Source organism: Ursus maritimus, unplaced genomic scaffold (assembly GCF_017311325.1).
Source record: "Ursus maritimus isolate PB19 unplaced genomic scaffold, ASM1731132v1 scaffold_16, whole genome shotgun sequence".
Classification (NCBI taxonomy): Eukaryota; Metazoa; Chordata; class Mammalia; order Carnivora; family Ursidae; genus Ursus; species Ursus maritimus.
The window spans coordinates 50,334,444-50,385,781 of record NW_024424008.1 but is presented as its reverse complement, the minus strand read 5'-3'; the positions used below and the strand labels follow the sequence as shown (position 1 = coordinate 50,385,781).

Below are 51,338 nucleotides of genomic sequence, written 5' to 3'. Positions count from 1 at the left end.
AAAAAAAAATTAAAAATTAAATTAAATAAATAAATGGGTTACTATCTGAAATGTAAAAGCTAAAGTTATAAAAACTTCTAGAAGAAAACAGAAGAAACTCATTTTAATAGCAGGCAAAGATTTCTTAAATAGGACACAAAAGCACGAACCATAAATAAAAAAAAAAGATAAATTGTACTTTGTCAAAGTTAAAAACTTTTGTTCTTTGAAAGATACTTCAAGAAAATGAAAACTCAGGGGGCGCCTGGGTGGCTGTCATTAAGTGACTGCCTTCGGCTCAGGTCATGATCGCAGCGTTCTGGGATCAAGCCTTGCAGCGGCTCCCCGCTCAGCAGGAAGCCTGCTTCTCCCTCTCCCACTCCCCCTGCTTGTGTTCCCTCTCTCGCTGCCTCTCTCTCTCTGTCGAATAAATAAATAAAACTTTAAAAAGAAAAGAAAAGAAAATGAAAACTCAGGGTGCTTGGGTGGCTCAGTGGGTTAAGCGTCTGCCTTTAGCTCAGGTCAAGATCTCAGAGTCCTGGGATTGAGCCATGTTGGGCTCCCTGCTCACCAGGGAGGCTGCTTCTCCCTCTCCCTCTGCCCTTCCCCCCGTTTGTGTGTGTGCTTTCTCTCTCTCTCTCAAATAAATAAATAAAACATTAAAGAAAAAAAAAGAAAGAAAATGAAAACTCTACACTTGTCTTGAACACTGAGTTATGTATGGAATGTTGAATCACGATATTGTACATCTGAAATGAATATAACACTGCTTGTTAACTATACTGGAATTAAAATAATAGTAATAAAAAAGAAAACTCAAGCTATGGATTGGAAGAAAAATGTTTGAAATACATATATTTGACAAAGACTTTATAATCAGAATATAAAACAACTTTTACAACTCAGTAATAAGACAACCTAATTTTTTTTAATGAAAGAGCTGAACAAACACTTGACAAAAGAAAATATATAAATGGACAAAGGAATATGAAAGGATGCTTAATATTATTAATAATCAGGGAAATGCAAATTAAAATCACAGAGAGATATCATTACCGACCCACTAGAATGGTTAACATTAAAAAGATTGACAATATTATGTGTCGTCAAGGATCCAGAAACTGGAACTCTCAGGGGGCATAAAATGATAAACCACTTTGAAAAGCAGTTGGGCAGTTTATTATAATGGGAAACATGCACTTGTAATATAACTAGCAATTATGTTCCTAGATGTTTGCCAAAAAAAGGTGAGACACATATCTCCACAAAGACTTCTATATGAACTTTCATCTTCATTTTACTAGCAAAACTAGAAACAAACCAAATGTTTTTAACAGTTGACTGGATAAACAAATCGTAGAATACCCATACGACAAAATACTATTCGGCAATAAAAAGGAATACACACAACACGGATGAATCCCAAAAATTTTAAACAGAAGAAGAAAGGAAGCAAAAGAGTACCTAGCGTATGACTCCATTTCTATGAAATTGTAGAAAAGGCAAAAAACTAAAACGGCAAAAAACAAATCAATATTTGGTCATGTCAAAATGACTCAAGCAACTTGAATAGGGCCCCGTCCCACCTCCTAAACACAGGGCAATATGGTTATCAATAAGCTTAATAATGGCAGTGGAATAAAACATATCAATATGCTTCAATTTCAATTAACGAGTTTGTAGTGATACAAAAACACACACACATTGTTTACAAAAACAAGACTGACAAATTAACAATTGTCAGTGGTGGAAACAAAAATGCTGTTATAATACTGTATATTTTTAAATGTATTTTATTTATGTATTTGTCAGACAGAGAGAGCACAAGCACGGGAGTGGTAGGCAGAGGGAGAAGCAGACTCCCCACTGAGCAGGGAGCCAGGGATCATGGCCTGAGCTGAAGGCAGACAATTAACCAACTGAGCTACCCAGGCGTCCCAATAGTGTGTATTTTTTACTGTATTGCTAACATTTGGCCTGACCCCAGGGATTTTTAAATTAAGAAATATTTATTCAATATATACTTACTGAGGCAAATGAAAATGTGTTTATTTGTGTGGATGTAAGTGAACTTGTTTTCTTCAGTCAAAACATTTTTTAATGTTGTTTTAACAATACACAACACTTTGGAACTTTTTATAAACCATCTGATCTTGGGTTCTACCCACAGAAATTCCCTGAATTCACACCACATGTCCATTCTCAGTCCACATAGCTTTCCCTCCTTCTTTTCACGTCTGAAATGCCAGGTCCTCTGAAACCTCCCAGTTTCATTACTGTAAGTAATGAAAAATGCCAAGCAGTCTCCTCAATTCCAGGCCACTTGGGTAGTATTTTGACACTCACCATTCTCAAAGTCCTAGGTTTACATTAGATCCCTTTTACTTTTGCCCATTTGAGGACTCCAATCAGTCCACAGACATTTTGTCAGGATTTATGTATTTTCTCCCTTTAGGGTGGCATTTAATCAACAGGGAAGCCAGACTAAAGAATCTGGATGGATTCATAAAACCCACCAACGTTAATGGAAAAACAACTTGAAGCGCAAGCTCTCCGGATAGTTTCAGTCAATTCTGTGTCATAGTCAGAAAAGTCGTTTTTACTTATCACCAACTGGGACTGTATGGAAAACACAGACTCTGAATGGGACCCTGGGGGAGAAGAGCTTGTGTGTGGGAAGTGAGGAGGAGTGAGATAGGATGTGCACGCCACCAGAATTATGTTCCTGAATACAACTGGGGGGAGGGTGGAAATTGAGAGCTAGAAAGGACCTTAGCAATCATCTAGTCCATTCTTTTTATCTTACAGACTAAGAAACAAAGGCTTGAAGAAGTCAAATAGCAGTAGCAGACAAGACCCCAGGGCATCCTGAAGCCTAGTTCAGGGTCCTTTCCAATGGACCACCTGCCTATTTTTGAAAATGATCTATTTAGGAAGCTAAAACAGACAAATTCAGGAAACAAGCTCTTTATAGAGTTTGGGGTTCGGTGACAGTGAGATTTTGCCAAAACGCTAAAAACTGCTTGAGCCATAAAGGTATTTAGATATTTGCAGAAGCTAGTTTAACTAGGTCTGGTATTTCCTAGGGGTACACCTCCTTTATTTATGTTTCTTAATTAAAAAGTTGAAAACAAAAAAGTAGGAAGAGAGGCCATGGGTTCCACACAGGCACAAAATTAACCCTTGATCATTCATTCCTCGTTCAGCAATACTTAATCTCTACTGTGAATGAGGCACCGTGCCAGGTGTTGGGAATCCATACAACACAGACCCTGCTCCCTTGGAGTTTACACTATAGTAGTGAAGACAGAATATTAAAGTAGTAATTACATTAAAGTGTGTTGAGTGTTACAATTGGGGAGATGCCAGATTCTGTGGATTTATCCCCGGAGAATAATTCAAGCTGTTTCTCTTCTGTTATCAACATATTTCTGGGCTGCCTCTTGAGTTCCCCAAACATGAATTCTTTTCAATAGAACACTTAAAACAACAAACATTTACTGAGCACGTACTGGTGTGCCATACAGTGTGTGAACATCTGCAAGAAAATTCCGAGGTAAATTAGCAATGTAAAAATCATCCTATACAAGGACAAAATTATTTTGGATTATACGCCTGGTAAATGTAGTATCACTTTGACGGTAGAGGTGAGCTAAAAATCAATTCGATATATCTTGATTTTTATAGTACTCTTAACAGATTTTGCCAGCAAAATTACCGCCCGCCCCTTTGTCCCCCATCATTTCAGAGCTCTGAATACCTACTACCTAGCATAGGTCTGAATGAAGTCCGTCCATCCTTAAAGGGCCAGCTCAGGGCTATGCTCTACCAAAGGTTTCGCTGCCATAAGCCTGCGTACATCTTTCGCCCTCCCTCTCTACTCTTAAGGTCCCGCATTTATATAGCATTCAGCATATACTCTTTTTAGTGTTGACTTTGTATATGTGTGTCTTCACCTAAACTGGATGGATTTGTTAAGGAAAAGACTGACTCGCCAGCCCCCTACAGTATCACCTTAAGAGGCGGTCCCCCCACATCCCTACATTCATCATAGAAACAGAAATTCCACTCATAATGTAGCAGACTGTCTCATTAACCTTGGGGCCTATTTCCCTCCCAGTTGCAGCAATCTGGTTTATTCCACGAGGTGGAGAAAGAAGCCAGGTTGGCTGGGTGGGAGAGGAATGGCGTCAGTGTGAGGTCACGCCACATTGTCCCGAATGCCATCCCCACTCCGCGACAACATTAACCCAGGATTGAGGGATGCAGGCAGAGGAAAGATGATTTGCACCTCATGCAAGCTACGTGCAAAAAGAGGGCAGGACAGAGAACAATGCGGGGAACCGCGCGGGGCGTGGCAAGGCACCTGAGCGCCAGCAGCGAGCGCCCGCAGATAGGAAAAGCCGAGAGCGAGGAGCCACGCGGAGGCCGCGCAGGATGAGGCGGGACTTCCGGAAGCCATTTGCTTGAGTGGCAGGGGAACCGGAAGTGGGGGCGCTGCTGCTGGTGCTGGGGCCCGAGGAGGGACGCGCCGGAGCAGGGCCGCCGGGACTGAGCGAGCGACAGACGCGCCACCCGCCGACGCCGCAGCCGCTTAGGGCCCGCACGGACCCTCTGCCTGAGTGAGTGCAGCCAGGGTCGCGGGGAACCGGCGGCTTAGAGGTGGGGGTCGGAAGGGCCTGCGATTTGTTATTGTGAGAGGCCCGCGACCTCCCCTCCCCCACTGTCCGGGCCCCTCCCCCCGCGCCACCTTCCCCCTCCCCGCCGCCCCTCGGGGGGCCTCGCGCGCGCGCCTTGTCCGCGGCCCAGCGCTGCCTCACAGCCGCCCGCGCTGTCCCCGGCAACCCCGGACCGCTCGCCGCCCCCCTTAGAGCCTCCCGCCTGCACCCCACCCCCAAACCTGCCGACTCGGCTCCGCCGCTGGCCGCCGTCTCCACCCGCCTTTCCCGGGGGAGGGGTGAGGGCGACTACGGTGGCGGGGCGGCCGCTCCTCCCCGGCCCACCCCCTGAAGCAGGCCTCTCGGCACCCTAGCTCGCTGGGGCCGGCGGTTCGCCGCCGCCAGCCCCGTTTGTAGCAACTCTTCTGCCTCCGGTCTCAGCTGTTGCCTCTTCCCTCCATCCCCGCGCCCGAACCTCTGACCCTCCCTCCGCTTTCCCCCTGTCGGAGAGGCCTTTAACGCGGGCTTAGACCCGTTACTCGGTGGCTTGTTAACCGAGCACTTTTTCCTCCCCCTTTTGTTGAAAAATTTCAACTCTTTAGAAACTTCTCCGTTTCCTCTAATGTATTCAAAAACCCGCAGACTGTCACGGCCCCGAAGGGATTATTTCTTAGAGGGCCGTGTAGTCCAGCCTCTTATTTTAGAGGTGAGGCCCAGCAAGGTTGGCGATGTGTCCAAGGTCAACCAGCTGCTTAGAAAGACCCATGGACAGATTTTCTCAGGTGCTTTTCACCTGGTCCGTCCATGTCCGTTTACCAGATCGAGACCTTCTGGGCTACAGGTTTGCGTTATACCCGTTGCATGGTGACTCACTGTTCTGCTTCCCGTAGCTCAGGCCGGCGTTGCTTTTCATGATTTACGCACAAACCTTAGGAAAAGCAAACACTTCAATCTCTGGCCTCTTTTTCTAGAGCGAATCTGCGCAGAAAGGGAAGATCATCTGCACCCACTCTAGGATCTCATTTTGTACAGTTTTCAGTTGAGGGGAGGGTGATAAAGTGTGGAGAAAGGAGGAGGAGAAAATACAGAGTATTGATTCTCCTGAGCATTTGAATACAGCTTTGCCTCGGATAAGCCTGTGTCTTTAGATTCTCCTGGGCACATTGTTCTGATATAAAGGTTGCCTCCTTGTGGGGGAGCAGGGGAGGAGTAGGAAATCATTGTGCTTTAATTTGTTGGCTTGGGCGGGCATTCGATAATAAATTATGGATGTGCTGGAACCCCAGGACCCACCCGCCAGCCCACTGAGGCAGGGTATTCTGGATGAGGCTTTTCTTCCCTTTCAGAATAACCCTGCTAACTCCCTCTGAAACAAAATGAAGTCTTAGGTCAGAGTGGGCACATTCTAAATCTTTTAATTCTTGGTGCAACTTTTCTCCTCCCTCTGTTTCCTGGTTAAACTAAAGATCCAGCTGAGCTTGAGAATTTATATTTCTTTGTTGTTGAAACTGGTTTCTGATTAAACACGCTACACCAGCTACACCACATGCTGGTGTAAGTATCTGGAAATTCTGGCGTTCACTGTCGCAGTCCAAGTTAAGGTAGAAAGAAGACAGAAAATGCAGGAAAATTGGGAAATGCTGTGCAAGGTGCTTACTCATTTTTCCAAAGAATTTACATTTTGATGGACAATCAGAGATTCCCTAGAATAGAGTCTCTCCTGGTAAATTAACAAAACTTCTGTTCTTCAGACCTTTATCTCCATTCTGCTTGGGTTCTCTAACTGAACCTGGTGTTTGTGATCAGAAGATAGTGACTTATAATAATCCCCCCCAAAGGGATTATTATGAATCAGGAAGGTGAGATGGGAGTCAGAATCCACCTCTCTCTTGGTACTTTTTTTATTATGTTACTGATTACAGCTTCACTATTCCGAATACTGCTGTGTTCGGTATTGCTCTGAGGCAGGAAGCCCAAAATCACTCCAGTTTTGTGTCCTATCACAGGCTGTGCTCGGATACAATCAGGATAGCTCCTGATTCAGTCTTCATTTCTCTTAGAATACAACAGCTTATTTTACTTGACTCCCAAATTATTTGAATCTTCTAAATGCGTAGATCCCTAGATTACACATTTCCAGCCTTGGTCTTAGGAGATCGCATGGGTTCGTGGCAGTTTTTCTTTACCTACTCTTTAAGGATGTGATCAAGCCATAGCCATCAGTAAAACGGAAAGCTACTTTGTATTGTGAAATTTTGGTTTGGCAAAACAATACAAAATCCAAGTGTCTGAAGGCGCAAAGAAACAAATTTTTGCTCACTTTGCCCTTGTTGAGGAGGAAGGATGACCTTGTATTCATAGTTAAACAGGAAAAAAAAAAGACTAGCTAATTGGGAATATTTCGCAATCCTCTCTCAATTCTACCTGTGTGGTAGCCCCAGATAAGTGACATCTTTTCCCTCAGTTTCTCTGTCCCTATTTCTTCATTTTGCCAGTGAAGAAATTTAGTACCAGCATGAAAGTGTTTTGCTCAGAATCTCAGGATGTCATTAAATTTGGTTAGTAGTGATAAGGTATGTAAGTAAATCGAATTAGTAAATGAGAATTTGTCATGTCTTTTCTATATAGAGCCTAACATCCTTTGCTCAAGAATGATAGGCTTTGGAGGTAAAAAACTCTGCATTCCAGTTCCAGCTCCCCTGTCTTGGAGCAGGTTCCTTCAATCTCACTGAGCTTCAGTTTTATTTAAATAACTAAGCTCCTAACACAGTGTCTTGTAAATTGTAAGTTCTTAATAAATCTTAATTGCGATGATTATTTTACAACAGTTGTTTACCTGGTGGAAGAACTCTGGAAATCCATGTTAGTAAATTGAATCCTAGACCTAGAAAGATTTTACAGCTTAAGTAGACCATTGGTCTTGAAAGTAGAGTATGTGCACTCCCTGGGGATTGCAGAAGAAGAACCATTGGAATACAGAAAACAACTCAGAACTTCTTTTTACATGTATTTTTTTATGTAAAAGGAAAAAGTAAACTTTACTAATATTTAATATATAGATTAACAATAATTCATACCTTTAATTTATAAGTAAATATATAACAGGACACATTTCAAAAAGATTCTAGAACATTAAAGATGTTTGGGCACCACAAATCTGGACCAATCTTTACTCATATGCTTAAGTTCACTTTATGCTTTCCTGTTAGGGATTCAGCTTGCCTCTCTTTGCATCTCCCCTGGAGGAATCTATTGTGAGAGGTAGGCCATGTCATTTTGTAGCCTTATTGTTAGAAATTTGCCTAACTGTACATTCTGTCCACTGGCCTCACCCTCCTATTTGGGGACATGCAAAATAAGCTTAATATCTCCTCCTAATAATCTTCAAATAGTTTGACAGTTATTTGTGTCATGTCTTCTCTTTCCTAACCCATTTTTCTACAGACTATAAACATACGTATTTCATTCAACTATTTCTAATATGACAGGTTTTCAGTTTCTTGAACCAGCTTGGCTCCTTTCCTCTAGACACCCTCCAGTTCGTCAAAATTCTTTAAGCTTTTCAAGGTCTGAATATGGTATCCTAAGAAGTAAAATGAAGTTGAAATGCCTGTATTTTGTCTTTTAAGTGGTGAGGGATATATTTGAATACATGTTATTATGAGAGTACCTTGTATTCACAGTTTGTTACCCTTGTTCTTTAAACAATCCCCAGGATCAGTAGTGTCAATTATATAATCATATAGTGAGAGTAGGATACATTATTTTCCACTGTTTGAGTAGTGGTCGCTCCGTTAATTTTGTGTCAGTTAACTTTTACCTCAAAAATACCTAAGTGTGAAGTGTCTCTCCAGGTAGGAAAACAAGTGAGAACAAACTAATGAAATAGTTGGGTTTTTAAAATTGTATTTAAGAGCTGCCTGGGTGGCTCAGTGGGTTGAGCATTGCCACTCTTGATTTCCCCTCAGGTCATGATCTCAGGGTGGTGAGATCAGTCCATGTGTCAGGCTCCTGCTGAGTATGGAGCCTGCTTAAGAGTCTCTTGGGGCGCCTGGGTGGCTCAGTGGGTTGAGTGTCTGACTCTTGATTTTGGCTCAGTTCATGATCTCAGGGTCTTGGGATCTAGCCCGAGTTGGGTTCCCTGCTCAGCAGGGAGTCTGCTTGAGCTTCTCTCTCTCCCCTCTCCCCCCCCACTTTCACTCTCAAATAAATAAATAAATAAAATCTTTAAAAATAAAATTATTTTAAAAATTAAAAAAGATTCTCCTCCTTTCCCTCTGCCCCTCCCCCCTTTTAAAAAGGAACGAAAAAAATATTTTTGAAAACTTAGGAAATAGTCTTTTGAATTAGTGGAAAGTGAAGCTGTTTGTTGCTGTACTTCTTTACATTTTATATGTAATTTTGAAATCCATAAGGTGGGAAAACTTGGTTGCCCCTTGTATGTCTTAAGGCTAATAGAGCTGTTTGATCAGCAGGGAAGAAAGCTATTTTTAAAATTAAAACTAGGGGCGCCTGGGTGGCGCAGTCGTTAAGCATCTGCTTTCGGCTCAGGGCCTGATCCCAGCGTTCTGGGATCGAGCCCCACATCGGGCTCCTCCGCTGGGAGCCTGATTCTTCCTCTCCCACTCCCCCTGCTTGTGTTCCCTCTCTCGCTGGCTGTCTCTGTCAAATAAATAAATAAAATCTTTAAAAAAAATTAAATTAAAACTAATAAGCACCATGGCAGATTTAACCTGAATAGCCAGTCTTCAATCTAGAATTGAACTTAGACCCAAAGAAACTTTTGTATAGAACATATAAAATGTTTTATTATTGTAAAAACAAAAACAAGACGCCTGGGTGGCCCAGTTGGTAAAGCGTCCGATTCTTGGTTTCCGTTCAGGTCACAATCTCAGGGTCATGAGATCGAGCCCCAAGTGGGCTCCGAGCTCAGCGAAGACGCTGCTAAACTTTCTCTCTCCCTTGGAGTGTGCACAATCTCTCTCTCTCTCTCTCTCGCAAATAAATAAATCTTAAAAAAAAAAAAACCAAATTAAATGTTTCTTTTTTTTTTTTAAGATTTTATTTATTTATTTGAGAGAGAGTGAGAGAGAGCATGAGCAGGGAGGAGAGGGAGAAGCATGCTCCCCACCAGGCAGGGAGCCTGATGCAGGGCTTTATTCCAGGACCCCAAGATTATGACCTGAGCTGAAGGCAGACCCTTAACTGACTGAGCCACCCAGGCGGCCCCCAAAATTAAATGTTTCTATATGACTATTTGTTTTAATCCCCTTTAATCATTTTTTCTTTTATGCATCTTTTAATTTTCCTGTACTTTTCTCAGGCATTGAAGCCTCAGCTGGATACCTTGGAGCTGTATGGATTCATCTTGCACTTCTTCCCAGTTCTTCTGTTTTACACTGATGTTTTTAGCTCCAGGGAGTTTATGTTTTTGGTGAAACGGTTAGCTATAAGGCCTCTTTAGGGAGTCAGCATGAACCGTTCTGTGATTAGTGGGCCAGATGTGATGTTACTGGGGTCAAGCAAACCTAATTTCATTCACTTACTGCACAAATTACCTGAATTACCTGATCCTCGTTTTTTTCGTTTTGCAAGGATTGGAAGTGGTATGTGTAACATGGCGTATATAGTCCTTCATAGATAGCTATTATTTTCTGATAGTTGCAAATTTTAGTAATCTGAAGGAATATATACAGATGGTCCCTGACTTAATAATGGTTCTACTTACAGTATTTTGACTTCACAATGGTGTAAATGCTGTATGCTTTCAGTAGAAAGCGAACTTCCAGTTTCAAAGCCTAATCTTTTCCTGGGCTAGTGACATGCGGTAAGATCCTCTCGTTGCTGGGCGGTGGCAGTGAGTGGAAGCTCCCAGTCAGCCACATGACCATAAGGATCAGCATCTGATACAGGGACAACCATTCTGTACCCATGCAACCATTCTGTTTATCTTGTCCAGTACAATATTCAGTAAGTTACATGAGATATTCAACACTATTGTAAAATAGATTTTGGTTAGATAATGTTGCCCAACTGTAGGCTAATGTAAGTGTTTGAGCACATTTCAGGTAAGCTAGGTTATGCTATTTGGTAGGTTAGGTATATAAAATGCATTTTTGACTTAGGATTTTTCTTTTCTTTTCTTTTTTTTAGATTTATTTTTATTTTATTTATTTATTTTGTTAAAGATTTTATTCATTGGGGGGTGGGGCACAAAAGAGCACGAGCCAGGAGGATGGGCAGCAGGAGAGGGAGAAGCAGACTCCCAGCCCAGCAGGGAGCCTGATTCGGGGCTCGATCCCAGGACCCCGGGATCACAACCCAAGCCAAAGGCAGACGCTTAACCGACTGAGGCACCCAGGCGCCCCAGATTTATTTATTTATATTTTAGAGAGAGAGCACGCGGGGGGTGGGGGGAGAGAATATCAAGCTGACTCTGCTGAGCCTGGCGCGCACACAGGGCTCACTCAAATCTCAGGACCCTGAGATCATGGCCTGAGCTGAAATCAAGAGTCCAACACTTAACTGATTGAGCCACCCAGGTGCCCTGACGTAGGATATTTTCAACCTATGATGGGTTTATCCGGATGTAATTCTGTTGTAAGTTGAGGAAGATCTGTACAGAGGGTGTGGATGGTGTTTTACATTTCCAGTTAGATACAAGCTTAACCCTGAGCCTAATTTTCTTAGACCTAGTGTCATTTAGAGTGGAACTAATTAGTTTGTGTAGTTATTGTTAAAACAGTGATTTGCTTCTGTAATGTATTTTTCATGAGTGAAGGTATATTTTCATATTTAGAGCTTTGTTACTTTCTGATCCTCAAAAATTACTGCTTTGGCAATCTAGCATGTTTTGTTTACTCAGTAAATACTTATTGAATGAATAGAACTCAGTCCTCTTTCAGAGAAAGCTGCTCTGTATTTGATGATAGCAAGGGAAAGAAAAAGAGAATCGTCCCCTTTAAGCCACAAAACCCCAGATTTTTGTATTTTTTCATCATCCTTTGCATATGTCAAGTGATTTCTTGAGCCTGATGTCTATAGTATGTATTTTCCAGAGTTGATTAAAAACAGTCTGGAGTCTTTGTCTTTCTAGATTAGCATTTCTAGGTTTTCTGAATTTCGCTTATTCCTTCCCCACTATCGGATGCTGTATTTGTGCTCGTCATTAATAACATTTTCTTAGTGGATACCTATCAAAAATAAAATACCTAGTAAACATTTGTCAAAAACCAGCGCCAAAGCCTATGACCAGTTTTGTCACAATCTGTAGTAGTTATTTGTGTGATATTTAGTAACCAGTGGGTTCTAATCATGGCTGTAGCAATTCTCCAGTGTCTAACTGGAGCGGCCTAAAAGGCTCTAATGCAGGTTTCATTGAACTCTGAAGTGTCTAATCCCTTGTGTCATTTGGTACTTACATTAATATGTAATCATGAAAAATTAATGTAAATGTAAAGTATATACTTGGAGCAGGTTTTTTCAGTGTAATGCACTGTTCCTAAATGATACTCAAACGTGTCTGGAAGTTTAAGGATGCCAGATATTCATGGGACTTGAGCAGTCATGTCCTAGAACTCATGTCTACTGAAAATAAACTCCAGTTGTTTCATTTCTAGGCAAAACCACAATGAGACTTAAATTATTATTTAAAATCTAGCATGTAATATTTAAGTGGTAACAAATAAATGTTCCATAATGAATGACACATGACATAGACATTTCTCCCCTCAGGTATAGAATGAGCCAAGGGGACTCAAACCCAGCAGCTATTCCACATGCAGCAGAAGATATTCAAGGAGATGACAGATGGATGTCTCAGGTAAAAAGAAGTGCGTATGTATTATTCACCCGAGATGAGTCTCTTCCAGTTTTCCAGGGTCTTCTGGCCAAAGCCACAAAAGCGCATTTTTTATGGTCAATAAAAATCATTACTTTAAATAAAAATCTAATGTTATGCTAATGTCATACCTAATCACCAGTCTGATGTTGGACCAGAGGAATATTTTGAAAGCATAGTCATTGCCCCCTATTCATCTTGAGAGATAACAGTGTCTCCACAGCATTCTTTTTTTTGTGTAAGCTTTTTTTTATTTTGAAGTAATTTCAAAATTACACAAATACTGCAAAAATTTTAGAAAGAACTCCCTGTATCCTTCATCCAGACCTGCCAGTTAATGTTTTGCCACATCTGCCTAAATGTTCTGTCTGTATCTGCTTGTCTTTGTATGTGTACATATCAACATACAGTGTTTCCTGGACCATTTGAGAGGAAGTTGCAGTCATCATGCCCCTTCACCTCTAAATATTTTAGTGTGTTTTCTAAGAATAAGGACGTTTTCTTACACAACTACAGAATAGTTATTAAAATCAGGAAATTTAACGTTGATGTTATGCCATGTTCACATTTCTCCATTTGTCTCAGTGTTTTTATGTCTGTTTTCTTCCCAGTCTGGGATCACACATTGCATTTCATTGTCCTGTCTCTTTATTCTCCTTGACTCTGAAATATTTCTTAGCCTGTGTTTTTCATGACACTGACAGTTTGGAATGTAGACCATTTATTTTGCGGAAGGTTCCTCAATTTGGGTTTATCTTTTTCCTACTAAGCAAGATTCAGATTACACATTTTTGGCAGGATATCAGTGAAGTCATGTCCTCAGTGCATCATGGAGAAGATACATGATGTTGGTTTGTCTCATTGGCGATGTTAACTTTGATCGCTTGATTGAGATGTTCTTCTAAACCAGTTCTTATTTATTTATGGTATGGCCTCATGGGTTCTTATTCTTTTTTTTTTTTTTTTTTTGAGATTTTATTTATTTATTTGTCAGAGAGCGCGTGCACAAGCAGGGAGCAGCAGGCAGAGGGAGAAGCAGGCTCCCTGATGAGCAAGGAGCCCAATGCGGGACTTGATCCCAGGACCCTAGGATCATGACCCGAGCCGAAGGCAGACACTTAACTGACTGAGCCACCCAGGTGTTCCCATGGGTTCTTACTCTTTCTAGTGGGTTATAACCCACTAATTTTGAAGCTCACGTTGTCCCAGGTTAGCAAGTGGGACTCCTCTCAGCCGGTTCCTGTGTCTTCTTGATGTGTTCCATTGTTTTGTAGCACTGTATCTTTTTTGTATTCTTAGCTGCCTTTTAATAAGCTCTTATCACGTAACCATAACTATGTTTAGCCTTTATCTATTGGTTTCCAACCATATTACCTCTTTGGAATAGCAAGTTCTATATTATTTTAAATACCCAGAGTTTTGCATTTTAGTATTTAGTGATTCTGTTTATACTCTTTTTTTTTTTTTTTTAAGGATTTTATTTATTTATTTGACAGAGAGCACAAGCAGGCAGAGCAGCAGGCAGAGGGAGAGGGAGAAGCAGGCTCCCCGCAGAGCAGGGAGCCCGACGTGGGGCTCTGTCCTGGACCAGGACCTGAGTCAAAGGCAGACGCTTAATGACTAAGCCACCCAGGCGCCCCGATTCTGTTCATATTCTTGATAGTTGTATAATTCTTCTGTTTTTGTCTTTCCAGACTTAAAAATCAGTCTGTCAACTAGTTTATTTTGAGTGGTAGTTAGTACTTTGTTTGACTTTTCTTATATGGATCAGCTGCTTGGTTATTCTTAATCTTCTAGTTTATATCTTTTTTTTTTTTAAGGTTTTATTTATTTATTTGACAGAGCACACAAGCAGGGAAGCTGCAGGCAGAGGGAGAGGGAGAGGCAGGGAGCCCGATGCAGGGCTCGATCCCTGAGCTGAAGACAGATGCTTAACTGACTGAACCACCCAGGCTCTCCAGTTCAATTATATTCTAAAAACTATTATGAAATCCACTGACCATCTGTGTATGTTCCACTCACCCTAAAAAAATAAAACATTGCTAATAGAATTGATGTTTTGTGTATACCCCTCAATTGATAATTTTTTTCTCTTTCCTACCTCCCCACCCCCAAACCAGTATCCTAAATTTGGTGGGTTTTTTTTCACGTGCTTATATACTATATATATGAAACTTCTAAACTATATATAATATTTTTGCATGCTTTTAAGCTTTTTGTAAGTAATATGTTTTTTAATGTATTTTTCTGCAGTGTATGATACATGTTAAAAGCATAGCTGTAGTTTTTTCCTTCCTATTTATTTTTTTAAAGATTTTATTCATTTATTTTAGAGAGCGCTTGAGTGGGATGGGGAAAGGCAGAGGGAGAGAGAGAGACCCAAGCAGACTGTGCTGAGCGTAGAGCCCGATGCAGGTCTTGATCCCAGGATCCTGAGATCATGACCTGCACCAAAATCAAGAGTCAGATGCTTAACCGACTGAGCCATCTAGGTGCCTCTTTCTTCTCTTTATTTTTTTAAGATTTTATTTATTTGTTTGACAGAGAGCCAGCACGAGTAGGCAGAGCAGCAGGCAGAGAGAGAGGGAGAAGCAGACTCCCTGCTGAGCAGGGAGCCTGATGCAGGGCTCGATCCCAGGGCCCTGGGATCATGACCTGAGCCAAAGGCAGATGCTTAACCGACTGAGCCATCCAGGCGCCTCTCTTTCCACTCTTTAAATAGTATTTCTTTGCTATATATGAAAATACCATTTAGGTACATTTAGGAATATTTCCGCCATTTATAACTTTATTAAAAGTAGTAACTAAAACTAGATGTCTTTGTTGTTCCTGGCATGTTAGCAGGCTTTAAATAATTAGCATTGACTGGAAAAAAATAGTCAAATGGAAGAAAAACAGGAATATTTTTGAAAAAAATTTTTTTAGCTTGTATAGAAGGATCATTTTACTAAGTAATAAAATATATGCGCAGATCTTGGTTTCTTTTCTCCAGTGAAAGGAACCAGGGCTACTTGGAGAAGTGATTGCATCTACAGCTGGAACAAAGGAAATAAAAGATGGACCTGTAGCATCTTGTAGTGCAAGAGAGCAACTACTCAAGAAGGAAAAGGAAAAAAAGATACATGGCAAGAATATCACTGAAGTGAAGTGTCCTTAGTACATGTCATAGAAGACATGTGATACTGGTTTGATTCACTGGTGATATTCACTTTGACCACTTGGGGCCAACCTGAAAGAGCACCCAAGTGCAAAGTTGGACAATTTGAGCAGCATAGTAGATCATGATATTACTGGTTTATAATTCGAAGGATAAAGTACTCATGAATCCATTTTGCTATAAATAAATGATTGGATAAACGGGAGAAGAGACAATAATTTTAATTAATTAATGTCGGGGCACCTGGCTGGCTTAGTCGGTAGAGCATGCAACTCTTGATCTTGGAGTTGTGAGTTCGAGCCTCACATTGGTTGTACAGATTGCTTAAAAATAAAATCTTTTAAGAGTAAATAAATGTAGAAGGAGGAGGGGAAAAGAATACCCTCATTAGAACACCACGGTAATAGTTCCTGTAGGGAGGGTCCATCAGTGAATACTAAAATTAGTAGGCACACCTTTGAGGAGAGAGAGTGTATTTGCCTAGCCTCAGAAGTATCTCCCTGGAAATTACTTTGGTGCTTTTAACATAAGACCACATATTTTTTGATATCCCCTCCCTCCAGAAGGTAGAGCTTATTAATTCCCCCATCAGTGAGAGTTTGTTTGTTTAAGATTTTATTTATTTATTTGACAGAGCGCACAAGCAGGGGGAGCAGCAGACAGAGGGAGAGGGAGAAGCAGGCTCCTTGCTGAGCAGGGATTCCAATGCGGGGTTCGATCCCAGGATGCTGGGATCGTGACCTGATCTAAAGGCAGATGCTCAACCTACTGAGCCGCCTAGGTGCCCCTAGTGTCTGTTTCTAACAAATACTGTATGGAAAGGAAAAATAATAACTATATATAGGTGGAGCAACCTGGCAAACACCACCTTAACCAAATGATCATTGTTAATATCACCAGTAATGTCATGTTGATACCGTGTACTCCCCTCTGATGTGATACAACAAGGGCACATCACCTCCGTGGTAGTCTTCCAGAATAATTCATCACCTCAGTGTATTCGTGACAAAATAGCAGATCCAAATTGAGGGACATCCTACAAAACACCTGACTACTGCTAAACATGTCAATGACATGAAATACAAGGAAAGACCAAGAAACTGTCCTGTGATGGAAGAGACCAAGGAGACATGTAGACTAAATGCCATGTAATATCCTGAATTAGGCCTGGGAACAGGAAAAGGACATAGTGGAAAAATTGGTGCAATCTGAGTAAACTTTTTTAAGATTTTTTTTTTTAATTTTATTTTTAAGTAATCTCTACACCCAACCCAGGGTTCAAACCCAGAACTTTGAGATGGAGGTTCCCATGCTGTATTGATTGAGCCACCCAGGTGCCCCCTGAGGAAACTATTTTAGTTGATACTATTTATGAATGTTAACTTCTTGTAGCCAACGTACCATGCTTATGTAAGATGTTAACATTGGCGGGAGCTGAGTGAAAGGTATATGGGAATACTGTACTATCTTTGCAACTCTTGTATATCTAAAATTATTTCAAAACAAAATGTTAAAAGAAAAATAGTCATGATTAAAACAAATATTGAAGTTATGATACTTTCTATAAAGTATTACCAAAATACTACACCACATATCAGGAAATACCAGAAGCAGATGAACATGTCCACTAGGAGCGCTGTAGGAGTACAAGCAACAAAATCCAGACTCTGGGAGATTCTGTAGGTCAAACGGTCATATTTCTTAGAAAATAAATTTGGGAGGTAGTGGTAGAGGGAAGGGGAACCCTGTTGATTAAAAGATTTAAGAGACAAATTGGATCCTGATTTATTTATTTTATTTTATTAAAGATTTTATTTGTCAGAGAGGGAGAGCGCGCGCACACGCACAGGCAGGGGGAGTGGCAGGCAAAGGGAGAAGCAGGCTTCCTGCTAAGCAAGGAGCCCAATGCGGGACTTGATCCCAGGCTCCCAGGATCATGACCTGAGCCAAACGCAGACACTTAACTGACTGAGCCACCCAGGCGTCCCTGATTTTTAAAAAACCATAAACAATTTTTTGAGACATTGAATTCGAACACGGTTATTTGTTGATATTAAAGAAATTACTCTTAATTTGGGGGAGTAGAATTGGTATATAAACAATATAAAATACTTAAAATATAAGTAGAATAAGCATTGTAGCATAGAATGCTATATCCTTAATTTGCTTCAAAATAATACGATGTTGGTAGTGAGCAGTAGTTTGGGGGATGACTGAAATTATAGTGGCCATGAGATGATCAGTGTAGCTGGTAATGGATACATCACTGTGTTATTTTCTCTACTTTTGTGTACATTTGATATTTTTCATAATACTTTTTTTTAAGGGTGATACTCAAACACTTGACTGTAGACAAATGTAATACAAATTGTATCAAAACGTATTAACCAGGGACACCTGAGTGGCTCTGTCGATTAAGTACCCGACTCTTGATTTCGGCTCAGGTGGTGATCCTCAGGGTTGTGAGATCAAGGCCCTGCATCAGGCTCTGCGCTGGGCCTGGAGCCGGCTTGATTCTCTCTCTCCCTCTGCCCCTCCTCCCACTTGCGCACATGAGCTCTGTCTCTCTCAAAAACAAAACAAAATATTAACCAGGAAAAGGCTCAGCAGCAGACTGAGGAAGATATTTGCAGTAAATAATACAGATGAAGCACTGATATTTTTTGGTATAGTATGAGTAAAAATATCCTCTAGGTACCACTAGAGAAGTATCTTGATAAACATCACAGAAAGTGTGTCACTTTTTTTTTTTTAATTTTATTTTTTGAGAGAGGCACGCCTGAATGGGGGGAGGGGCAGAGGGAGAGGAAGAGAGAGAGAATCCCAAGCAGGCTCTGTGCTGAGTGTGGAGCCTGTTGTGTGCTCTGTCTCACGACCCTGAGATCACAACCTGAACTGAAATCAAGAGTTAGACACATAACCAACTGAGCCACCCAGGTGCCCTGAAAGTGTGTCACTTTTTGTTTCCAAAAAGTACATATTGTAATGTACACCAGTGCAGGTGTAGGTATGATAAAACCAGCTCTGATAAATTGCTAGAGTCAGGACAGATGCAGCCCTTCTGCTAAATTTGGAAATACATCAAGGATCCACGAAAGTGCTCATCTTTGACCTAAGAATTCCCAATGTGTAAAAAATAAAATATGTGTACATTTCTTCATCACAGTAAATACGACACTACTGGCAAGTCTACCAGTAGGAAAACTTTAAAAAACCGGTGTGTCAGTGAATCCATTCAGTAGGATATTATGTAGCCGTTAAAAGTTAGGGCTATGAAAGTCACGTAGCTACACAGAAAAATACTTCTAGTATAATGTTAACTGCAGTTATAATGGCCACTGTTTATTGAGTACCTACCGGGTGTTAGCCAAAAGCTGGGCCCCTTTCCTAGAACTCGTCTCCACAGCTCTGCAACAGAGTTGCTGTAGGATGTGAAAAACAGGACTCGGGTTATATGCTTTCTGGACTAGAAAGTAGACAAGCCAGAATTTGAACATAGGCTGTTCTGTCCCCAAAGCTATTGTGCCAAAAGAAGGTATGCATAGTGAGTCAACTATTTAAGAAAAGGTTGGGGAGGCCTATGGAAAAATGGCAAGAGGAAAATACCCCCAAATGGTAGTTCCTGGGTAAAGATGGTAGAATGCTAAGTGTTTTGTTTTGATCTATTTTTCCGAACTTATTGTACCTACTCTTATACTTAAAAAGAGAACATAGAGTACCAGAACCTTTAGAACAGCAGAGCTTAAATTCCATGACATTCTAGAACTGTGAACGATTTTACTGGTATTGAGAAGTAGTTGGTACTGTAGTACCACAGTGGAGAAGAGAAGTGTTGTGGAAGTGTACCTATTCACCAGCTATAGTTTTATTCATGCCCATTTTATCCCTTCAGTTTAAAAATACTTACTAGGGGCGCCTGGGTGGCACAGCGGTTAAGCATCTGCCTTCAGCTCAGGGCGTGATCCCGGCGTTGTGGGATCGAGCCCCACATCAGGCTCCTCCGCTATGAGCCTGCTTCTTCCTCTCCCACTCCCCCTGCTTGTGTTCCTCCTCTCGCTGGCTGTCTCTATCTCTGTTGAATAAATAAATAAAATCTTTAAAAAAAAAAAAACTTACTAAAACAGTAGCAATTTTAAAAGTTTATTTACACAAAACATGGATGCAAAAAAAAGGAAAATCTAGGGTTGCCTGGGTGGCTCGGTCGGTTAAGTATCCAACTCTTGGTTTCAGCTCAGGTCATGATCTCAGGGTCTTGAAATCCAGTCCCAAGTCGGGTTCGGTGCTCAGTGTGGAGTCTGCTGGAGAGATTCTCTCCCTCTCTCTCCCGCTCTGCTCCTCCTCCACTTGGGCACGCTCTCTCTTTCTAAAATAAATACTTTAAAAAAAAAAGGAAAATCCATATCAAATCCTGCCATTCTACAGGAGGAGTTCTTTTTATTTTCAGATTATTTCCAGAAGTAGTTTTGTATTTTCACCCATAGCGGATGAGTGTCTCCTATTCACCACAGTGTTATCTGTGCAGATATTAGCAGTAGAAACACTTAAATGTAACCGTACCTTAATTCCTAAGGAAAGCATCATTGAATGTAGTGCTTGAGGAAAAGGAGCAGCATTCAGACCTTTCCCTACAATTGGGTTAAAGACTGTTGCCTAGAGTATCATGTACATTTGTTTCAGGGATGAACATAGAAACGTCAACTATGTCCTTTAGTATCAATGAGTAAAATCCATTTTAAAAGCATTTTCTGGGGCGTCTGGGTGGCTCAGTGGGTTAAGCGTCTGCCTTCAGCTCAGGTCCTGGGATAGAGCCCTGCGTTGGGCTCCCTGCCTGGTGGGGACCTGCTTCTCCCTCTCCCTGCTCATGCTCTCACTATCTCTGTCTCTCTCAAATAAATAAATAAAATCTTTAAAAAAAAAAAAGTGTCTTGTGTCCTTGCAGCAGAGAGAAGCACTCCAGGACTAGGTCGTGGTCACCACTGCTTATAGACTTGGATTCGACTGAGAAAGCCTTGACTCCCACTTTGCCATTGTCTCACAGTTGGAGGTGAACAGGCATTTTCAAAGGCCATGTTAAATCCAAATAAAATACTTGATTCTTGATTGGTTCCTAGTTCAAAAAAAGAGATATAATACTTTATCCAAGTCTTGGAACAACTGGAAAAATTGAATATGGACTGAATATTATGGGATTATTGTTCGTTGTCTTAGATGTGATAATAATAGTTTTGTGGTTTTCTAGGAGACTGTTCTTACTCATGCTGAAATATTTAAGGGTGAAGAACCACACCATTTGCCGCTTACCTTCAAATGGTTCAGCAAACACAAACAGATAGAGCAAATATGGGAGAATGTTACTGTTGAATACAGGCAGAGATATACAGGTGTTCATTGTACTGTGGCTTTTCTGTGTGTCTGAAATCATCTTTTAAAAAAGTTTGAGGAAAAGATAAATTTATAAAAAGCATGTTAAATGTGTTTTTCTATTCTGATTTCAGTAGAATTCCAGTTTTCTTGAGCATATTAGAATGATCGGTGTGGTAAGGGTGGAAAGAAAGTCCCAGCAGTTCATTTCAGACAGAATAAGTAGAATGTTTAACAACAGAGTTACTGGTTGGACAACTGTTCTGTCTAGGCCAAGACCTCGCACCAAGAACGAAATGCCGGTTTCTAATTTTGCTTCCTTTTTCAAACCAGCACAACAGATTTGTCCTGGACTGTAAAGACAAAGAGCCTGACGTACTGTTTGTGGGGGATTCCATGGTGCAGTTAATGCAGCAATATGAGGTAAAGTGGAAGGGGTGAGGGTGGGTCTCGGCTACTAAGGTAAATCCACTCATCGCTAGCAAACTTTCACTCTGAGCTGAACCTATAGGCTCATTCGTGACCCTTTAGAAAAGCTCTAGTTCAGAGTGCGAGGGAGGTCAGACCTACATAATGGGATTCTTTGTGCCACCGAGCATGAGGAGACAAAAAATTTAGAATTGTTTCTAACTCAGCTCCCTTTTTTGCCTTGGCTTCCAAGAAACTTCCCGGTTACGTTTATTTACTTAAATTCGTCCTAGTCATGATTCTCAAGTCTTACCGTGTTTTACATTTTTTTATTTTGTGTATTTTTTAAAAGATTTATTTATTTATTTAATAGAGAATGTGGGGGAGGGGCAGAGGGAAAGAGAGAGAGAGAATCCCAAGCAGACTCCACACTGAGTGCAGAGCCCGATGTGGGGCTCAATCCCACGATCCTGAGATGATGACCAAGAGTCGGACACTTAACTGATTAAGGCACCCCTTATTTGATGTGTTTTTGTGGGGGAGCTTTTTTTTAAGATGTGCACTCTTCCAAGGGCAGTTTAAAGGAAAAGATAGCTTGATTCCTTTCTGGCTCCCACACTCTAAATTTCTTCATCTCGTGTTTCTATTTCACCCTATTCATTTTGATGCGTGAGTAAAGGGAAAGGAGAGCTTACTAAGTTGGCACCTTGAGTATAAATGCTGGGACCTCCTAACGGCCATCGGGTGGCATTGTGACTCCATTCTTGAGCTGAGGTCAAAGGCTGCATTGACAACTGAGTGATAGAGGGGCACCTGTGTGGCTCAGTTGGTTAAGCATCCGACTCTTGATCTCAGGTCTCGATCTCACGATTGTGAGTTCCAGCCCCACCTTGGACTCCACGCTGGGCGTGGAACCTACTTAAAAAATGAAGTAAAAAATATATTAAAAAATAGTCGTAGAAGAACTGAGTGATACAGTGCCATCCTCAGAGCCCTGCGAACACTGAGTAGCTCACGATTTGCAGCATTATATTTGAATATAGAAAATGAAAATTATTCTTTCAGGTGCCTCACAACACATTGCAATGGAGGAATTTTATTTCCCACTCAGTTTAAATAAAGCCAGTTTTTCTCTTTTTAGATATGGCGAGAGCTTTTTTCCCCACTTCATGCACTGAATTTTGGAATTGGGGGAGATACAACAAGACATGTTTTGTGGAGACTAAAGAATGGAGAACTGGAGAATATTAAACCTAAGGTGAAATGAAACTAATGTTTTAAAGAATATCTTTAATCTTGAGTCTTTTCCAGGTGGTTAAATTGTCTGAAGCTGCTGGTAAAAACAAATTGCTTCTTTAAAGCATTACTTCGCTGCTGTTTGCTTTGTGCCCCTTTAAGAGAAATGATGCTGTTGTCCTTGCTTGAGAACATTGCAAATAGGTATTAAGAAATCAGTGTATTGCTTGCTTAGGTTGTACTTGTAGCTGTTGATAATGATCTTCTTCAGCTGTAGGAAGGGATTTGATGCTCATGAGGCATGCTATTCTGTAGACCTGAACGCAGTAACGGGGGAATCTGCTCAGACGTGGGCCGTGGTGGCAGTGCCACGATTCACTTCAGGAAGTCATTTTAGAGCTGTTGAACCATACAAACAAATTAGTAATCAAGGCATCCCAAGTTTTTCTGAAGAAAATTTGAAGCAGATGTGAACAAATGTTCACCATAAATGTGTACCCACTAGCTTAACACTTTATAAATGTCCTGAGTTGGCACACTGCATATAATTTTTTTTTAGCCCTAAGCAGAAAAAACCCACAGTTGATAACAGTTGGCTTTGTTGAAAGTATTTTGTTTTTTGCCTTTAAAAACTTTTTAATTTTTTAAAAAGATTTATTTATTTTAGAAAGAAAGCATGACTGGGAGGGGCAGAGGGAGAGGGAAAGAGAATCTCAGGCAGACTCTGTGCTGAGCCTGATGCAGGCCTTGATCTCATGACCCTGAGAACCCAACCTGAGCTGAAAGCAAGAGCCAGGTGCTTAGTGGACTCCACCACCCAGGCGCCCCTTTTTATTATTTTTTATTATTTATTTATTTTAAAGATTTTTATTTATTTATTTGAGAGAGAGTGAGCCCCTGCAAGTGGGCGGAGGGGCAGAGGGAGAGGGAGAAGCAGACTCCATGCTGAGCGCAGAGCCCGACATGGGGCTCTGTCCCTTCACCCAGAGATCACAACCTGAGCTGAAATCAAGAGTCAGACGCTTAACCAGTTGAGCCACCCAGGCACCCCTCTTTTTTTAAAAAATATTTTATTTTTAAGTTTTCCGTATACGCAATATGGGGCTCGAGCTCACAACCCCGAGATCAAGAGTCCCACGCTCTACTGACTGAGCCAACCAGGCACTCCTATTTTTTGGCCTTTCTATTAGAAAAACTCGTCCACGTACCTGTTTTTTGTGACAGGGTGGAAAGTTACTTGGTTGGGTTGTGTAGTAAGATATATGTCTCCAGGTGACAGACATCTTGTAAATTAATTTTTTTTTAAGAGAAAAAACTTGAAACTTCATCCAGCCTCCTCCCCAGCTACTCTTTCTTCAGTGTAACTGTGCGTTTATTTATACCGGTTACATTTCCTTGGGTACTTTTGTTATTTTTTCTGGAAGATACTTCTAGTCAGGGAGTTTCTATGGTAGGAGTTGCAAATATTTTTCCCTGGCTTTCTTACATTTCACTTTATTTTAATAATTTCTTCAACATGCAGAGTTTTTATTTTTATACAGTTGAATTTGTTATCTTTTTTGTGTGGTTTCTGGATTTGAAGAGATTAGCTTCCAACTAACTCCACAGTGATGGAAGAATTCTGTCATTTCCTCCTAGTATAGTTTTACTACTTTGGAATTAATCTGCTTGGAATTTATCCTGAGATATATGAGGCCTAACTCAATGTTTAAAGATGAAGTTATCCCTACCATTTGACAAGTTCACCTTTTCTTCTTTTGATTTTTGAAATAAGATTTTTATCTAAATATTGATAAAGATTTTTATCTAATATTAGATTTTTATCTAAACATTCTTTTATTCTTGGTTATTTACCCCTGCCCCAACTTTTTTTTTCTTCCCTCAATTATAGGTCATTGTTGTCTGGGTAGGAACAAACAACCATGAAAATACAGCAGAAGAAGTAGCAGGTGGAATCGAGGCCATCGTCCAACTTATTAACACAAGGCAGCCGCAGGCCAAAATCATTGTATTGGTATGTAGTCTTTGGGTGGGTAGAGTCTTTGATGTCATTAGGTCAGGTGAGGAATGTTTTTAGAAACATGACCGCTCATGAATATCGAGAATCTTGGTGGAAGCAGTTTATGGTACTCCTGAGAGGTTCTTCTCTGATACAGCCTGTTGTCTTACCGGTTTCCTCACTTCCCAGACCAGCCGTGGGAGTCATCTTTTATCTGCTCATCCTTGTTTAGAGGTGAAAATCCTCTTTGTTGTCTCAGGTAGCCTTAATTGTTTTTTTATCTGTCCTCTGATAATTTTTATAATTTTTTAAAATTTTTATTTATTTATTTGAGAGAGAGAGTACAAGCAGAAGGACAGGCAGAGGGAGAAGCAGGCTCCTCACTGAGCAGGGAGTGCGACACGGGGCCCAATCTTAGGACCCTAGGATCATGACCTGAGCTGAAGGTAGACACTTCACCAACCGCACCACCCAGGCGCCCCAAATTTATAAAATTACGTATGAAACTTGTCCTAGTCCTGAGTCTCTTTTTATTAGACTGGGTTTGGATTAACTTAGATGTGTTGTTCAGTCCCACTGTTAATGTGTTAAAGGTGGTATACTTATTAGAATCTCTGAATTCTCTAAAACATCAGAGATTCTATTAGCAAAAAAATGAGTGCTTTATAGTCTTACCCCTAATAGAGAGTGCTGCCTGAAGGTAAAGCATTACATCTTCATGGTCTCAGAGATAAATAGCTGTCTTTCAGTGTGATATTCGTAGCGAAACTAAATTCTGAATGTATTCAGTTCTTTAATGAGATGATGTTGAGAAGGTAGTCATTAATTCAACAAACACGAGGCTCACTCTGTACAAGACACTGTCCTGGGTCCTGAGCATACAAAAATGAGTAAGACCTTGTTCCTCTCAGGGATCACACGGTCTAGTCTAGTGGTAGATGGACACAGCAATATAAAGAGAGAATTAGCATACTGTATGCTAATGGGAGTGATTATACTGTATGCTAAGGGGAGAACAGGTTTTTTTGGTCTTTTTTTTTTAAGATAAGAGAGTGCGAGTGCACTCAAGCAGGGGGAGGAGCAGAGGAGGAGAGAGAGGGAGGGTGAACAAATCTCAAGCAGCCTCAGTACTGAGTGTGGATCCTGATATGGGGCTTGATCTGAGGTCATGATCTGAGCCAAAACGAAGAGTCAGATGGCTAACTGACTGAGCCACCCAGGGGCCCCATGAGAACAGATGGATTTTAGACATAAAAGCTGATATCTGACTATAATTTTAAAGAATTCATTGGTCTCCAGACAAATGGAGAAAGGAAAGAAGGCATGACAGAGGGAGGAAAAAAAGTGGTGAAAGGCTTATTATACTTGTGTATGTGTGTGTTGGGCAGGTGAAGCAGGGTGCTTGAAGAATTTTAGAGCTGTCGTTGAATAAAGTTGAAGGCTGGGATGGTTAGGAGAAAGAGGCTGTGGCAAAGTCATTGTAGGGATTTGTATGCCTTGAGAGAGGAGTTCGGATTTTTCTTATTGGTGCTGGGGAGCCACGTCTTATTTTTTTATCACATGGTATTTAATATAATTTATTTGTCTATATCCCTGGTTTACTCCAGAAAGGGTTGTGGTTAAGAGTCCACCTCTGAGGTACAGTGGCTGGGACGTGGCTGCTTAGGAAATATTTGTTGCATGAACGTTGCTGAATAAATCCTCCGTAAATAGTCTTTGTTTCAACCAGACTTTTAAATTTGATATACTCTGGTGTTGCCTACAACACTCCAACATGAGCAGCACCCTGAATGACTGACTCTCTGAGGGAATGGTTGCAGAAGTCACTTGAGCATAACAGCCCCGATCCAATGACAGTGACAAGAACTGTGTGGAAACAAGAGTTATGACGTATTTAAGTGAAAGTCCAAATACTGAACTGTCTGTATATTATATTTAGAATTACTTAAAATACAGATGACCGTTGAGGGGCACTGACCCCCATACATTCAAAAATCTGCATATAACTTTTCACTCCAAAATTTAATTACTAATAGTCTATTGATCAGAAGCTTTCCTGATAAGCAGTCGGTCAACACATATTTGGCATGTTATATCTATGACATACTGAATTACAATAAAGCTAGGGAAAAGAAAATGTGACTGAGAAAACCATAAGGAAGAGAAAATAAATTTACAGTACTGTATTTATCGAAAAACATTTGTGAGTAAGTAGACCTGTGCACTTCAAACCCGTGTTGTTCAAGGGTCTGCTATAGTCAATGTTAAAGAAATTAGGAGGATAATATTTTTCTTTTTTGTTTCTTTTAACACGATAGTATTTTAGTAATTATTACAGGGAAAAATCACAGCATACTTCTGATATTCTCATATTAAGGAAGATGCTGTGCAAATATATAAGTTGCTTTTCTCATCCGTTCTTGAAAATCCCAATAGGTATGGTGCCCTGTTCTTAAGGCTTACTCAGTTTTTATGGCTTTGACTGTCGTGGTATTCTTCGAATGTCGGAAAAAAGCATGTATTTGTTGTTCACTGGCCATCCTTCCTGATTGCTTGTATCTCAGCGAGACTTAGATATGTAAGCATAAAGGGCAGTTCTTTTTTGTTAACTATTAGATGCAGAGCCTAATACTTTTAACAGTTACGTAAATGATGGTTTAGGATTGGCTTGATCTGTGAAATTTTTGAGATGCTTAACAGGGATAGGAGATGGTCTAGGGTAGCAGAGTCATAATTATCTATAATTCTCATTTGGAACTATACAATCACATAATAGAGTGGTAATAAAGCTTCCCACATTTTGCTGAAAAAAAATTAAAGCAGACATGAATAAGTACTTACTTTAGCGTAAAGTTGTTTTTCTTTTAGTAGAATACACACAGAAAATCTGTTTTTTTTTAAATAGGATCTCTTACCATAGCCTGTAGGAGAAATGGGTAGAAACTTTTTTTGCCTACATAGGAATAACTTGGTGTGTGCTATCATTAGTTATAAACCAACTGAAAGGCCGTCTGACAATAATTTTATTATAATAGGATCAACATCTGTAAGAGGACATTCCTAGTTTGAGATGATAAACCTTGCTCTTGCCAAAGTAAGATGGACTTTTATAGACTATAGAAGGATAGACACGTGACTCATCTGAATGTTGGATAATTAACATAAGTTAAAAATGCATTTAGGAAGTATCTGTTTTATCTGAGCAGATATAATGTGGCCTTGATTGTTCAAGACCACATTTGTTCCCACCCTGTTTCTCATGTGCACTGGTATAGGTTCCACGTAGCATTCAGAAATACATGTGCATTTGAGCTGGATGATTCTGATGACTATATGGAGAGTGAATTGAAGGGAAGACCACACTGGAGGTAGGAAGACCAGTCAGGAGACGTGACGTTAACTGAGTGAATAGTGGTAGGTTTCCAAGCCAGAGCAGCATGTATAATCAGAATGGGGGAGAGGGACAACAATGTTTTGAAAAGGATTGAGGATGCAAAAGCTGAGTAATTTAATGATAAATAGATAAGGTATGTGGGGTGAAAATGCAGGGATGTCGGAATGATCCGTTGGTACAGAGAATGTGCAAGGAGTGGGGTGTGCACAGTGTGGGGAGAAGGTGATGAATTGCTTTTGGACATGTCCGGTCGGGAGTGCCTCGGGAAGTTTGGCAAGTTTGGCTCTGGGCTAGGATGTTCAGAGCAGGCCGAGTAGTGGGCCAAGGACAAAACCCTGAGCATACCAACAGTTAAGGGACAGGAGGAGGAAGAGGAGCTTTTGCAGAAATAAAGAAGGAATGGTCAGAGAACTGTTGTTAAAACCGATCTAGTCCAGAGATTCTAGTGTAGTATTTGAGAAATCCGAGTTTAAAGAATGTCGACTGGAGCAGTTGTTCCAGGAATCTCGGGAATCACGGAGAAGTCGGTAGAAAAAACCAGTGACTCTTCTCATTTTCTGTTCTTCTCTGCTTTGCCCCAGGGTTTGCTACCTCGAGGTGAGAAGCCCAACCCGTTGAGGCAAAAGAACGCCAAGGTGAACCAGCTCCTCAAGGTTTCCCTGCCGAAGCTCGCCAACGTCCAGCTCCTGGACACAGACGGGGGCTTTGTGCACTCGGACGGTGCCATCTCCTGCCACGACATGTTTGATTTTCTGCACCTCACAGGAGGGGGCTACGCCAAGATCTGCAAACCCCTGCATGAACTGATCATGCAGTTGTTGGAGGAGACCCCTGAGGAGAAACAAACCACCATTGCCTGACGGGCTCCCATCAGTGTTACTCGCACCCCAGCTTCCTCAGATCAGTTATATCACTGGCACTACAGAATCCTTCTCTTTCCTAAGGCACTTTGCATTGTAGAATGTTCCTGGATGTTCATATCTAGTGTTTGAAGGGGAGGAGGGATTGAAACTGGTCCTGTACATAGAAGGTTGGTTTGACACAGGAGACAAATTAGCCAAGGAAGATTGTTGTTTAAATTCGTTTGAAACCAGAAGGGGACTTTTTAGTTGTATGTGTGACACATTCATTGAATTATCACAGTTTTTCCTAGGACAACATCGAGCCTAAGGACTGAACAAAATGAAGATTTTCTTTTTCTTGGCCTTTCTTTCTATGGATTATGTCATGTATAGTAACGATCAGGATCACACCTGCTTGGCTTTAAAACAGATGTCTTTTCCAGTTTTTTAAAGTTCATAATTTAGCTCTTTGTTTTTAGTTTGCTTTACTTCTATGTATTTGCAACATTTTCTTAACAGCATCAGATTGAACGTGCTTGTGATTCAGATATGGGAGACGCTATGGTTACAAGTGAATTTGTTCCACTCTCTTAATCTTTCCCATGTTTAGCAGTGGAAGATAGGTTTTGCCCCATTTGGGGGACTCTACGGAGGGTATTATTTTTATGCTGCTGAATATCATGTCTATAATAGACCCATGCATGCAGCCTTTCCTCCCTATTTCCCCTCATCCCCTCTTTGTTTTGGGGGGGTGTCCTTGTTGACATTACAGGCTTTTAACACATTTTTGACCTAGGAGCTCTGTTGCTGGAAGTGTAAGTCCCCAGCCAGTTCCTCTCATGATGATAGTACTGATGTGCGGCTCATTCTCGTGTGGTGCTCTGTGCGTAGTCTGTGTAGTGCTGTCCAGAGTCGGAGTTCTGGTTTGGTTTGTTTTGTTTTTCCCTCAAAATGTGTTACACTTTCCTGTTTTAGAGAAGAAGAAAAAAAAAAGCAACCAGAACTCTTTTTCCCATTCCATAAGCCCTGACATTATTTCAAGTTTTATAATAGGGTGTATATTGTATTTTTTTTATTGGCTTCGTTTTTAAATCATATCAGTCCAGAAAAATTTGGCCTTTTCTCATGGGGAAACAAATGGAGCTTCTCTTCAGAATAGGCATTCTACCTTGATCCCACCATTTTAGTGAAAAAGAACTAGGTTTGTTTGACTTGCAGGGTCTGAGAATTTCTTTCAAGAGAGCTCTCTATAATCTTAATGGTTGAGCTTCAAGAACTGCCATTTTTAAAATAATGGAACAGTACATGGTTTATTGTTCAGTTTACCTATGGAAAATGTACAAACTGGATCTACAAACAAATATTTTAAACTGGACCAGGTGGGTATTGGAGTAACCTATTAGAATGTGCTCTGCACTGACTCTCCTTACCATTCAAGTTCAGTGGCTAAGGCATATGTTCGATGTTCTGCTCACAAGGCAAGTGTCAGTGCTTTTGTGAGTTGGAGGGGTTTGCTGATTTGTGCTAAGAGCCACTTCTGATTGAGAGGGATAGAACTTGGGCTGATGTTTTTCTTGTGAAATGTCTTTCTAGGAATATTTTTGGTCTTATCTTTAGTCTTTTTTTTTTTTAATACATTTCTGAATGTATCATGTCTTCACTAACGACAGAAAGTACATGTGATGTTTACTAGACTTGTTTCCCACATTAAGGTTCCCTTTCTTTTTAGGAGCCCAGATTCTTGAGTTTATCAGGACAGGTCTTTTCATAGCTGAGGCATAGTTCTAAGGAGGGCAGAGACTTAATGAAGCCAGAAGTTTGTGTGTGAAAAGACCGATTCTTATCCAGGTCTTTTTCCATTTGTCAGAGGGCGGGAGTATCGTCCAAACAAACGCGTTAGGTTATTCCTGCAGCATGCGCTCTTAGCTTCCCTCTGGACTAAGGATCAAATAGCCCTTTGTGAGCTGGCCTTTGGCTCCTTTGCTTATGTGTGTAAACCTCGGGTGTTACTACATTTTATACCTACCAGAGCTATTCGAGCAATAGTATTTGAACCACTAGCCTTTTAAATAAAAGTCTGCCCCATTGCTAATATGCAGAGACTGAGTCCACTTTCATTTCTTGCCCGCTTGCTTTCACTGCTTTAGGCAAAAAGTGTTCATCTGTTTTCCTTTGATTGACATCCCTGTTTGCTACAGTGACAGAATTTAATGCTTACTCTTCGGATTTCTCTCTTTATACTTTTCGTGTAAGTGTAATGCACTGTCCAAGTGAAATGTCCTAGTTGTCATTGTGATTAAGGGGCCAACTTTCCAGACAGCTAGCAGAGGTGTTCCAGTCCTCCCCCCCCCCCCAAGTTTTAATTCCTTTGCCCTTCCATTCCCGATACCTAGCTGGCAGCCAGTGATGGCTGTGGATTTCTGTGGGCACATTGTGAATGTGGCAGGTTGAGGACGTACTGCCAAGGGTCACCTAAGGCATGTAGTTTTGCTGCCTCCATATTCTAGGCTGCCATGGGCAGTGGTCTGGCGCCCACTTAGGGTCTTTTTGGACTGTTGGGGGCATCTGTCTAAACCTGAATCTTCTGTGAAAAACCTTAACCCAACAAAACAAATCTTGAGTAGCTCATGCCCTGTTCTTAAGAATTCTGTCTCTCGTTGTTAAAAAACAAACAATAACAACAACAACAAAAAAAAAACCTCTTTTTTTTTTAATCTAGTCACTGTTTACAGTTGTATGCTAAAGCCTGAAATATTGTCTGTGCTGTGGTGTATGAGCATTGCCAATTTTATATTTATTGCAGTGAAGAAGAAACTAAAAATATATGAAAATGAGGAGCGTGTCCACGCTCCTAAATCCGTGTGGGTGCATGTTGGAGAAGTGAGTTGGGCTCTCTTGAAAGGAGGCGTTTTGGAGTGGGGTCTCCCAGGCTTCTCCTTGGTGTTCCTGCTTGGGGATCACTGCTGCTAGCTGACTGGACCTCCCCAACAGAAGTTTGTGATTCTGCTTTGGCGAAGTTTCATTGACTAGTAGAACTCATTCTGTTTTAGTGCATATTTCAATATAAATGTAAACATTTCACTCAAACTTGCTTATGTCGTTCTGTCTCCTTTATCAGAGTCTGGATTCCAATGGAGGAAAAAAGGGATGCTTTTTTTCCCTACCTTATCACAGGCCCATTGGATACTTAGAACATCCTGCTGCTTTTCTGGGGAACTGAATGTACTGAGCTGACTGTCATCACATCTTGATCTCAGGGCTGTAGGAGGGAAGGGTGGGGTGAGCAGATACAAGGAATCCGAACCAGACACCTGGGGAAATTGTCAAAGGAAGTATTTCAGATTGGTTATGAGTATCTGTCAGTTAAAAGGAACTGATTCTTAAACTGTTAAACTGACCTCTTGGTCTTTTTTTCCTAATTTCAATCTTTAGAATTTATTCACATTAAATTTGTAATTTCCATTGTTTCTTGCTCTATTCCTCACACTAGTAATCATCAGTTTCCTTTTTTACACTTCAGACTGTCTCTTTCTGCTGTTGCCCCCAGCATGCACTCAAGCACTTCAAATTAATCGGACGATTCTAGGGAGAAAATCGTACTAATACTACGTAGGTGTATCCGTCCCCATTCTGCTGTTGGCTGAGAGGCCCAGGGAGATGTGGATGGTATACATCTAAGAGTCATAATTTTGGTGCCTGAGCTGGGATTTGAACCCAGCTTTACCGGATTTCAGAGTCCTTGCCTTGCCACTACTCATTCAGTCTGGACTGTCTTTCTTGTAGATTCTGATTCAGTGAGTTGATGATAGATAACATCCCTAGTTTCCTTTCAGTTGAAGGTGCTGGGAATGAAGTGACCATCTTCTCGCTCGGACCAAGTCAGCAGCTTCTTCAGACCTTTCTGCAGCCGATATACTCCTCCTCCGTTCTGTTCTCCACACAGCCACACGATTATTAGAATTTATTTAAAGTGGGTTACCTGGCCATCTTGCTTTCCACGTTAAAACCAGCAGTAGAGGGGCACCTGGGTGGCGCAGTCGTTAAGCATCTGCCTTCGGCTCAGGGCGTGATCCCAGCGTTCTGGGATCGAGCCCCACATCAGGCACCTCTGCTGGGAGCCTGCTTCTTCCTCTCCCACTCCCCCTGCTTGTGTTCCCTCTCTCGCTGGCTGTCTCTGTCAAATAAATAAAATCTTTAAAAAAAAAAAAACAAACCAGCAGTAGAATGAAATTGTGGTTTTGGAGCAAGAATTTTTGGTGGTACACATGAAGGCGTTCAAAGACTGCTTGGCTGTTAGCATGTCAGTAAGTTCAGACTGACAGGAAGACGCTTGGGTAAATGAAGTTTAAGATGTAAAGGAAATAGGAAAGTGTAAGTATAGTCAAATGGCAGAAAGATAATTAAAATAGGAAGTTACCAGCTTCCATATGCTGAGGAGTGGGGGTGGGGACCACAGGGGTAGATGAAAATATGGAGGGTTCGTTCATACCAGGGACGTTAAAGCACAGCCACCTCCTTGGCAGTCCACCCTTACCCAGGAGTCTGGAATGTGTGTGCAGACAGGCTGGTGGTATGCTGTAGACCACTTCATCCGAACTGGATGAATGGCGTCAATGGCATCAAAACTCCTAGCATGATGTGACCACGGAGCTCAGGACAGGAGCCGCGAGCATGGACACAGCTCTGACGTAGCACATTTGCCTCCCCAGTCTAAAACAGCCTGACCCAAGTATGACCTCTTTATAGCCATGATATGAGAACAAGGGTCAGTTACTCAGCTGGCCCATTAGGGCCCAACCTGATGACTAGCCACCAACCACGCCAGCAGTAATTACAGCAAATTGATACGCCAGTAAAATGTTCCTTAGCAGCTGCAAGATTCTATGTTCTTTTGTATCATCTACTTTACCACTCTTCACCACACTGATGCTACTGGGTTGAACTGGTTTACTCCTGTAAGAATAGAATATGGAGATACTAAGATATTTCTGTCTTTCTAGTTGTCTTCCTCCCATATATAATCACACCGGGTTCGTCTCTACCCTCTCCTCCCCCAGAGGCTTTGCCTTTGTAAGTGGCTCACTGGTTCCCCTGAAGTCACAGAGCAGCAGTGAAAGCAGCCTAGGCCCTTTGTTAAGTGTATCCAAACTACTACCCCATGTGAACTTCTTCACTGGTCCAGAACGAGTGGGTAGGGGGGAAGGCTCCCTCACCAGCACCCACTTGGGGAAAAACGACAAAACCAGCAGGAGAGTCAGTCCCATCTCCTACTTTTCTCCAGTCACAGCAGGGGAAAAATCCTCACTCCGCTACATATTTTTACATAGCCATGAAGCAAAGTCCTTAGAGGTTTGATAAACATTCAGTCTTTATTCTACTCTGGCCTGATTTTATGCTGTCAATTTTATGATCTCAAAAAACATTTTCCATACTGCTCAAGCTTGGACCTTGGCGACACGTCAGTAGACCGCAGCAGGCTCATCCATAACTGCTGATAGTCCAAGCCGTGAGAAATCCAATGCTCTCCATGACTTGACCCTCTTCCATTCATATCCTCGCACCCCTTTGAACCTTCATGCCAATAGCACTGAACTTGGAGTCTATGACTTTACTCCAAGTTGAGACCCCTTGTCTGGAATATGCTCCTACTCCTTGGCTAGGCTCGCTTCTACTCATCTTTTCAGAGCCCCCTCAGGAACACCTCCTGGGGTGTTCTCTGATTCCCCTGCTTTCCAGCTCTGGTTTGTACTAGATCTCTCGTCTCTGGGTTCCCATAATACCTTGTGTAAATCTGTAATCATTGCACTTGCTCTGTGTTATATGCTTACCTATTTGTCTACACTGTTAGATTATGTATTCTTAAGAACAGAGAACGTGGTTTAAGTATCTGTGTTCCCAGCACCCAGCTTAGTGACTAGTACAAACTAGGCATTGAATAAATGAAAGAGTGAATGAACAGGAGATGGAGTGATTTGTTCATGGTCATCTAGCCGGTAACCATCAGAGCTGAAATTGGAGTACAGATCTTTCGACTTCATTTCCTGCTCTTTCAATGATACCATGCTGCTGCTTGTGAGGAACAGTGCACGTTATTAATAAGGACAAACAAAATTCACTTAAAAACAGATACCATACATGCCTATCACAAAAGTTTTTGACACATTTTCTGGAATTGTTTGATTGAAACTAGATGGAATTAATAAGGTAGCTTTTATAGGAAAAGTGAAACCGAAGAAAAAGTTAGACCGGTTCAGAGGAACAAAGGTATCATGAATGAGAGCATCACCTTTGTGAAGGCTCCGAGGTAACAGGAGAAGCTATGGGAGGTGGCCTGTATGTGAGCCAGAGTGTAAAGAGAGGGGACCCTTTCTTTTATTCAGAGCAACATGGAATAAGGGCTGAGTAGCTGCCCGGGTTATCTTTAGATAACAGCCAGAGAGGAGAGAAAGGTTCTTGAGTTGCATCTTCTGATTTCCTAGCTGGAGACCCAAGCTTTCTTGAGATAGGAGGATGGCTCATTTTTAATCAGTGATCTTTGGAGACAGATTTGAGTTGATCAACATTTTATCTCCTTGTTTTCAGCAGCCTGATTGACCAGCTTCATTTCCTGCAGAGCTCTGATGTTGATTCCAGCACATGGCAACAGGGAACAAGGATGCAAGCCCTGAATGTATTGTTCACCACGTTTCTCAGGCTGAATGGTGAAACCCCAGGAAATGGAAAGTGGCTGATCTTTCTTTGCGGAAAGTTTGCTCCCTCCATCAAAGCTGCTCTCCCTTGACTCCCCTCCTACTCTTTAGACAATAGTTCAGGATGATAAATGCATCCAAGCCCAGCCCCCCTGTGCTGCGTTTAGGAGGTAAATGGACATAAGACATGACTCTTGAAGGCTCAGAAAGTTTAATTTGCCTCCGATGCCCAGTGCAGGGGCTTTCTGACATCAAAGCCCTTTTTCCATAGTACCATGAAGCCATGTGACAGGTTTGAGACCTGAGCCCCAGAATGACAGAGTAAATACTCTGATTCCTAATCTGATGTGCATCCCGTTTTCATAGCCCTTGGAGAGATGACCAGACCCAAGGGCAGCCTTGAGAAAGAACAGCATTTGCACGGTGGAGAGAAAGAAGGGCTGTACAGTGCTCTTGCTGCTGGGGCTGCTGGGCAACTCTGTTTGAGTTCTGCATGGATATACTGAGACCCTTTTATGGTTATGATGAAAACAGGGAACTTCAAGTCCACTTCCTTTAGAGGGCTTGTTTGTGTAAATTTTTTTTCTGGGTAAAAGTTACTTAATTCTAAAGTCGGGTTTGATCCTGCCATCCACCCACAGGCATGGCCACTCTCTGCCCCATATGGAAAGCTGGGAACCTCGTTGGCTGCCTGGTTAATGGTCCCATTTCTTAGGTCCTTTCTGCACTCAGGATCAGAAGGATGGCCCACAGGGAAATAGAAGGAAGTCATCTGAGCCTTGTGACCCTACCCTGCCCTCATCACCAGGGCTGGAGTTGGGCCTTTTATATAATGTGGTAGATAATGCGGTAGCTGGACCAGCACAGAAGGCCCAGGGGGCTGCCCTAAGTCCTTGACATCTCCTCCTTTGCTCTCACAAGTCTGGCTTTGAGACCCAGCACTGCCCTTCTTTTATGCTAACTGCTGTAGCCAACAAAAAGGCCTTCTCTCCTCTCAGCACTGCCAGACCTGAGAAAGAACCTATTCATAACTGGGTTGTGCTTTCCCTCCCAGGGGGTGGAGCAGAAGGGCTGAGGAAAGTTGTGCAGACCTGAGAACCGCAAGAAAGTCTGGGGCTGCCGCCCTCCTACCCTGTTTGAACACAGAAGGTGCTGAGGATTCAAAGGTTAAGCCCATGAGCCTGTGCAAAAGGGAAAGGTCCCTTCTGGGTTTATTTAGATAGATTTCTCCTAAGATACTGCTAGGAGAAAGGGAGCAAGTAAATATCAGCAGTCCCAGTTGTCTGGCCCCAGACCAGTGGTTCTCAAAATGTATCGTGCATATCAAACTTCTGGAGTGCTTGTAAAACCCAGATTCCTGGGCTGCACCTCCAGAGACTTCAATTCAGCAACTGTAAGTTGTGTCTGGCTATGCATTTTAAACAGGCCAGGGCAGGCATTTTGCCCCAAAGCCTAAGAGGCAGAGTTGGGATGCCCCCAGCCTGGGCTTATTCAATATAGCCCCCGGACCGACCAGCCTATAGCTGAGACGAGTGGTTCTCACAGCACCCAGGAAAGTTCCCAGAAACCAGTTAAATTACATCAAGTTTAGGTGGGGAGCTCAAACTCACAGTGAGAATATTTCTTAGAGTTCCAGATTTATTGGCAAGATGAAGAGGAGGTCACCATGAGAGAGAAAGTGGAGTTCACTAGGAATGTGGAAATCCTACCTCGACTGCCCAAACTGGCTGCTGACTGCATGGGCTTAAAATGAAAATTCTTCCTGTTATCCTGAGGGTCCTCCAATTCAGGTTTGTCTAGACGTGCTGGAGTCTAGTAAACTACTCACTCCACCAGTCTGTAAAATGAGGGGTTGGTTCAGAAGTCTGCTAAGTTCCCTTTGGTCTGACTTTCTAGGGTTCTCCAGACCCCGCAGCCTGCTTTTGATCTTCATCCTCAAGTATGAATGCTTGGACAGGGGGCCAGGTCTAATTCTTGCACACACCATTTGCCTAGTATAAATAGAACAGTACCTGCACATAGTAGGTGCCCATTAAATATTTATTGCAGGAATGAATAAATATTTGTAACTGGCCGTGAGATAAAATAGCCCTTGTTTGAAGAAAGCCCAGAGAATAAGGCAGGGGCAGGAACTGTGGCTGCTGGAATCTTGGGAGCAAGAGAATTCTCACAAGCCTCTGGCCCAGGTGGCTTCATCCGGGTGTCTGCCAATTTCAGAGGTGGCCATGTTACATTTCTTTTCCTTTAAACATATCTAATTTGTCTTAGAAATCCATGTGCATCGTAGAAAATTTATAAATTTTTAAAAGGTATAAAAACATTTTGAAACCATCCACATTCCAGTGATTTTTCTTCATTTTGGTACTTGTCTATACTTTCGGAATTAGAGGAAAATGATACATGCCATTTTTTTTTTTTTAAGATTTTATTTATTTATTCGACAGAGCTAGAGACAGCCAGCAAGAGAGGGAACACAAGCAGGGGGAGTGGGAGAGGAAGAAGCAGGCTCATAGCAGAGGAGCCTGATGTGGGGCTCGATCCCGCAACGCCGGGATCACGCCCTGAGCCAAAGGCAGACGCCCAACCGCTGTGCCACCCAGGCGCCCCGATACATGCCATTTTTAAAATCATCTGTAATTCAAAGATTTCTCAACAATTTTCTGTGCACACCTACATATTTGGAAACCATACTGTTGATATAGTGTCATAATGTGACTTCTCTGCTGACCTGTTCCTTAAAGTCTGAAGCATCAGTTTCGATGGCTTCATGATAATAGCACCTTTACCATTCCCTCATTATGGACATTTAGGCTGTTTCCCTTATGCTTTATATTACAAATATCACAATAATAAGCATTACTGTCTACACATTTTTAATCTGTATTTCTTATTTCCTTAGGATAGAGTGCCAAAAGTGAAATTACTCTGTCAAAGAGTATAAAGCTCTTTAAACTTCTTGAAACACAGGCCAAAATATTTTGTAGAAAAGTTTTCATAAATTTATACTGAAAGTCACTATCTTTCAGTGAGCTTTTTAGCTGCCCCTGCAAAGAAGAGGAGAAAGCCCTGCAACTTTCCAGGCCTCCCTGAAGCCTTGCGGCCGCTGCAGTAAAAGGTAAGAGGACACAGAGGTTCCTTCTGTACTTCTGCCTCAGCCATCCCTCCGCCGGGAAGGCGCCCGTCCTGTTTCCTAATTGAGTTCTTCCTTTCTTAATGGCCCAGGGATGGAGAATGTTGGTGGTAAAGGCAGTGAGGGCGGAGATGGATCCTTACGTTTGAGCAAAGAAGACTTTGTCAACAAGAATCCAACACTTGGAGATCCTTCACGGAGACATCCATCTATTCCAACCAGAGTGAGCTTCCAGACACGGGTAGGATTACGAAAGAGGAGGTGGTAGCGAGGTAGGAGTTCGAGGCGGCTTCCGGCTGGAGGGCTGCGGCCCCTTTAAGGCCCAATCCGGGACTTGGCCCTTTAAATCTGTGTCAGTTTCCCCTGACGTCAGCGGGCGGGCCGCCCGCCCTGCTGTTTACCGCCTCCCGGCACCGCACACTCCCGGAGTTGGGAGCACCGGGGCCGCCGCGGCCGCCTGCCCTTAAAGGGCCCGCGCCCCAGGAAACGCGCCGCGCCGCGCGGCGTCGGGTCGCTGCCACCTATCACGCTCCTCACCCTCAGACCCTCCTCCCTTCCCGGCCGCCCCCGCCGCCGGCTTCCCTCCCTCCCCTTTCCCGGCGTCTCCAAGCTCCCAGCAACCACCCGCCCCCTGGCTCTCACGGCCCCGGCCGGCGGCCGTGGGGTCTCCCAGCCGCGCTCAGCCCCTCGCGAGCTTGCCCGTACCCCACACCCTTCCCTCCTTCTCCCGCCGCCCCTCCCAGCCGGGCCCCCTGGGAGCGTCTCTGCGGCCCCAGGGAGGGGACGTTTCCTAATCTCAGGCCAGGGTTAAAGTTCTGGTCCTGGTGAGATGCTGGAAGCTGCGGCCGGAGCCGCAACCCGTCCCGGAGGTGTCCTGTCGCCTATCGCCGTCCCCGCCACCACTGCTGCCGCCGCCACTGCCGCCTTGCCGGGGCCATGTTCGCTCTGGGCTTGCCCTTCTTGGCGCTCTTGGTGGCCTCAGTCGAGAGCCATCTGGGGGTTCTGGGGCCCAAGAACGTCTCGCAGAAAGACGCCGAGTTTGAGCGCACCTACGTGGATGAGGTCAACAGCGAGCTGGTCAACATCTACACCTTCAACCACACTGTGACCCGAAACCGGGTGAGGACTGGGCTGGGCTGGGCTGGGGGCTGGTGGTGAGCGGGTGAGCAGACCAGGGCTCCGCGAGTCAGTCAATCCTCTACTCTTTTAGGAGGCCCATGAACGCGACGCCCCCCTCCCCCCCAGGTTTCCTTTTCCCAGAACCGCACTGGACTCTCTGGACCAGTACTCCTTGCTTTGCCACCGGCGTTTCTCTGAAGCTCCCACTGGACAGTTTCTAAAGTTGTCTCCTTCCCATCTTCTCTTTGACCCCCCCCCCCTTTCCACCAGCTGTGGTCTGAGCAGGGCTGGTCCAACACCCCAAATCTGACAGTCTGACACCTCTGGGTGTAGGGGGAAGCAGGCTAGCTACTGGGCTTGGCCCAGAAAACCCCAAGGAGATGAGACAGGCCGACTGAAAGGCTCTGCTCAGCCAAGTTATAGCTGAGACTCCCCAGGGAGATGAATGTAGGACTTCCCAGCTCTCTTTGGCCTTAGAAAGCCAGCTGGCCTTGTAAGTCGAAGGTGGTAGAGATAAGACCAACTCCAAGAGAGGAAGTTTCTCTCCAATGCGGAATCTACCTCACCCTGACTTTCTCTTTCATTTTTTCTCCAGCCACATGTTAAACATGATTGTAGCTAGATCTAGGAAGTCTAGATCCTGGGCAGAGCTGAGATTTGGAGAATTCTTGCAGCCTGGCTCTGTGGTCTCCTGCCTAGCGGTCTCCATGATTGGGTTTACTAAGAAGTGGTAGAGCTGAGAGTGGCAGTCTGATTATTTTTCAGAATGGGGCAGGATCTGCCTTCTGTGCCTGTTTCTTTGAAGTTTGACGTCCTCCTGCTTGGAGCCCTTTCTTCCTTCTCCCCCATAACTGGGGTCATCCTGAGAGTTACGGTCTTCTACTCCTCTGGGAGATGTTGCCGTAAGGCTTGGGTCTCAGCAGCCCTGTAACAGGCATTGCCAGGATTGATTGATTGATTGATTGATTTTTTCTTTTTTTTAAAGATTTAATTTATTTGTTTGACAGAGAGAGAGACAGCCAATGAGAGGGGGAACACAAGCAGGGGGAGTGGGAGAGGAAGAAGCAGGCTCCCAGCAGAGGAGCCTGATGCGGGGCTCGATCCCAGAATGCTGGGATCACGCCCTGAGCCAAAGGCAGACGCTTAACAACTGAGCCACCCAGGTGCCCCGATTGATTGATTTTCTTAAGCTCCCACTGTTCTGTGTACGTTCCTCCATGCGCCAAGAGTGAGAGTGTCTGCATCTTACAGAGGGGGAAATCGAGACTCAGAGGTGTGAAGTGACTTCTCCACAGCTCCAGCCCTTGGACAGAGCTAAGGATAGAACTTGGCTTTCTTAGCTTTCAACAGTTTCTTTCCCCATCCCCCCACTGGCTCTGGCCCCCAGATTAGTTGTTGAATGGGAGCTTCCTGGCTCACAAGGAAGAAAATTGAGGAACCCTTCTTGCTCTCCTGTGTGCCTGTGTCCCTGTATATCCCATGAACGTGGATAGATATGGGGTATCCTGGGGATGCCCAAGGTCTCTGTTGTGTTTCCTCTTGGGAAGTGAGGCCTTGTAGTTGTGTGGTACCATTGTCCTACACGTACCTGCCAGCCAGACGGGGCCTCTTCCAAAAGCCTCTCCTCTGACTCAGGGCAAATCCCTCCTGGAGACTGGGGCTGCTCTGGTGGAAGAAGGGGCATAGCTAGCTGCCCAGCCTGACTAGGGTGGAGTGGAGGTGGGGGAACAAAGCTGTCGGCATGACGGAGGGCCAGGCTCACCGTCCCTGGAGCCATGTGTCCCGAGGAGCAGAGGTGGAGTCACCACAGGCTTGACTGTGGGGTGTTTCCATGTCATTCTGCAGACAGAAGGCGTGCGTGTGTCCGTGAATGTCCTGAACAAGCAGAAGGGGGCTCCTTTGCTGTTTGTGGTCCGCCAGAAGGAGGCTGTGGTGTCCTTCCAGGTGCCCCTAATCCTGCGAGGGCTGTGAGTAGGACCTGGGGATAAGGGAGGGGGGTAGGCCTCGGCCAGGCCCAGCCCAGAGCCTCACCCAGGGCCTTATCCAGGGCCTCAGGCCACCCAGAAGCCCCTCTGTTTCTCTCCCCCATTCCCTGAACCAGGGGGCTGCTCAGTGGCCAAGCCAGCCAGCCTGGAGCTTGTCAGCCTAGCTGGGTTAGGAGTAGGGAGAAGTTGGAAACCAGAGTAGGGGAGTCAAGGCCTCGCTCCCGTGGCGTGGCTTGCTATCTGGGATAGTAGTAATGTCCTGGCTTTCTGCTTTGGGCTGTAGGTATCAGCGCAAGTACCTCTACCAGAAGGTGGAGCGAACGTTGTGCCAGCCCCCCACCAAGAACGAGTCTGAGGTCCAGTTCTTCTATGTGGATGTGTCCACCCTGTCACCGGTCAACACCACCTACCAGCTCCGGGTCAGCCGGATGGACGACTTCGTGCTCAGGTCTGCGAGGGCAATGCCAGGGGACCACGGGACTGGCCTCCTTCCCAGGCTCTGGGAGTGACCGTGATGGGGGGCGCTCTTCTCCCTCCAGGACTGGGGAGCAGTTTAGCTTCAATACCACAGCAGCTCAGCCCCAGGTAAGATCTGTCTGGCAACTGGCCCTCGGGAGAAGTGGGGACCTGGGAGCGGGAGTGGTCGGCAGACTCTGCTGGGAGTCCAAGGTTGGCTGTACCCTTGCCATGGACGGACTATCTGGAAACAGGAGCTCTGGCCCTGAGGTGGTCAGGGACAGGCAGCATGGCAAGTGCAGAGGCATGGGGTCTGGCTGCTACCTTCCCTACTCGCCTCTTGGGACCCTATCCTGAGTGCCCAGCTGAGGGGAGTGATATAATAGCGCTGCTTGGGGTCAGGGTCCTTCCCCCCAGAGAGCTTGCACTGCCCAACCCTGGGAGGATACACACTGTTCCCTTCTAGAGGGACAGAGAGAGCATCCTCACGAGATGGGGCTCTCCCTGGCATCCTGTGCCCTCAGTACTTCAAGTATGAGTTCCCGGAGGGAGTGGATTCAGTGATTGTCAAGGTGACCTCCAGCAAGGCCTTCCCGTGCTCGGTCATCTCCATCCAGGATGTCCTGGTATGTTGCCTGCCTTTTTTTGCTCTCCACCAGCGGGTAGCAGGGCTGCTAAAGAGGGGGCACAGGGCCCAGGTTCCTGCCCATTTGCCTCTCCCCTCCTCCCTCTGTAGTGCCCTGTCTATGACCTAGACAACAACGTAGCCTTCATCGGCATGTACCAGACCATGACCAAGAAGGCCGCCATCACTGTGCAGGTAGGAAATATGCATGGCCCTGTGGGAGACGGAGCCAGGTGGTGAGCTTTCCTTGCTCCATTTCTGCCCTACTGATAAGATGGAGTCATGGCCTGCCAGTCCCTGAGGTTTGGGGCTCTGCAGTATATGCGAGAGTTAAATCATCACCCCAGTCACCCTGGGGTAGGAAAGAGCAGAGTACCCTTTCTGGTTGTCATACCTATTTCATTCACTGTAATGACAGCTAAGGGAGGGGAAGGGGGGCACCTGGGTGACTCAGTCAGTTAAGTGTCTGCCTTTAGCTCAAGTTGTGATCCCAGGGTTCTGGGATCAAGCCCCGCATCGGGCTCTCTGCTCAGCAGGGAGCCTGCTTCTCTCTCTCCTTCTGCCTGCCACTCCCCCTGCCTGTGCTCTCTCTCTCTGTCAAATAAATAAGTAAAATCTTTAAAAAAAAAAAAAAAGAGAGAGAGAGAGAGAGGGGAGAGAGAGGGAGAAGGGCCCTGGCTGATGCTGAGTGTTGCCCTTGGTGAAGGCTGAAACCTGTGCTGGAGGCAGGGAGGGTGAAGCCATATGCCCACCTCACAACATCCAGCCTCACAACTCAGGAGGCAGCGGGGCCCCTCTACTTTTCTCCTGGCTGATGCCCAGCCCGTATGGGGCAGCCATGGGTTCCATGGTGGTGGGTCATATACACATTTGCTCGCCTGCCTAGAGCGTAGGGTCATGGTTTCAGCTCTGGAGCTCTACCACTTACTGGCAGTGTAACCCTAAAGCCTAATAGGGGTAATGATGGTACTAATCTCGTGGGGATCTTAGTGAGGGATACGTAAAATGATGGGTGTGTTTTGTTGCTTGGTTTTGATGATGACTGGCGATCCTGCAGCGCAAAGACTTCCCCAGCAACAGCTTTTATGTGGTGGTGGTGGTGAAGACCGAAGACCAGGCCTGTGGGGGCTCCTTGCCTTTCTACCCCTTTGTGGAAGGTACACGGTGTGCCCTGTCCTGGCTAGGGGTGGGGAGGGCTCAGTCCCTCCCTGGGAGGTAGAAACACCTGTGTGGCTGGTGGGTGGGTCCGCCAGGATGTGGGGTTTTGGCCCCAGACTCTCCCAGGCCTGGTCCCGCAAACTTTAGCCAAGCTCCAGGCGGCTACTTGTTTGACATTTTGCTTCCAGATGAACCGGTTGATCAAGGGCACCGCCAGAAAACGCTGTCAGTGGTGGTATCTCGAGCAGTCACGTGTGAGTGTGGGTGGCTGAGTGGCTCTTCCTCTCAGACCTGGGGAAGGGGGAGGGAGACCTACACAGCAGACTGGCGGGCCTGGAAGGGGGAGTGTCCTTGGCAGTCTTCACGATGGGAGGGCCCGGAGGTGGGTCCCAGGGTGATGTGGTACAGTCAGTGACTAACAACTGAAGTACTGAGTTCCGGTTCTCTCTTCGTCCCTTGTGAGCAGTACAGTCTCACTAAGCCTCAGTTTCCCTGTCTCTATCATGATAGGGAATAGGATCTGTCCCTGTAGTCTTACAAGTTGTGAGGTTTAGCACAAAATTAGCAGGAAAGTATTAGGCCCCTTAGTCATGCTCGATAAATATTTACTGAGTGATCGGATGGAGCCCTTTGTAAACTGGAAAATAAAAGATAAAAATAAGGGATTGTAATGGGAGGGGAAAGAAGCTGCCTCTCTTGTATGGATTCTTTATTCAACAAATATTTATCGAGCACCTTCTGTGTGCCAGGTGTTATGCTCTGGCTGGAGTCCTCGGGGAGCTCCCGTCTAAAGGACGGGTGCCTGCCGCTGTGCAGTGTGCTGAGAGCTGTGAAGGGCAAAGGACAGGTCCCTGGGAGTGCAGGACACAGAAGCTCTCCTAGAGGACACAGCCCCTGAGCTGTGTTTGGAAGGAAGCTGAGTTTGAAAACAGGATGGAGTGTTTGAGAAAGGAGAGGAGAAAATTCTAGCGGAGGGAGTAACAGAAGCGAAGACAGAAATCCTGTCAGAGTTTGGCATATTTGGGGACCTGCCTGTTGCTCACCCCGCCAGGTCACTGAGGGAGGAAGTGGGGAGAGCTTAGGCTGGGCCCTTGTGAGCCGTGACGAGCAGTCTTGGAAGGCTTGCTGTGCTCATCCTCCTTCTCCCCCGCCACAGCTGAGGCCTACGTTGGTGGTATGCTCTTTTGTCTGGGCATATTTCTCTCCTTCTACCTGCTGACTATCCTCCTGGCCTGTTGGGAGAACTGGAGGTAAAGCGGGGCTGCCGGGCATCCCCCTTTCCTGGGGTGGGTCGAGCAGGGGAGCTGGCCTGGCGAGATCTGAGCCAACCCAGGGTCGTGCTCCACACTATCATGGGCCATAGGAAGGCGGGTCCCTTTTACGGTCGGTGGTCCATGGGCCTCACCTCTGGAAACCAGCCCCTGCCCTCAAGCTTCTACCCAAGCAGGGAAACCCCACATTGCTTCCCAGACTGGGAAGAACCTTAAGATCACCGATGAAGGACAGGATTATGGGGTGGAGAGGGTGGAAGGCAGGCCAGCCCAGCATAGGAGGGCTCCTCGTCCTGCCCCTCTGGTTTCCTCTGGATTCTGTTCCTGCAGGCAGAGGAAGAAGACGCTTCTGTTGGCCGTGGACCGAGCCTGCCCAGAAAGCGGTACCTCTGGAGGGCCTGGGCAGGGAGGGCAGAGTTCGCTCTGTGCTTTGCTGGATTGTTCCTTGGGGGCTGGAGGAGGAAAGGCCAGCTGGGGGCTTCTGGATATTAGATTGGGAATAACACTGTATAGATGGAAACGGGGCTGGGCTGTTGTGCCCCTGTGACCCTAACGTGCCCATCTTAATGACTGCCACTCCGATTCATTCTCTGGGTTTAGCTACGCTGTCTATCTGCCTCGGGCGATGTAGCTCACAGTCTGGGGGATTATTAACCTTTCATTCTCTCTCCTTTTCTTCCATCCTTCCCTCTCTGTCTGTCCTCCCTCCTGCTTGGGACCTTGTCTCTCAGCTTCTCTCCTTGGTAAGCTCCAGGTGCTGTGGGCAGAGGAGCTGAGTCCAGAACGGGGGAGGGAGGGGACACTCCAGGGTGTCTGGGTGGGACCTGGGCAGGCCGATGCTCGCTATCCTAGCTGGTCATTTAGATGCATCAATTCCTTGACCTCTCTCTCTCTGTAGCGAGGACAAAGAATGGCGAGGGTTTCCACGGGGACACACGTGGGAGGTTGGGGCAGCCAGTGGCAGTGGGAGCGAGGTGTGTTTGTCAGGATAGGTGCTTCTTCTTTGCTGCTGCCGTGGCCCCTCCGTGTCTCTCTTCTCTGGAGTCTTCCTTCTGTCTTCTCCTTGGCCTTTGGCCCCTCTTTTTCCAGAGCTGAGGGGACCTTGATTTCTCATTGCAGGTCACCCTCGGGTGCTCGCCGACTCCTTCCCTGGCAGCTCCCCTTATGAGGGCTATAACTACGGCTCCTTTGGTACGTATCCGCCAGAGATTGTCCCTGCCCACTCACAACCCGGTCTCCTTGGGCTTCCACCTCCAAGGCGGCCAAGTGGCAGTGGGCCCCTCCCGCCCCCAGCATCCCCGTCCCCTCCCGCCGGCCTTACCATGTGCCGTGTCCCGCAGAGAACAGTTCCGGGTCCACGGACGGTCTGGTCGATAGCACGGGCACCGGAGACCTCTCCTACAGTTACCAGGGTGCGTGAGCCAGGCAGGCAGAGCTGTGCTGTGCAGGGCCGGAGCAGGCTGGGTGAAGCGTGGTGAAGGGCACCTGCCTCTTCTGCCAGACACTGGCACCGGGAGAGGGGCTGCTGTCTCCCTGCCCCTCTCCTCTCTCGTTCTTTCCTCCTTGGCCCCACTTCCCGGTAACTTTCCCTTTCCTTTGAAGGGCACGACCAGTTCAAGCGGCGCCTCCCCTTTGGCCAGATGCGGCAGCTGTGCATTGCCATGGGTAGATGTGGGGGGGCGCTGCTCTGCCAATCAGCTCCTGCCAGGGCCAGAGAGACGCTTTGTGCATGGCTTCCCGTCTGATGCCAATAATTGCCCGCTCTTGTGTCTTTTGAGAGAAGCAAGCACTGGCCTTGCTGCTGGTGGGCTAGCGCCCCAACTACCCTCAGGCCAGATGTTCTGGTTTGCTGCCATGTTGACCGGCACCCTCACTCCCTGGCCTGCCGGGGTAGGGCCCATGGGCAGGGGTGTCACGTCCTGGCCTCTGGAGGCTTTGGTCAGGCAAGGTCACAGGAGGAAGCTTCTGAAGAAAAGAACAGGAGCAGGTGCTCTTCCTAGAGGCAGCCTGTCACCCTTGCCTGCACCCCAGAGCCCACTCGGTCTCTACCCACTGGGGGCCAAGGCAGTGTCCTCTCAGAACCCACACGGCTGGGCACCTAATCAGCATGACTTCTGCCGAATTCAGTCCTGTTGCTTGTGTCTGGGGCCCAAGGTCTGCTCAGGGTCTTGGCCTGGAAGTCCTACTTCAGTGAGGGGGGAAGGGCTGGAGCGGTCCGTGTTTGGTGGCCTCTTCCCAGAACCCACCCTTGTTCCCCTCAAGGACTTAGGAGCACCCAATAGCTTTGCCCTGGGCCTGAGCCCACCTCCAGCCCTGCTCTGAGCCCACAGTTTGCCTCTTCCCATCGCCCAGTAATTGTGACAATTGCCCCAGGTGGTGGGGACAGACCTTGGGCTCTGTGTTCTACTGGTTAACTCTTCCCTCCTGCCCACCCCAGATCGCTCCCTAGACCCTGTGGGCACTCGGCCTCGCCTGGACTCCATGAGCTCTGTGGAGGAGGATGACTACGACACGTTGACGGACATCGATTCAGACAAGAATGTCATTCGCACCAAGGTCCGATGCCATGTGGGCTGGCCCTGGCCATGGGTTTCCCAGGGAAAGGAGATTCTGTGTTCGGGCCCCAGCACATCTCCCTCTGGGGTGACCTCTTAGGGGAACAAAAGGGCAGGATCGATTCCAGGGGAAGCCAACTCCGCTCCCAGCCCTTCCAGACTGATTGGCCGGCAGCAACAGGGTGGCCTCGAGCCCTGCCCTAGAGAATTGTGGCCGGTGGGGGGGGCAGGGGAACTTCTCTTGTCCTCCTCTAACCTGGGCAAGAGGGGCTTCTCCGGTCTTCCGGGCAGTGGGAAAGCGGGGCTCACTCCAGCTTCTCCCCAGCAATACCTCTACGTGGCCGACCTGGCACGCAAGGACAAACGGGTCCTGCGGAAGAAGTACCAGATCTACTTCTGGTGAGCGGGAGCAGCGGCCGGGCTTCCCGTAGCTGGCAGCGTGGTGTGGCGGTGTCTGGGGCCCCGCCTCCTCACCGCGGCCCCCACCCCGCAGGAACATCGCCACCATCGCTGTCTTCTATGCGCTTCCTGTGGTGCAGCTAGTGATCACCTACCAGACGGTGAGAGGCGGGGCCGGCCCCCCGGGCCCCGCACAGAGCGCCCTCGGCCAAGCGTCCCAGCCGGGGGCTCTGGCTTGCACAGGTCACGGGACCTGGGTTCAGATCCTAACTCTGGGGCCTGGAGCAAGTCACTGAAGCTTCCCGAGCATCAGTGTTCTCATCTGCAAAATGGGGCCACACAGTGACAGTGCCGGCACCTTCCCCAGCTTGTTGCAGGGTTTTCACAACTAGAGTCATGGGACTTCGTAGGTCTCGGTTTCCCTTCCCTTTTCTCTGTGCTGTGAGGCAAGACCCTCTGTCACGGTCATGCCCCGTGATCTCCACCTAGTGCGGGGGGCAGTGACTGTGCCAGAGAGGGCTGGCCCGGCGTACATACGTGCCCGCGATCCACCTGTGTGGCGCTTTGCCGTCCTGCCGTGTGGGGCTGCGTGGTGTGGCACGGGCTCGGGCCTGGCTCCCTCCCGCCTGGGCTTTAGCAGCCCCTCGGGCCCCCGTGCCCCCCTGCAGGTGGTGAATGTCACCGGGAATCAGGACATCTGCTACTACAACTTCCTCTGCGCCCACCCGCTAGGCAACCTCAGGTGGGGATCGGCTGGGGTGGGGGGGTGAGCTAGGGTCAGGGGGTAGGGGCCGGGGTTCTGCCAGTGCCTGCCCCCCATGGGGAAGAGGCCAGAGTATGGGGCCAAGGCCATGCGCCCCATGTCACCCGTTCCAGCGCCTTCAACAACATCCTGAGCAACCTGGGGTACATCCTGCTGGGGCTGCTCTTCCTGCTCATCATCCTGCAGCGGGAGATCAACCACAACCGGGCCCTGCTGCGCAATGACCTCTACGCCCTGGTGAGAGCACCTGCCGCCAGGCCTCCAGGCCCTGCCCACGCGCCCCTCTACTCCTCTCTCATGCTTGCCCTCTTCTGGGTCCCTCCCTCCCCTCCTCCCCGCCCCCAGCCTTACCTCCTCTTTCTCTTCCCTTGTCCCCAACAGGAATGTGGGATCCCAAAACACTTCGGCCTGTTCTATGCCATGGGCACAGCGCTGATGATGGAGGGGCTGCTCAGTGCCTGCTATCATGTCTGCCCCAACTATACCAACTTCCAGTTTGGTGCGTGGGGCCTCTGTCTTCCCTGACTGCGCCTAGAGCAGGGACCTGCCTGAGGTCCTCCACCATCCGCATGTCCCCCGCAGGGATCCCCAACACTCAGCCCTGTGGGAGACCCCGGAGCTGGGCTTCCTATGGGCACACACGTCCTGGTTTATAGAAGCGGGGCAGCTGGATGCTACCGCGTTCGTGTGTTGAGTGTTTTCTATGGAAAAGCATGGATAAACGCAGAGAAGATGAACATAACTGAGCCCAGTCCCTGATCTCGGGCTGCTCAGGCTTCGTTGTCCTTGTTGTCAGGGAGGTCAGACTGGGTGCTGGCCAGTGGCGTGGCAGTGTGGTGTCCTAGGGACAGTTAAGGGCCTGGAGTTCAAACGTCAGCCTGTCGGCAGCTCACTCTGTGGCCCTGAGAAGGCGTGGGGCTCTCTATGCCGCCGGGGGGGTCTGGGCTGGGGGACCCGTGCTGCAGTTCGGTGGGTGTGTTTGTAGCTCAGGTTGCTGCCCCCACGCCCTCCCCAGACACATCGTTCATGTACATGATTGCGGGGCTGTGCATGCTGAAGCTCTACCAGAAGCGGCACCCGGACATCAACGCCAGCGCCTACAGCGCCTACGCCTGCCTGGCCATCGTCATCTTCTTCTCCGTGCTGGGCGTGGTGAGGCCCCAGCCCGCGCGGCGCCCGCCCCGCAGGAGAGGTGCACATGCGTGCGTGCACCCGCACCCCCCGCCCCCCCGCCTCCCGAAGGAGAGATCCCTGCTCCTTCTCTGAGGTGCCTTCCCCGGGCCTCCCCAGAGAGCCTGCCGGACTGAGCAGCGAGCTCCGCTCCTCCGGAGGAAGGGCGGGCTGGGGGAGCGGCTCTCCTCAGCGCCTCCTCAGCCCTGCCTATGGCACACACACCACCCCCCCCCCGGCCCTCCAGGTCTTTGGTAAAGGGAACACAGCGTTCTGGATCGTCTTCTCGGTCATTCACATCATCGCCACCCTGCTTCTCAGCACACAGCTCTATTACATGGGCCGCTGGAAGCTGGGTGAGGGCATGCCTGGGGCAGGCCGTGGAGGGGGCAGCTGGGCCCCACGGAATGAGGGGTTGGTGGCCTCGGGAACCTGGACTCACTGCCGACTTTGGGTTCTGCCCTCTTCCTGGGGGCCCTGGAAGAATCACAGAGTGAGGAATTAGATGAGGGTTGGCATAGCCGTGCCCTCCGAAGGCCTGGGTTCTCTCCGCTGATGCGGGCCAGGGGCCAGGAAAAGAGGGGTGCCCATGCCCGTCAGCACTTTCCCTTCTTGCAGACTCGGGGATCTGCCGCCGCATCATCCACGTGCTCTACACAGACTGCATCCGGCAGTGCAGCGGGCCCCTCTACGTGGTACCTGCCCAGCTCCCCAGCCCTCCTCCTCCGTCCACTCTCTTCCCGCTTTGGGGGGCGGGTGCCGCCGAGAACCCAGGGGAGGGGGGCACCGGCTGACTGGGGCCTTCTTCCACTTTTCTCCCTGTCTCTCTTCCCCTCTCTCAGTCCCCGTGTCTCTGCTTCCCTCCAGGACCGCATGGTGCTGCTGGTTATGGGCAACATTATCAACTGGTCCCTGTGAGTCTGGCCGTTGTCTGTGGCAGCCTGGCTGGGCGGACAGCTGGGGACGGGGCCAGCCACTGGCTGCCTTGGGGGCCACGCACAAATTTTAAGCTTTGGGCGTGAGAAATGGGGGCTGAGGGGAGAGATGTTGGCACCTGGGGTTCTAGAATTTCTGTGGACCTTTGAGCCCAGCCTCACATCATAATAAAACGTGGGGTAGGGGTGAGGGAGAGCCCTTTTCTCGC

General features: G+C 45.9%; 2 protein-coding genes across 6 annotated transcripts in view; both read left to right on the top strand.

The window, feature by feature from the left end:
* Positions 1–4,453: 4,453 nt before the first annotated feature.
* Positions 4,454–30,972, top strand: PAFAH1B2 (platelet activating factor acetylhydrolase 1b catalytic subunit 2). 2 transcript variants are annotated; one of them, XM_040631193.1, is made up of 6 exons: positions 4,454–4,601; positions 12,372–12,459; positions 21,329–21,418; positions 22,545–22,661; positions 24,531–24,653; positions 28,614–30,972. In XM_040631193.1, exons 2-6 carry the CDS (start codon positions 12,379–12,381, stop codon positions 28,890–28,892), a joined length of 690 nt encoding a protein of 229 aa, XP_040487127.1. In that variant the 5' UTR covers positions 4,454–4,601; positions 12,372–12,378; the 3' UTR covers positions 28,893–30,972. The 2 variants fall into 2 exon arrangements, with proteins under 2 accessions (XP_040487127.1, XP_040487128.1); XM_040631194.1 differs by lacking the exon at positions 12,372–12,459 and having other exon boundaries at positions 4,462–4,601.
* Positions 30,973–39,080: 8,108 nt separating this feature from the next.
* SIDT2 (SID1 transmembrane family member 2) overlaps positions 39,081–51,338 on the top strand; it is an 18,122-nt gene continuing 5,864 nt past the window's right edge. Inside the window, exons 1-22 of one of the 4 annotated variants that reach the window (XM_040631189.1) lie at positions 39,081–39,812; positions 41,658–41,779; positions 42,081–42,245; positions 42,337–42,382; positions 42,778–42,879; positions 42,990–43,073; positions 43,936–44,035; positions 44,225–44,290; positions 45,193–45,286; positions 45,638–45,690; positions 46,427–46,498; positions 46,648–46,719; positions 47,745–47,863; positions 48,188–48,261; positions 48,356–48,422; positions 48,930–49,003; positions 49,138–49,261; positions 49,406–49,523; positions 50,040–50,176; positions 50,442–50,550; positions 50,813–50,889; positions 51,062–51,108. In XM_040631189.1, the coding sequence (XP_040487123.1) occupies positions 39,630–39,812; positions 41,658–41,779; positions 42,081–42,245; positions 42,337–42,382; positions 42,778–42,879; positions 42,990–43,073; positions 43,936–44,035; positions 44,225–44,290; positions 45,193–45,286; positions 45,638–45,690; positions 46,427–46,498; positions 46,648–46,719; positions 47,745–47,863; positions 48,188–48,261; positions 48,356–48,422; positions 48,930–49,003; positions 49,138–49,261; positions 49,406–49,523; positions 50,040–50,176; positions 50,442–50,550; positions 50,813–50,889; positions 51,062–51,108 (2,105 nt within the window). In that variant the 5' untranslated portion in view covers positions 39,081–39,629. The remainder of the gene's footprint in view (positions 39,813–41,657; positions 41,780–42,080; positions 42,246–42,336; positions 42,383–42,777; positions 42,880–42,989; positions 43,074–43,935; positions 44,036–44,224; positions 44,291–45,192; positions 45,287–45,637; positions 45,691–46,426; positions 46,499–46,647; positions 46,720–47,744; positions 47,864–48,187; positions 48,262–48,355; positions 48,423–48,929; positions 49,004–49,137; positions 49,262–49,405; positions 49,524–50,039; positions 50,177–50,441; positions 50,551–50,812; positions 50,890–51,061; positions 51,109–51,338) is intronic. The other 3 variants (XM_040631191.1, XM_040631190.1, XM_040631192.1) reach the window with 3 other exon arrangements.

Coding starts and splice junctions, on each gene's coding strand:
- PAFAH1B2 (XM_040631193.1), top strand. CDS start 12,379: ATGAGCCAAGGGGACTCAAACCCAGCAGCTATTCCACATGCAGCAGAA. Junction 12,460..21,328: donor ATGACAGATGGATGTCTCAG/GTAAAAAGAAGT, acceptor TTTTCAAACCAG/CACAACAGATTTGTCCTGGA. Junction 22,662..24,530: donor TGGAGAATATTAAACCTAAG/GTGAAATGAAAC, acceptor CCTCAATTATAG/GTCATTGTTGTCTGGGTAGG.